The sequence below is a fragment of the Dendropsophus ebraccatus genome, chromosome 6 (assembly GCF_027789765.1).
Source record: "Dendropsophus ebraccatus isolate aDenEbr1 chromosome 6, aDenEbr1.pat, whole genome shotgun sequence".
Classification (NCBI taxonomy): Eukaryota; Metazoa; Chordata; class Amphibia; order Anura; family Hylidae; genus Dendropsophus; species Dendropsophus ebraccatus.
Window position 1 is genome coordinate 69,238,000 of NC_091459.1, and position 72,089 is coordinate 69,310,088.

At 40.4% G+C, this 72,089-nt stretch overlaps 1 protein-coding gene across 2 annotated transcripts; it reads right to left on the reverse strand.

The window, feature by feature from the left end:
* Positions 1-18,802: 18,802 nt before the first annotated feature.
* On the reverse strand, positions 18,803-40,421 carry SOX2 (SRY-box transcription factor 2). Of its 2 annotated transcripts, XM_069973802.1 has the most exons (4): positions 38,211-40,421; positions 37,984-38,082; positions 27,487-27,619; positions 18,803-19,046 (listed from the first exon to the last, which is right to left on the reverse strand). In XM_069973802.1, the coding sequence occupies exon 1, from the start codon at positions 40,108-40,110 to the stop codon at positions 39,166-39,168; it is 945 nt and encodes a 314-aa protein (XP_069829903.1). In that variant the 5' UTR covers positions 40,111-40,421; the 3' UTR covers positions 18,803-19,046; positions 27,487-27,619; positions 37,984-38,082; positions 38,211-39,165. The 2 variants fall into 2 exon arrangements, 1 of the variants encoding a protein (XP_069829903.1); XR_011363518.1 differs by lacking the exons at positions 37,984-38,082; positions 38,211-40,421 and adding an exon at positions 29,689-29,801.
* Positions 40,422-72,089: the final 31,668 nt, after the last annotated feature.

Genomic DNA, 72,089 nt, shown 5'->3' on the forward strand with positions numbered 1-72,089 from the left:
CAGCCTGATTGAGGCAATTATTGCTCTGTGTAATAGGGCTCTACTCCATGTTCATGGCTAACAATGAGTAGCACTGCCCAAAAGACTGATAGCCCAGAAGTGGCTACAGATTGGATTGCTTTGTCAGCGTGACAGGTTCCCTTCAATGTGTAGCCCCATGGTCATTGCACAGTAACTTCCCCCATATTTCAGAGTACAGTGCTGTTCTATGTGTTCCCAGAATGGTGGCCCTATTCTGCTAGCAATCTGCTGTTCTAAGGCAGTGCCTGGCATTTTTCTAAAAAGAAATTCACATACATGTAACATATTTTTTCATAGCAAATCTGCATCAAGTCTGCACATTTTTGTGTGTATTTTCTGCAAAGAAATAGCAATTTTGAACCACTCCGAGCAATGGCATGTACTCTATGTCTCATTGTAGTTCCATTGCGGTATCACTGCGAGTAGAGCACTGTATGTGTTTGTATTCGTTATGAGTAGAGATAAGCGAACTTTTCAAAAGTTAGTTTCAACCAGACTTCTGGATTTTTTTGAAAAGTTCGGTTCGACCGAATTTCGGATTTCTTCGGCTTTCATAGTTTAAAGCATCTATATGATACGAGGGTAGTGTATTTGGTTGAATTTAGGGCTCTACATGTCAGTAACATCATTATCCTTTCAATTTCTCAAAGTAAATTTTTTTTTTTTAGACTTCAATATTCACCAATACAGGGTCTATGCAGGAAATTCACTATTACAGGGTCTATGCAGACCTTGTATTCTACACACATGCACAAGGTATATTTGTGCCTCAGGATAACACTTATGCACTCACTTATATAACACATATACACTCTCACAAGGGTGACCGTATCTGTAAAGCACGTTTTTGTTCTGTGCACCCTTTGCTCTCCTATGCCTAATCTATCTATCTTTCGCCCTATCTATTTTTCTCAATCATTATATGTTTGTCCTCTCCGCTTTCCTAATAATCTTTTGGTCTTTGCTTTTGTACAATATCTTCTCAGTAGTCAGTACAGCAGCGTACAGCAGCAGCAGCAGCGTTTTATCACTGACAAGCTCTGTGCACTGCTAAGTCTCCTTCCTCTCTCTCTCTGCAAACTGCGTTGTGCGGTCATGTGACCGCTCCTCTTAAAGCAATACCGACGTCACACAGGGGTTGGGCTAGTGCAAGATCCCTGCTCATTGGATTTTTTCCGGGCATCATGGGAAAGCGCTTTTCCCAGCCGGAACACTTCCTGCTTTCTAAAATGGCGACTTCCAAAAATCCGAATCCGACCGGACTCTGACTTTTGGAAAAATCCGAACGGGATCCCATACCAGCTGAACCGGTTCACTCATCTCTAGTTATTGGCGGTAACATCCCAGTGGTATTGGAATATAAACAATACTATGCCCTATTCAGAAGAACGGAAGCAATATTTACATGACAGAATTAGAAGAATACTGTGCTCTGCTTTGACACAGCAGGCTACTAGAAGAATGGGATTCCTCTTTAAAAAATACGGATCCGTTAAACGTATGCTGAAAATGCAGTGTGAACCCAGCCTAAGAATAAGTGACATAAATTCATGTTAAGAGTTGTTCAAATAACAATTTTACCATCTTTCAAGTAGTAGTTATAGAGGTAGAAGTAGTAATAGTACTAATATAAGCATCAGTAGTTATAGAAGTAGTAATAGTAGTAGAATGAGGAGTAATAGTAGTAGTAGTAGTAGTAGAATTATAAGTAGTAATCGAGTAATAGTATTAATAGAAGTAGCTGTAGAAATAGTAGTAGTAGTAGTAAAAGTTATAGAGGTAGAAGTAGTAATCAAAAGTATCAGTTATTCTAGAAGTAGTAATAGTAGTAGAATGAGTAGTAGAAGTAGTAGTAGTAGTAGTAGTAGTAGTAGTAGTAGTAGTAGTAGTAGAATTAATAGAGGTAGAAGTAGTAATAAAGTAATAGTACCTTGTTTCCCCAAAAATGAGACAGTGTCTCATATATATTTTTGCTCCCAAAGATGCATTATGTCTTTTTCCCCCTGTCCTGACTCTCTCATCACAGTCCCATCAGTCCTGACTCTCCCCTCACTGTCCCATCAGTCCTGTCACTGTCCCATCATTCCTGGCTTTCCCCTTTCTGTCCCATCAGTCCTTTCTCTCCACTCACTCTCCCATCAGTCCTGTCTCTCCCCTCACTGTCCAATCAGTCCTGTATCTCCCCTCACTGTCCCATCAGTCCTGACTCTACCCTCACTGTCCCATCACTCCTGTCTCTCCCCTCACTGTCCCATCAGTCCTGTCACTGTCCCATCATTCCTGACTTTACCCTCACTGTCCCATCAGTCCTTTCTCTCCTCTCACTGTCCCATCAGTCCTTTCTCTCCCCTCACTGTCCCATCAGTCCTTTCTCTCCCTTCACTCTCCCATCAGTCCTGACTCTCCCCTCACTGTCCCATCAGTCCTGTCTCTCCCCTCACTGTCCCATCAGTCCTGTCTCGCCCCTCACTCTCCCATCAGTCCTGACTCTCCCCTCACTCTCCCATCAGTCCCGACTCTCCCCTCACTGTCCCATCTGTCCCGACTCTCCCCTCACTGTCTCATCAGTCCTGACTCTCTTCTCACTGTCCCATCAGTCCTGTTTCCCCCTCACTGTCACATCAGTCCCGACTCTCCCCTCACTGTCCCATCAGTCCTGTTTTTCCCCTCACTGTCCCATAAGTCCTGACTCTCCCCTCACTCTCCCATCAGTCCTGTCTCTCCCCTCACTCTCCCATCAGTCCTTTTTCCCCCTCACTGTCCCATCAGTCCTGTCTCCCCCCCCCCTGACTGTCCCATCAGTCCTGTCTTTCCCCTCACTGTCCCATCAGTCCTGACTCTCCCCTCACTCTCCCATCAGTCCTGTCTCTCCCCTCACTGTCCCATCAGTCCTTTTTCCCCCTCACTGTCCCATCAGTCCTGACTCTCCCCTCACTGTCCCATCAGTCCTGTCCCCCCCTTCACTGTCCCATCAGACCCTTCACTGTCCCATCAGTACCTTCACTGTCCCATCAGTCCTGTCTCTCCCCTCACTGTCCCATCAGTCCTGTCTCTCCCCTCACTGTCTCATCGGTCCTATCTCTCCCCTCACTGTCCCATCAGTCCTTTTTCCCCCTCACTGTCCCATCAGTCTTGTCTCTCCCCTCACTGTCCCATCAGTCCTGTCTCTCCCCTCACGGTCCCATCAGTTCTCTCTCTCCCCTCACGGTCCCATCAGTCCTGTCTCTCTCCTCACTGTCCCATCAGTCCTGACTTTCCCCTCACTGTCCCATCAGTCCTTTCTCTCCCCTCACTGTCCCATCAGTCCTGACTCTCCCCTCACTGTCCCATCAGTCCTGACTCTCCCCTCACTGTCCCATCAGTCCTGACTCTCCCCTCACTGTCCCATCAGTCCTTTCTCTCCCCTCACTGTCCCATCAGTCCTGTCTCTCCCCTCACTGTCCCATCAGTCCTGTCTCTCCCCTCACTGTCCCATCAGTCCTGTCTCTCCCCTCACTGTCCCATCAGTCCTGTCTCTCCCCTCACTGTCCCATCAGTCCTGTCTCTCCTATCACTGTCCCATCAGTCCTGCCTCTCCCCTCACTGTCCAATCAGTCCTAAATCTCCCCTCACTGTCCCATCAGTCCTAAATCTCCCCTCACTGTCTGGTCCTGCTCAGGACTGATCCATGTACCTCTGCTGGGTAACAGCATTGTGGTGCAGAGACAAGTGTGAGACCATGTTGATCGCACAAAGTGGCGACTGCTAGACATCTAGGTGGAGAAAGCGGCATGGCTGTTATGTCCTCCCTATTCCTAAAACTAAACCTTGCTAAGACTGAGCTTCTTGTATTCCCTCCCTCTGCTAACCGCCCCCCCACCTGATATCTCCATCTCTGTCTGTGGTGCAACCATAACCCCTGGACAACAAGCCCGCTGCCTTGGGGTTATGTTTGACTCGGATCTGTCCTTCACTCCTCATATTAAATCTCTTTCATGTTCCTGTAATCTGCATCTAAAAAACATCTCTAAAATCCGTCCCTTTCTTACTGTCGATTCAGCTAAAACTCTCATTGTCGCTCTGATTCATTCCCGTCTAGATTACTACAATTCCCTACTAATCGGCCTTCCTTCCTCTAAACTCTCCTCTCTCCAGTCCATTCTCAATACAGCGGCCAGGCTCATCTCCCTGTCCAGCCGCTTTACCGATGCCTCCCCCCTATGCCAGTCATTACATCGGCTCCCTATTAAACACAGGATACAATACAAACTCCTCCTGCTCACCCACAAAGCGCTCCACAGTGCTGCATTTCCCTATATCTCCTCCCTCATATCTATCTACTGCCCTAGCTATGCCTTACGCTCCTCTAACGACTTATGACCAGGGGCGGTCTTGGCTTTTCTGGGGCCCAAAGTGAAGTTAGGTCTGGGCCCCCCCCTCGACACGCACTCCACAACAATAGACCGCTGAGTGCTGCCCCCAGTAGTATATACCCCTTGTGCGCAGCTGCCAGTAGTATATACCCCTTGTGTGCTTCCCCTCAGTAGTATATACCCTTGTGTGCTTCCCCCAGTAGTGTATAGACACCTGTGTGTTCCCCTGGTTATATATAGCCCCCCCAAAAGTATATAGACCCCCTGTGTGCTGTCCCAGTTGTATATAAACCCCCTGTGTGCTGCCCCCAGTCGTATATTCCCCGTGTGCTGCCCCCAGTTGCATATACCCCCTGTGTGCTTCCCTACTAGTATATAGACCCCCTGTGTGCTCCCCCACTTGTATATAGCTCCCCTGTGTGCTCCCTCAGTGATATATAGCCCCCGTGTGTGCTCCCCTACTTGAATATAGACCTCATGTGTGCTCCCCCACTTGGAAATATACCCCAGTGTGCTCCTCCAGTGGTATATAAACCCCCTGTGTGGTTCCCACAGTAGTATATAGACCCCCTGTGTGCTCCCCCAGTAGTATATAGACCACTATGTGCTCCTCCAGCAGTATATAGACCCCCTGTGTGCTCCCCCAGTTATATATAGACCCCCTGTGTGCTGCCCCCAGTAGTATATAGACCCCCTGTGTGCCCCACCAGTAGTATATAGACCCTCTGTGTGTTCCCCCAGTAGTATATAGACCCCCTGTGTGCCCCACCAGTAGTATATAGACCTCTGTGTGCTCTTCCAGTAGTATATAGACCCCCTGTGTGCTGCCCCAGTAGTATATAGACCCCTGTGTGCCCCCCAGTTATATATAGACCCAATGTGTGCTGCCTCAGCAGTATATAGACCCCCTGTGTGGCCCACTAGTATTATAAAGACTCTTGTGTGTTCCCCCAGTAGTATATAGACCCCCTGTGAGCCCCACCAGTAGTATATAGACCCCTGTGTGTTCCCCCAGTAGTATATAGACCCCCTGTGTGCCCCACCAGTAGTATATAGAACCCTGTGTGCTACACCAGTAGTATATAGACCCCCTGTGTGCTCCCCCAGTAGTATATAGCCCCCCTGTGTGCTCCCCCACTTGGATATAGACCTCCTGTGTGCTCCCCCAGTTGTATATAGACCCCATTCTGCTGCCCCAAGTAGTATATAGACCCCCTGTGTGCTGACCCAAGTAGTATATAGACCCCTCTGTGAAGCTCCAGTAGTCTATAGCCCCCCCGTGTGCTCCCCCAGTTATATATAGCCCTCCTGTGTCTTCCCCATTATATAGCCCCACTGTGTGCTCCCCACATTTATATAGACCCCCACTGTGCGCTCTCCCAGTTAGACAGGCCCCTGTGTGCTCCCCCTCCCATATAGTATATCACACAATAAAACAAACACTTATACTCACCTGGGTCCGGTTGTCTCCTCTTCTCTTCACTCTTGTGGCCGCGCTCCCCTTCTCCTGGTGCCGATGCTCCAGTGATGTCACTGCAGCACCAACACCACAAGGACAGAGCGGCCACTTGTGACCGCAGGTAAAACACTTCCTGCGGCCACAAGAGTGACTGACAGGAAGGGAGCCGATGGCTCCCGCCCTGTCAGTGCTGCTGCTGCATGTAACTGTGAGCACTCAGTACGAGTGCTCATAGTTCCAGTTCAGATCACGGCAGCGAGTGGGGCAGCGGCCCTGTCTAGCGGTCTTGAGCACAAGAGAAGAGCAGGGCATGGGGGCCCCCCTGGATGTTGGGGGCCCTAAGCGATTGCTTGGGGCGCTTGGTGCCAAAGACCGCTACTGCTTATGACTAACACCCACCTTGATCCGCACCTCTCAAAACTCCCAAAACTTTAAACGTGCCCTGAAAACTCATCTGTTCAAGCAGGCTTACCAGGTCCCCTAATTTAACTGCTACCCTCAAACCCCTCCCCCCCCCACTATCACCACCACACACACACACTGACACATACATACATACATACATACACACACACACACCAAGCATCTAAGCACTTAGACCTGTGCATGCAGGCATTGGTTGGTGACAGGTTCACCCACCCTTACCTGCACTGCCTTATTTATAAAGATGGCTGGACCATAAGAACAATGAAGCACTTTGCCCCTCTGCCATTTTGTCTCAAACCCCCTCCTAATGCTCATGCATGCGAGCAGGGCTCTCACTCCTCATGTATGGATAATTATATGTATATCTCTGTAACGTCTATTTTTGTCTATGTATGTACCCTCAGAATTGTAAAGTGCTGCAGAATCTGTTGGCGCTATATAAATAAAAATGATTATTATTATAGTAGAAACAGTAATAATAGTAGTAGTTATAGTAGTAGAAGCAATAGTAGTAAAAGAGATAGTAGTAGTAGTAGTAGTAGAAGTAGGTATAGAAGTAGTAATACTAGTAGTAGCCAGGGCCGGATTGATGGGAGGGCACCCGGGGCACGTGCTTCGGGGCCCCCACCACTTAGGGGCCCCCACCAGCGCAGAACCCGGAAGCAGAGTTCCGGGTTCAGGCTGGTGGATCTATGGCAGGGGTGGGGAACTCTGTTCCGCGAGCCGCATCAGACCCCCAACATCTCCTGATGCAGCCTGTGTCCAGCGGCCACTAGACACACGAGAGTGCTGTGCCTGACAGCTCCTCTCAGGCGTCGCATGATGAAATGACATCATCGCGCGACGCCTGCTGGAGAAAACTTGCGCTACAGGAGATGACAGAGGATTTGGCCAGCTCTGGAGTGAGGAAAGGTGAGTGAGGATTGGAGGGCGGGGAGGGGGAAGTGAACTAGAGCTACCAGGACACCACTGGGGGGAGGGGGGAGAACTACAGATACCAGGACACCACTGGGGAGGTAGGGAGAAATACAGCTACTAGGACACCACTGGGGGAGGACTACAGAACTACAGCTACCAGGACACACCTGGGTGGGTGGGTAGGGAGAACTACAGTTACCAGGACACCACTGGGGGTGGGAGAACTACAGCTACAGGACACCACAGGGGGTGAGGGGTGGGAGAACTACAGCTACCAGGACACCACTTGGGGGGAGAACTTTAGAACTACAGCTACCAGGACACCACTGGGGGGGGGAGAAGTACAGCTACCAGGACACCACCGGGGGGGGGGGGAGAAGTACAGCTACCAGGACACCACTGGGGATGGTGGGGTTAACTACAGCTAGCTACTAGGACACCACTGGGGGGTTACTGCAGCACTACAACTGTTCAAAAATCATTGGCCATCAGCCGTGCATCGCTGCGTTTAATAGTGATGTGCGACCGATGGCTGATCGAGCCTTATAATAGGCTCTGTAAGCAAACGCCTATCTAGCAGAATGGCACTACTTAATGTAATATGGCCATAACACAGTAGGTAAGAACCCAGAGAAAGTGCTGGGTTTTTAACACAAACACAACGTGAGAACACTGAGCCCTCCCACTCCTGTCTCTAGGGCCTGGTATCTTCCTCTACACTGCAGCCACAGAGGAGGATGCTGAAAAACACAGCCAGGAGCGAGGGGTCGGTGCTAAGTCGCCTACTCGCCTACAGTAAGTGGGCATCTGTATAGATCACAGTATAGTTTGTTTTTTTTTTGGGGGGGGGGGGGGGCGGCAACAAGATTGTCGCCCGGGGCCTCCACCAACCTTAGTCCGGCCCTGGTAGTAGCAGAAGTAGTATTAGTTAGAGAGGTAGTAGTAGTAATGGTACTAGTAAAAGTACTAGTAGTTATAGAAGTAGTAGTGGTAATAGTAGTAGGAGTAGTAGTTATAGATATAGCCAAAATAATAATAGTAGCATAAGTAGCATTAATTATAGAGATAGAAGTAGTAGTAGTAGTATAGTAGTAGTAGTAGTAGTGTTGGCAGTAGTCATAGCAATAGTAGTAGTAGTAGTAGTAGTAGTAGAAGTAGGTATAGAAGTAGTAATAGTAGTAGCAGAAGTAGAAGTAGTTATAGAGGTAGTAGTAGTAATGGCAGTAGTTATAGCAATAGTAGTAGTAGTAGTAGTAGTAGTGATGGCAGTAGTCATAGCAATAGTAGTAGTAGTAGAAGAAGTAGGTATAGAAGTAGTAATAGTAGTAGCAGAAGTAGAAGTAGTTATAGAGGTAGTAGTAGTAATGGCAGTAGTTATAGCAATAGAAATAGTAGTACTAGTAATGCCAGTAGTAGTAGTAGTAGTAGTGATGGCAGTAGTCATAGCAGTAGTAGTAGTAGTAGTAGTAGTAGTAGTAGTAGTAGTAGTAGAAGTAGGTATAGAAGTAGTAATAGTAGTAGCAGAAGTAGAAGTAGTTATAGAGGTAGTAGTAGTAATGGCAGTAGTAGTAGTAATGGCAGTAGTTATAGCAATAGTAGTAGTAGTAGTAGTAGTGATGGCAGTAGTCATAGCAATAGTAGTAGTAGTAGTAGTAGTAGTAGTAGTAGTAGTAGAAGTAGGTATAGAAGTAGTAATAGTAGTAGCAGAAGTAGAAGTAGTTATAGAGGTAGTAGTAGTAATGGCAGTAGTAGTAGTAATGGCAGTAGTTATAGCAATAGTAGTAGTAGTAGTAGTAGTAGTGATGGCAGTAGTCATAGCAATAGTAGTAGTAGTAGTAGTAGTAGTAGAAGAAGAAGTAGGTATAGAAGTAGTAATAGTAATAGCAGAAGTAGAAGTAGTTATAGAGGTAGTAGTAGTAATGGCAGTAGTAGTAGTAATGGCAGTAGTTATAGCAATAGTAGTAGTAGTAGTAGTAGTAGTAGTAGTGATGGCAGTAGTCATAGCAATAGTAGTAGTAGTAGTAGAAGAAGAAGTAGGTATAGAAGTAGTAATAGTAATAGCAGAAGTAGAAGTAGTTATAGAGGTAGTAGTAGTAATGGCAGTAGTAGTAGTAAAGGCAGTAGTTATAGCAATAGTAGTAGTAGTAGTAGTAGTAGTAGTAGTAGTAGTAGTAGTAGTAGTAGTGATGGCAGTAGTCATAGCAATAGTAGTAGTAGTAGTAGTAGTAGAAGAAGAAGTAGGTATAGAAGTAGTAATAGTAATAGCAGAAGTAGAAGTAGTTATAGAGGTAGTAGTAGTAATGGCAGTAGTAGTAGTAATGGCAGTAGTTATAGCAATAGTAGTAGTAGTAGTAGTAGTAGTAGTGATGGCAGTAGTCATAGCAATAGTAGTAGTAGTAGTAGTAGTAGAAGAAGAAGTAGGTATAGAAGTAGTAATAGTAATAGCAGAAGTAGAAGTAGTTATAGAGGTAGTAGTAGTAATGGCAGTAGTAGTAGTAATGGCAGTAGTTATAGCAATAGTAGTAGTAGTAGTAGTAGTAGTAGTGATGGCAGTAGTCATAGCAATAGTAGTAGTAGTAGTAGAAGAAGAAGTAGGTATAGAAGTAGTAATAGTAATAGCAGAAGTAGAAGTAGTTATAGAGGTAGTAGTAGTAATGGCAGTAGTAGTAGTAAAGGCAGTAGTTATAGCAATAGTAGTAGTAGTAGTAGTAGTAGTAGTAGTAGTGATGGCAGTAGTCATAGCAATAGTAGTAGTAGTAGTAGTAGTAGAAGAAGAAGTAGGTATAGAAGTAGTAATAGTAATAGCAGAAGTAGAAGTAGTTATAGAGGTAGTAGTAGTAATGGCAGTAGTTATAGCAATAGAAATAGTAGTACTAGTAATGACAGTAGTAGTAGTAGTAGTAGTCGTCGTAGTAGTAGTAGTAGTAGTAGCTGTAGCAGAAGATATATTTGGTAGGTTTCCAGTACTCACATGAAGATTAGACACAGATGAATCCTGATCACGGCTCAGAAGCGTGCAATCAATGTAAAAAGTGTATTTTTCTGCTTTGCTTAATTGCAAGTAAACTGAAATGGCTGGAGGTGCTGAAAATAGACTGCAAACATGGCGATTAGCATATTGGACAGAAAAATCTGGAAATCCATTGAATATATTGCATGCAGAAATGCAACAAACCTCAATAAGGAGTGAGCAATGAAATGTCATAGTGAAAAATAAGCTAGATGGATGTTGGCTCCTGTTGGTTTCTTGAACTGTACTGACTAGTAAAGGTAAATATTCATATATTTGCTTTTTGCTTCTTTGAAGTCTTACACTGATAGTGTTATAAATGGTGACAGATTAGTGATGTGAGGATGGCTTCATTGGCATTGGCATTCAGATGTTTAGAACAAAGACACACCATATACTTTTTTGCAAATTTAGATATGTCCTTCTGTGTTTTTCCAACGGTAAATGAAGGGAGCCATTCTTTGCCAGCATTCTTACATATATTTTACTTTGAGATGTTTGCAACTTACTCCTAGCCATGTCATTTGTTTCCCTGTGCGGTCAATATCAGCACTTTCTGGCCTCATACAGTCATTCAGCATAGATTTCAGCTGTGTTTCACACCAGTGTACTGCCATAAGTCACAGTAAATCTAATGGGCTGCCACATTCTTTTTATGACTTGCTTAACCCACTTTTTCTAAAGTGGCAAGTACTGTAAAGCCATCAAAAAGTGGCAACTGTGCATTCTGCATATTTAGTTACACCAGGAACCTGCCATAAATACTTTATAATTTCCCCTACTATTTCTATACTGGTTCTATCAAGCTGTGGAAAGCATCAAAAGGGTTCTCTGGCCATACATTGCTGCCCTTCCATAGGAAATAATAAAGATGCTACTCTTATCTCACCACGCTCCCCTGGGGTTCTTCTGTAGCATCTTCAGGTCTCGTTGCCACTTCTGTGATTGACCCGCCATAGCAGTGACAGCCCACTCAGTCAGTCACTGGCCTTGCCGCTGTCCTGTCTCAGTCAGTGATTGGCTGAGCAGATTGTCACTGCCGAGACGTGTCCAACTCTGAAGTGGCGGTGTTCAGCAGGGTACCCGGAGACACCGTGGGAGGACACTGTGGGAGCATGGTGAGGTAAGAATGGCATCTTTATTATTTTCTACAGAAGGGCAGCAATATATAAAAAGTTTTCCATGGCCAGAGTACCCCTTTACGCATCAACTGAACAGTCAGCTCTAGGAATATATAGCAGGAAAAACAGGAAGGCTCAAGGGTCTCTGTGACTTTGAGAAGGGTCAAACTGTTATGGCTAGGAGACTGAGTCAGAACATATCCAAAATAGCAGACCTTGTTCCTGGTATGTAGTGGTCTTGCAGCAGAGTACCTCTACTTCCCCTGACTACTGCTGCAAGTGCCATAAACATTAGAACTGCACCACAGAGCAATGGATGAAGATGGATACTTTACATCATGTAAACAGCCATATGCACATGTATTGTCCACCTGTAAAAGTGATGGTACCAGCATGAGAAGAAGGCACACTTCCAACTTTCCTAGATCTCAGGCTGATTGCACATCTGTGGGATGTTCCTATGTTCTCTATAGGGAGGTATGAGAGTGATTTTTATTTTTTTTTCTCTCTCCAGCAACTTCATCTCTCTGTGGAGTGTTGGGAGAACCAAAAACACTTTATACTGACAGCTAAACTTGGTGCAAGCGGCCAACAAAAGTATAGAGTGTATGGAGACCTTAAAGGGGTTGTCCGGCGAAAAAAAATTATTCACAGAATAACACACATTACAAAGTTATACAACTTTGTAATGTATGTTATGTCTGTGAATGGCCCCCTTCCCCGTGTCCCACCACCCCCACCCGTGTACCCGGAAGTGTGGTGCGCTATACATTACCTGTCGCGTGCCGACCACGGTCTCCGATCGTCAGCAGTGACGTCTTCTTCGGGAGCTTGGCGGATCTTCCCGAGTGCCGGCCGCCCTCTGCAGCGTCATCCGAAGCTCAGCCGCGATTGGCTGAGCATAACTGTGCTCAGCCAATCGCGGCTGAGCAGCTGATGACGTGGCCGCGTCATCAGCCGCTCAGCCGCGATTGGCTGAGCACAGTTATGCTCAGCCAATCGCGGCTGAGCTTCGGATGACGCTGCAGAGGGCGGCCGGCACTCGGGAAGATCCGCCAAGCTCCCGAAGAAGACGTCACTGCTGACGATCGGAGACCGTGGACGACACGAGATGCGGTGAGTATAATGCACCACACTTCCGGGTCTAGCGTGGGTGGGGGGAAACACGGGGAAGGGGGCCATTCACAGACATAACATACATTACAAAGTTGTATAACTTTGTAATGTGTGTTATTCTGTGAATATTTTTTTTTCGCCGGACAACCCCTTTAAGGGTCCTATTACAAGGGCCAATGACGGCCCAATCAATACTGTAAACAAGCACCGATCTGCTAGATCCGCTGATCGTTCTCTTACATAGAGCGATAATTGGCTAAATCGGGCTGATTTAGCCGATTTTTGCTCTGTGTAATAGGGCCCTAAGAATTTCCAAGACCTTTCCAAGTGATCCGCAGCAGATTAGATCTAAATAACTTAACACAGCATCAAATCTGCACCATCAAATCTGCTGCAGATCTGCTGCGGATCTGGTATATGTGAAGGCATCCTTAAGGTATAATGTAGATTGCACTCCAGTGGCCTTCCCCTATTACGAGCAATAAGTCTGACAATCTAACAAACTTTGCACCCACCTAACGTGCTGATCTGATCAGTGGGCTGCTATGGATAGAACACTTGTAAAGTTAGACATGGTTATTCACAAAGCTCCCAGGACTGATCTGACAATAATTTTCTGAAGATTATGCATCGACACCAATACTGTTTTTGGGTTGGCAATTACATCAGAATAAAGATATCAATGGCCTTTTTGCACCAGAACAAATCTGTCTTATAAGTTTGGATAAGTTTTCAATCATAGTTACATTTAATGAAAAGGTTGCTGTCAGTTTTGTTCCACAAACAGAAAGCTCTTCTCATGTATGTGCCATGGGTAAGTAACTGAAAGGACAGGGAGACACGCCACATAATGAGTCTCAACCTCTCAGCTCTAATGATCAGAAAGGAGGGCATCTTGTATTGATCGGGAAGAAAGTGCTCCAGGGTAAGTCTGGCTGGCTTCACGCACCTTCAGTCTTCCGTTGCTTGTAGAGAAACACCAAAGAATAGCAGTACAATTATTAGCAGTGAATACATCCTAATCTAAAGCTTGCACGCCCATAAGTTAAACTTGAGGCGAACATGAAGTACATCACTAATATAAGGTGACAGAGGATCAATAGGCGAAGAGCTGCATGCTTTATGCTATTTCACTCCAAGGAAATCTCTACCACAATGAAATTCCCTTAAAGGAACAAGATTCAAGACTGTGATATATTAGAGCAAATTATATCATAGACCCTCATGCAATGTAATAGGTGTTACAAACCAGCATGGGCCAGTATGGGCCAAAAGCATGGATGAACTGAAATGATATAAAATATTACTCAGCATATGATATATTGTATGCAAAGAAATAATTGCGTTTTATAAAACATTTTCTTAAACATCTTTATGTCTTTGTATTCACAAGGTTCTACAGAACATTTTGGTAATTTGCTTTCTGGAGAATCATTTCTCTCACTTTGTGATCCATAATGCTTGGTTTTTGACAAGTCAATTGACACTTATGAACAAGAATGCTAATATGTTAGTAACTAATAACTTAGAATGTAGATACAATAGAAAAACATAGATGCTTTCATCCAATAACAGTGTCACGCCTTGTGTGTGGTATTACTACACGGCTCCATATACATCAGGGGAAATAAGTTGTAATGCCACAAACAAACTCACTACGGGAAGACAGAAAAATGTTTAGTTTTTTTTTGTTTGTTTGTTTTCTACTCCTAAATAACCCCTTTAAGAAATAAAACCACCCAACCAAACCCAAATTATATATATATATAATTATATATAAATTAAATATATATAAGTATATATTTACCTGTGCCCTCCATCTCCATAGTATTCATTAGCACTCGTGAACTCTCACAGGGCTATATGGTGTCTTATACATGTCCTTAAATGTTTCTACCCTTTATTGTCTATGACTTAACTAGAAAACTAGACAACACAGTTTCTAAATGAAAACAGACGTATACATATAGGTTAGATTTTCCTGACTTACTAATGGGTGAGCACAGTATGGAGTTGGCACATATGGTTATTAGCCAGAGATTTGAGCGTCTGCGCAGGTTATGGCCACACTCCCGATGTGAGGGAACAGGAGCACAAGGTGGGTACTGAGGGATTCCCTGCGCTTCACTTATTAGGTGCTCTGTCCAGATAAATAGGGATGCCACATAATCGATAAGAAACCCACAGCTGTCACTTACCCTAAGCTTGATCCTGACATACAAATAACTGGAACTGTCACTTCAAACAGGATTTCCCTTTGTATTAATGACAGTTTTCTACCATGGCAGAATGCATTAACCCCTTTATTGCTGAGGGGCCACACAATGCATAGGAAACATACATCTGGAAACAATGACAATAACATTACATATAATAAGAAAGAAATTGTTATCAACTGTCATCTAAACGGCATTTATCATTTTTGATTTCCTTAGAAAGATACATCTTTAGATAGCTTTTGCCAGCAGATTTCAATTATTACAATACAAAAGAATACGACCTGCAGCAAAATCTGCATTTGGCACAGATTTGAAAAAAAAAAAATTATGGCCATTTCCACACCATTAAATGGGGACTCCTATACCCTAGTCTTACATATTCTGGTAACATTCTCCTCATTTCACTGTGTGTGGCCTTAGAAGGGTGAAACTGCTCAATATTGATCAATTGTATAAGCTCAGAAATCTATATAAAGGTCAGCTAGTACTAGCATGCAATGATCAGTTCTAGTCATACATTAAACTTCTGATGGTCTTCCACTCAGAACTGTTTGTAAAAGTGAAGCCATAATGAGAACAACATTTTGCTTCTCAGCTGCCATAAGGCTGTGATAATCCTTGAAGTAGAAGTGACCACAGTGATCACAGCACAAGGAAATGTTTGCCTAGCCTAACACTGGCCAAGGTAGTCCACAGCTGAGAACTGTTTAGTTGAGACCAGGTACTAGGAAATCTAATTCAGTGAGGACCCCAAGAAGGTCAAAATGACAGCAGCAGGGGGTTCAATTATTATTCTGATTCAATGGGGAAGGCATGCATTATGGTCTCATGTGTGTATTTGGGCCATAGCAGTAAATGTCATTGTTAGGCTATGTTAACACAATGTAAAAAAAAAAGTCCAATGCACACAGTGAATAAAATGATGGACGTTATCTGCACAGATGACAAAATAATAATCATATCAATTCTTTTCGGATGTCCTTTCACTGTTTTTACTATTAAGTTCAATTGACTTTTTAATTAAAGACACACCCAAAGGGCAACAGTCCCCCTAATCTATAATAATGTACCAGCAGCTAATATTGCACTGATGGGCGACCAATTCTCAAAATAACGGATGTAATTTTGGACTCAGAATGACGGACGTCATTTTTAAGATTATAAACGAACATAGCCTTACATAGTTACATAGTTAATAAGGTTGAAAAAAGACAAGAGTCCATCAGGTTCAACCTAGAGAAACATTACTGTACTGACCCAGAGGAAGACAAAAACCCCTATGAGGCAGATGACAATTGCCCCATCACAGGGAGAAAATTCCTTCCTGACTCCAATGGCGATCAGAATAATCCCTGGATAACCGCCTTATTACATGAAATCTAATGGCCATAACTTGTAATATTATATTTTTCAAGAAAAGCATCCAAGCCTTCCTTATTAGTGGCTGGGACCGACTCTAATGTAAAGAAAAAATGTACCACAAATGGCTATTAGGACAGACATTTCATAACTGGTCTCTTTACACTTGCCATATTCTGTAATATATGTGATTATGGGCTTGAATAAATTACTAGTATAATTTACGCAAAATTTACTGGTTATAAATCACAATAAATCTACTATGTTGCTAGTGGCCCTGACCTTTTAATTGTCAGTTTTAAAAAGTAATGGCAGATGCTCATAACCAGCAACAAGTCCCACATTTCTGGGCAAAGGAGACCTGCTCAAGCTCAAAATAGGGATTTCCTTCCTACGAGGAAAAAGAGGAAGATGACTGTATCTGTGTGGACCTTTTTATGCTCAGAATAGAGCAGTCTGACAGCAGTGAGTGCTGCATTGTGGTGCTGCCTTGATAGGAGCATTGAGAAGGTATTAAAAGAAGGAGGTAGCAACTGATCCAGCCCCAGGTGAGATGCCCCAGTGGGCAAGGAAGATATCTGGGCTTTGCGCAATAAGCAAAGGTTATTTCTGTCTAAGGGTCCTATTAAATGGGTCGAATACGGCCCAATCATTTTAGTAAGTGGAGCACTCGTTTACTGGATCTATTAGCAGGGAGAGGTAAGGTATAAGGTGCTTGGGCAATCATCAGCCGTCGGCCACGCATCGCTATTACACGTAGCAATGCAGTCGGAAGCCAACAATTTTAGGTCCAGACCTAAACCAACAATCAGCCAATGAACATTTCAACGGCTGATTGTTGTTTTTATTACACAGAGCAATAATCGGCCGAATCGACCCAATTGTCCCATGTCAAAGCCCAGCAATCAACCTACAAAGGAGCTTATTCATCAGCCAAATGCATCTTTTATGCAGGTATAAAATCATTGAGTGTCAGGAACTTGCACTGGAAATGTAATAGTCCTGTTGGGCCGGAAACTATTCCCATCATTGCTCCAAGGGTTTATATGGCATGCACTTTGCATCTTCATGGCCAAATGAGGTCAGGATCCATGAAAAGTTGTGACTTAGCTGGTTACAGATTATAATGTAGGCAGTTTTGAAAGGTGTATAAATGGTAATGTGAAGCCAAATATAATGAATTTAATAGGTCACACGAAAGATCCAGTGATTGTTCATGCATCCTGGTCCCATACGATTGGTTGAGCCATGTAAAGGCTTTGCAAATGAATGCCAATCTTGGTGATCAGTGCTCGATATCATGGCAATGTGTAATCATGGGCTTCGTATAAGGTCCCCTAGTACCTACACAAAGTGTGAAGGTCTGGGGTTTGTATTTAATTTAAAGTCTGGTCTGGAGTGGTAATTTAGGCATGTGGTCTGGGGTCTGAATTTATGTAGGAATCTTCTCTAGGGCCTGAATTAATTACAGGGGCTGGTATGGGGTCTGAATTTATTTAGAAGTCTTTAAGGTCTTAATTCATTTTGTGGTCTGGTCTGGGGTTTGAATTTACCTGTGTTGCTATAGAGGCAGTGAAGACTAGAGGTCAAAGATGTCTGGACAACAAATTCTGCGATTGTCAACAGAAATTGTCATAAAAGTCTGGGCGGGATGGAGGAGAAAAGAAAAGAAAACATTTGGACTTGAGAATATGTCATCTGTGGGTCACTGGATTTCTGGAGGAGCTGTCAACTCTCCTGACATGTCTGAAAAGTCTCTATATTTGAGTTACAATACTTGTTGTCAACGAGGATTATTTATATATATATATATATATATATATACATATATATATTTTAATATAGTCTAATGCTGTCAGATACAGTCCCCTTGGCACAACCTAACTTCAAGGGAACGCCTGTAGGGTAAAAATACGGGGCCAGACAGCTTATTAACACACATTACAAAGTTATATAACTTTGTAATGCGTGTTAATTAAGCAGAAAAAGAAAAACGCCGCACTACCCATTAAGTGCTACGCCATAAGGTCATGATTCCATATGTATCCAACAAGACAGCTGACTTTAAGCTGTGATCACCCAGTAAACGTTTACATATAGATATATATGTATAGAACAATATGGAGACTCTCTATACATATATATATATATATATATATATATATATATATATATATATATATATTCTCAAATTAAACTGTGTATAATATTACCTGCTTTGGCACATGAAACCTTAGTCGTGGCCTGATCTTGTGAGTGTAAAAGGATGTCATTTCTGTGAGAGGACACAATGACAAGCCGGGAGTGCCAGGGCTGTGATCTGCAGAGAGCAGAGATAACCACCCCACTCCAATAGGCCTGTTGTTCTACTGTTACCTGATCAGCGTGCGAACTTGCCTTAAGTATAGTGCAGCCACTGGGGCCCCCAAATTGCCACAACCTATAGCTGCACGTTCTCCTAGCACAGGGTCTTCCTTGGTAATTATACAGAAAGTAATCCAGAGCAGGGAGCAGAATACAAAGGTGCTAGCATTCATTACCTATTAGTAATACTCATCAGCAGTGACAGGGGGATACACAAAAAGGGTCAGAACCTAGGAAGAAGGCTTAAACTTCCTTTAGGAGACTGGAGGTTCCTGGCAATAATCTAGTCCACCTATGTATGCATTGCAGCCTCTCTTCACCACACTTGTATCATGCATTATGCCATATAATTTCTTAGAAAACATTTGATATTTTTACATGTATGTTAAATTCAGCAACCTAGTTTGAATTATTTGCAAAATAATTAATTCTGTGTTTCAGTAAAATGCTTTGGTTTTATTTAATGTCATTGATCTCTTTGTCTTTTTATTATATAGTAGAGCAAGGTATACCCTGGGCCAGCAAACTCTTGGTAAGGTAGAGAAGTGTCCATTGTACAGAGTGTCTGCAGAGGGCTTCGGAAGCCGGAGAGGAAGGTAACCCTTTGGGTGGTCATCAGGTAACAGATCCTCCTTGTCATTTAGTAACAGAACAGGATGTGTTCTTCTTCAGTATTGGTATCTGTAAAATATATTATGCAATTATTATACAACTTGAAACCTTGATGATTAAAAAAAAGATGGGAAGATAACTACACAAATGCTTGACTATCATATATTCATAATGATAATATAATAATAATATTTATTTGTATAGCGCCAACAGATTCATTTGCAGATACTGATGAAATATATTGACGGGAAGTCCATACCCTTTCATATTCATTATTATGTTCTATTATAGTCTTCATGGTCCAATCTAGGAATGTCCTGGGTACATTCCTACACTCAGATGATAGAAACTCAAGACCAGTTACGATCTATGGGCCAAAGTACAAAGTATAGATGAAATCCATACAATCCACAGAAAACTATGGCTGTATCCCAAACAGGTTTTCCACAGCAGTCTATAGTTAAGTAGTAAGTGAACAGCCCTGAGAATGGCAGCCACTGTTAAGAAGAAGTCATGCCTATAATTGACTATATTTACCATAACCATTTTAATGATTACTTATTAAAGTGTACTCCTTTACATTGGTTAGGGCTACAATTTGTCCAAATAAACTTTATATGTTAGTCGAAGGGCCAGGAGGCCAGCTGAACAGGTTGTGAGATTGCCTTGGGCCAGAGAAGGGATTATGTGTCATTGTGTTATCAGCTCTGCAGCTTGCTGGATCTTTACCATGACATGACAGTGTTAATCATTCATTAGACTTGTTGTTTAATAGCACTGGAACCCGAGCGAATGCTCCGTGGGGATGTGGTATAATATACTAAGGGCTGACCGCCTGCTGCTGCTGTTGCAGAACTGCAAGTTGCAGAATGACGAGAACACAATTTCTGGTTGTTCAAAGATGTTTAGGTTTATAAGGGTAGAAAAAAAAAGTCAGTGGGGCACTGCAATAATGATGTAGGCACACAGATCCTGGGATATAGGTGGGATTGTCTATTACAGAAATAACGTGGCCAAATAAACACTATCTGAAAATCAGAGCTTAATAAGCAAAAAGACTCTAATGTGCAGGTATGTATCATATTGGCACACACATTACACAAATGGGATGGCATTATGGGTAGTTGGCATTCAGATACTGTATGTAGGCTGTATGTACACATTTCACTATGTGCCACAATGGTGGCTGAGGAGGGGTTAGTTGTGGGATCTGTTTCCATTCTCATTCTTCATATTGCAGAAAGATCTTCATCATTCCTGTCCTTTATTACATGTTTCATATAATTATATATGGCCAGTGGCAGCAGGATACATGTACGTGCACAAGAAGTATCCATGCCAGATGGCATTAGCATCAGCAGCAAACAAATTTAGGGATGTGCAGCAGAAGCCTGAGAGGTCGGGAAGTGTCCTGGATGGGAACAATGGGGGCTGCTGTTGAATATTTCCCTTCACTGGCCGCCAGCACTGAAATGCTGCTGCCTAATGCTGCTGCTGCTGCTGCATAATGAATGCCTGCTCCCCTTTCACCCCCTCCCTCCTGTCACTGAGAAAAGTTTCTGCACTGGGCAAATGTGACATTTATTGATGGGCAACCTCCTGCACTCTGGGCCACAACAGCTACCAGCTCTGTCACACAACTATACTATATAGATAGATTATTACATGCATTCACTGCAATTTTCTGTTCCCTGAAATAAACTTTTAACTTAGGAAATTCATATTATGATATAATATTACTATTCCTCGTTTGTTCAATTGTGTGTTATTTATTAAGTAATATATGACAATGATATGAAAGGAAAAGATAAGACTGATACATGGAAAGAAAGAAATACTTAGATATATAAAAGATGTCATATGATTCAATCCATTAGGATATTGACCCAGATTTACTAAAACTGGCTATTTCTTACACAGTATAAACTTCCACTGGACAGTCTAAGATTGTGCTAGAAATTTTTAAGTGTATTAGGCTGCTTAAAAAAATCTGTTTTTTTTTAGACAGTCTAGTCTAAGTTTAGACCAACTATTAGTTGTTTTCAAATTCTGGCACAGTTTTGGCCCATGGTGTTGCATCTTGAAACTTGCCCTTCTACCAACGCCGAGATCCTTTGTCAGATGGCACCAAAAAAGTGCCTGAAATCCTCAGTAAATATGATAAATGTAGCATGTAGCACGTAAACAAGTTTTTTTTAGAACAAATTGTGCCAGAATATAGGTGCATTTCAGTAGTAAAGTAATATGTGCTATTTGGAGATTTACAGTAATCAAATCTCTGCAATCCGCTCATCAGCCTGCTGCATTTTAACTAACTGCTGCTCTGTGCTGCTCCTCCCTGGTGCTGGGAAAAGCTGGCTCCAGTCCTGGGAAACTGTGAGAAGTTTCCCAGGACTGGATCCAGCTTTTCCCAGCTCTAGGGAGGAGCGGCACGGAGCAGCAGTCAGTTAAATGGAAGCAGGCTGATAAGCAGATTGCAGAGATAACAAAGGGCTTTACTTCGTTATAACTGTGAATTCAATCATCTCTAGTGTTACTATTTGCTAGAAGATCTCAGGAAATTACTGGAACGTGTAGCAGTAAGGCAGACTGACTGTAAACTTAGAGCTTTTATATGATGTCTAAAAGTTGTCATGGTAAAATGTGTTAAAGTGCACCTGCCAGCAGCCTTTTGCTGACTTAAGTAAAGACAATGTACAATATAGGACTTCTTACCCTGAATCAGGAGATATAACTCTTATTTGCAATCTATCACTCCAGTGCTGTGATACCAGCTTCAGAAATTTATGCACATTAAGACATAGGGCATTTTTGTGGACTGGCCCACAATGTTCAGTCCCTGCTCTCCTAACTAATGGCCCCATGCCCACATGTAAATACCCGCTACGTTTAGGATGACAGGACAGACATTGCTGAGCTTTTGCAGTCCAGGGGAATGCCTGTTTATCTTCTAATTTACATAGAACATCTAAACCTTATATCTTAGCACTGGAACAACAGATTAAAATAAGAGTTATATCTCCTGATTCAGGGTTAAAAGCCCTATTGTACTCTGTCTTTACTTAAGTCAGCAAAAAGCTGCTAACAAGTCCACTTTAAAGGAGATATGTGGGCAAAACTATCCCAGCTTAGACCAGGAAGTGGCCAGGGACCTGGGGACCAGAGCAGTGGTACGCAGTCACCAGTGCTGGAGCCGGGGGAGGTAAGAGCACGTTATTTCTTTTATCCTCCCTCTCCCCAGCACTTGTTAAAGAAATAGCTTTGTCCGGACATTTCCTTTAATGTCTGCCCTGATGATTTAACAACATACTCTAATACCACACACAAACGGAGGACAACAGTGTTTTTTTGTATAAAAGAAGCAAATTGTTTTTTAATTCTGGCTAGCCCCTTTGACGGTAAGACATTATGGAAGAGGAAAGAAAAACTTTCCATGTCTTTTCCATTGATTCTCAAACAAACAACCGTTAGGGTGCGTGCACATGTAACAAGTCCACAGTTGATTTCACACTGCGCATATCACAGCAGATCCGTTGCGTTCCTATTAGAATCGAGTATGGTAGGGGATTTGCTGCAATATGCGCAGTGTGAAATTTGTTGTGGACTCATTACATTTGAATGTACCCTGAAAGTATAATATAATATACAAGCTATGTATAATCCACAGGAGTTATTCTATAGTCTGCGTACCCTCGCTGTCCACTGAATATGCCTTTTTAGTTTTTGGGGGAGTTTTTTTGCAAAAAAAATGTAACAAACTGAATAGTCAATATAGTTACATAAATCCCTTATATTTTTCTTCACCTCTCAATTGTGATGGACAAAAAACATAAAAAAGGATTTTAAAAAATTATTCAGTATCAAAAAGTGGAGGTAATTTAATCCATCTTTTTATACATGGCTAAATGTTTCCTTTTGATTATTTATTAAATAATCCAATTTGTCTTTTAATACATTCTCCATATGCTTGTTAGCACATTCATCCCCTGAAAATTAGCAACACTAGAAGCACATCTATATATTTCTATCTGGCTATTTAATATTTATCAGTCTTTTTTCCCTAAATTATCTACATTTCTATCATACTGTCTCTTGATCTTTATATTTGCCTCTCGATTTATCATGCTATTGAAATTCTCTCCTCTCAACAGTGTATCTATCAGATATAAAGTTATTATTTATCATCTATTGATCTAGGTGGCAATAACTGTGAAAAGTGCAAAACACTGAGCTTTATAATTGTAATAAAAAAAATAAGGATTTCATTTTATATTTTTTTATAATATTTTGTATTTAATTTTTATAGTGATAGATAGATAGATAGATAGATAGATACGTATTATGTAGACGAATTTTAGTAACATTAGTTAGTAAAAAACAGAAATTAGGTTACTTTTTTGTCTAAATTGTTTTCTAATGTCACCAAACGAAAATAAAAATTGGTAACCTGAAATAACGTCATACGCTGTGTAATGTAAATGGGGTATGTGTGTATAGACTCCCCCCTCTCCTTCCTGAAGACTATGAGAAGTAAGCAGATAAATGAGTGAGTTGGAGCTGTTTGTGGCATTATTTGTGCACTTGTGCCCCCTCCTCCTCCTCCTCCTCCTCCTGCTTCTCCCAGGATCCGATGCACAAGGATGAAGAATGCCATACATCATCACAGTCCCCTGCTGTCCCTGCTTAAAGTGCATCAAAGCTGACATTGTTCCACGCTTGGGGTGAGCCAGCAGAGGAGCACCATTGTTCAGGCCTCCTCTATGGGGAAAGTTTTCTTTGAGTGCGAGCTGTCACCTCTGTGACTTGTTCCCAAACAGGTAGCACAGTGTAATAAATTGGAACTGTTCACACTGGGGCACATCAAAAGAAATGTGCTTGGATATATATATATATATATATATATATATATATATATATATATATATATGAACATTTTGTGTGTATTTTTGTGGCTTTTAGGTAGAACTGAAGCTAAATGCAGTGCATAAAGGAAGTAGTTAAATGACAAACTTAGCTCTGCTATATTTGTACACAGTCATTGTACTGCAGAGCAGCTATAGCAGCAAGGGTGAGAGGGGGGTTGTAGACTTTTCCAAGCCTTGATCTGCAAGTCTTGAGGCTTGTGGAGTGTATTTACTCTGGGAATATCTAGGCTGTTGCTAGGCACTGCACACAACAGCATTCCCCATAAATCCCACGTTGTATGGGCTGGTAGGAGGGAGAGTAGGGGCCAGACATCCGAGGGACCCTCTATATCCAAACAGTTCATTTCCACAAGTCATCTCCAGAAATCTCTACAATTACTTTTCTATTGTTCTTGTACTTCCCTGCCGGGGTCCCCCCAACCAAGGCTTGGCGTTATTAAATAATAAAGCTATTGTGAATTACATTGTTGTTCAGAAAAATAGGCCAATTATCCGCTCTTATATTGCCATAAAGATCATATTAACTCGAATTAGTAGCCCTCATGTGTCACTAGTGGTTTATTTATCTCGCAGACAACAAACACAGCACAGGAATGTTGAGAAGTGGAGTAGATTATCAAAATTAAAGTTATCTGCCTAACACCAAGACTAGGGCGTCCCCTATTCTGTCTCTCCTTCTAACAATAACTCCCTCTAATAATTCACTACCATGTTTTTACATATCATAATTAGGAAAAAAGGCATAAGAAAATGGATGTCAGCATCAGCACATCTGTTGTCATTTGCCCTCCAGGTTTTATGCTTTTTCTGGGATTATACTGTATGTATATAAACTTTGCCCATAGGTCTGCATGTGCATGAACGCTAGACATGAACTTGCATGGGTTTATAGGTATACAAACACTGTGCATTCAGTTTGCATGTGAAAAAGAAAGGACACTGTGTAAAGTTTCTTATTTTGTTAATAAAGATGGACTTATCAATACTTGCTCTTCATTTAAACAGTATATGAAGATAAGGATGACATCATGGAAAATAAAAATGTGGAAGACACTGTTTGAACCTATTTGGTTTGCTCTTTGTTTGTGAAAGGTAGCACCATCCCCAGATCCCCAAAAAATAGATCTCTGAAAGAAGCATCTGAGTCTGGAAAAGGGTTTCAGAAACATTGACAGACAACTGAAGATGAATTATTCTGCCGCCAAGTAGATGATCCACAGGTGGAGAAGTCTATAAACAATGCCAAGATGCCAATGCCAGGCCATCCCTGCGAGCCCCAGACTTTAAAGGGGTTGTCCAGCAAAAAAAAAATTCTTTCAAATCAACTGGTTTCAGAAAGTCATATAGATTTGTAATTTGCTTCTATTTAAAAAACTCCAGTCTTCCCATACTTAAAAACTGTTGTATGTCTTGCAGGAAGTGTTGCTTATTTACATTCAGAAACAGTGCTCTCTGCTGACATCTCTGGCCGGGACAGGAACTGTCCAGAGCAGCAGCAAATCCCCATAGAAAACCTCTCCTGCTCAGGACAGTTCCTGACTCGGCCAGAGATGTCAGCAGAGAGCACGGTTTCTGAATGTAAACACTTCCTGCAGGACATATAGTAGCTTGTACATATGGGAAGACTTGAGATTTTTAAATAGAAGTAAATTACAAATCTATATAACTTTCTGACACCAAAAAATTTGCTGGACAACCCCTTTAAGCATAGGCTCTACAGGTAGACCTTGCCATTTCTGATGTCAAATTGCAGGGGTTAAGGTCCTTTTGCATGAGCCGTTTATCAGCTGAATGAACGTCTTTACCCGATAATCGACCCATATAAAAAGCTCAGCAATCGGCCGACTAACAAGAAAACACTTATTCATCAGCTTATCACATCTTTTGTGTGAACCATAAAGGCATCATTATCAGCTGCACATCACTCTGGTACTCCAATGGAAAAAAAAATTCTTTCAAATCAATTGATGGCAGAAAGTGCCAGAGATTTGTAATTTACTTCTATTTAAACATCTTCTGTCTTCCAGTATCTGCTGCTGCTGTATGCTCTGCAGGAAGTGGTATATTATGGAGACCTGAAAAGGTTTTCTAGGGGGATTTGCTACTGCTCTAGACAGTTCCTGTCATGGAAAAAGGTGGCAGCAGAGAGCACTGTGTCAGAAAGGAAAGAATGCACCACTTTCTGCATGACTTAAGGTAGCTCATAAGTACTGGAAGACTGGAGATTTTTAAATAGAAGTAAATTACAAATCTCTGGCAGTTTCTGACACTAGTTGATTTGAAAAAAAAAAAAAAAAATAGATTTGCTGGATAACCCCTTTAATGACATGTGGCTGACAATGGTAACATTTAAAGGCTACATGAATGATCCAGCAATCGTTTATGAGGCCTAGGAGCCGTATGAAGGTTCAGTAAATGAGCACCTATCACAGGAATCGACATCGCCATTCTATAAGGGCATTTAAATCTACATATGAAGTGTGCCCAAAAAAAAAAACTTTCCTCACTAGAAACATCAAGAAAAGACTAAAAAACGTCTAGGCAAAAACAGTAATAGGCTATATTCTCAAAAAATCTTTGACCTCCATCATTTGTACAATAACAAATGTTATTATGAAATAACAGCTGTAATTTGGTCTTAAATGGCCAAAAAGAGACATTGCGGGAACAAAGCCATAATGTGGTCTAGATAGAAAAGATTTTTTTTTCTTTTCCAAACGAAATGTTTGACAAAAAACAACTAAAACAAACCGTAAAGCATGGTAATGGAAATCTAATGCTTTGGGGTAGAGCGAAAGGATGAAAGTAAACTTTTTTAACATGACAATGATCCTAAATATACCAGGAATTCCAAAAAGAAATTACTACCAAAAAAAAGGTGGATTCCTGAGTGGCCAAGTCAAAGCTCAGATCTGTATCCCATCGAGATGCTGTGGGGAGGAAGTGCATGCAAGAAACCCCTCAAACATCACTGAGCTGAAGCCATTTATGGGGGAGAATCTCTCAGTCAATGTCTGACACTTGTAAACAGGTTGTGTTCCCATTACAAACTTTATTTTATTTATATATTTTATTTATTTATTTATTTTTGTTTGTTTGCTTGTTTTTTCCTGTGCAGAATAGTGTAGTACACAATACTATTTTATGTAGTGGGATCCTGAACAATAATAAAATGACTGGTTTATATCACAGCCATCTGTCGTAGATATACATTTGGAAATCAACTTATATCTCCAACAGAATAGTCCAATTCAGTGCAGTCTTATGAGAAATAGCTTCTTGAGGGGTTATTTTGCTGAAGAAGACAATAACCTACATCCATATTCATATTTACAGGATTATTTTTCCTCAAGAAGACAAGGCCTATCTTCATTTAATGTGTGGTCATTTAATAGATTATTGCAATGGCAAGTTGGATACAAATCTTTATATGCCGTTGAATATTGCTCCTGATATTAAAAATAAATATATGTTACATTGAGTGTCCTTACTTTTTCTCACGACTCTACAGTATAAAGCATTCAAGGAGCTTTGAGCGCCAATCTAAATTACTTGTACTATACGTTTCTATGAGCGAATCTTACAAATCCTCCTCTTCTCCACTGATTGTCGCTCTGATTCGCTGCCATTTCGCTGCCTCCATTCTGCTCTGTCTAGCCACAGCTATGTATAACACTCCAGCCTCTGATGAAGTTGTGCAGTTTTCTCTCCAATTTCCTGTAAACGTAATGAAATCCATTTACAGTGATGCAGAAAATAACTTAACTTCACCAAAACAATAATGGTTGCCTGTCATTTTTTTCTGCTTAGCAGCTTGCAGTGAAATAGCAGAATCCACTTGAAGGTGATGCCATTTGTACTCAGATAAAACTTTTCCGCTTACATGAGTTTTTATAAGCAAACAAGCAGGCAATTTTCGCAGTGCAATGCTCCAGCAGGTCCTGCCAAAGAGGTCTAATCTGCTGGGTGCAGGAGGAGACAGGCCTGCAATGAGGTGACAGTGACAATCCCAAGTCTCTATTACCAGCACCAGGGCAGTGGAGCCAGAGATTGGCTTAATCCTGCCTAGGAAGCATGCACTCACCCTCTATAGAGCAGGTACATGCTTGGATATAGTGATTACTGCTAATGATGATAAATCTACCATTAACCAGATGAGCGATTCACCTATTAATCTATACAAATAATTGGCCAGTTGGGAGATATCATCTGTGAAGAGGTCAAATGCACAGAGTGGTAATAAAAGCAGACACGTCTTAATAAGATGGACAGATGATTTGATTCCTTCTCTTTGCAGAATGACAGAAATTCAGTGTTTGTCATACAAGTGACAAATGTTCATTAAAGGAGCCTTGCTGGTGCTACTGTATAGCCACTTTGTGAGCTGAGCACTGTGTAAGAGGGTGAGTTGATGCCATGCTGACAGGCAGTGTGTGGTCTATTGTGGAGAATGTGCTTTTTTGGCTGAACACACAGACCCCCCTCCCTCCCTTCCCATGCCCCCAGCAGCACTGCACCTGCACTGGATAACCCAGCTCCTGGCATTTTCCAGAACAGACTGTTCAAGTAGAAGACATCTCTGACAGGACTCAATTCATCCCATCCATTGACTATTGCTTATCACAGATCCCACAGGGACACAGATTTGGGGATAGCAGCACCCCTACCAGCCTTCTAATGGAAAATGCATAGCTATCTACAACTATTGGGGTCACCATGTATGGTGAAAAAAAACTATAGGGGGGGGGGGCACGGGTAGACTGCAGCAGAGGGTTCTCTAGAGCCAACACCTGTATTCAGGACAGCACACTAACTATCAACAGTCACTATAGGGGTTATAGAATTCTCTAAATGACAGAAATGACAGATAGATAGATAGATAGATAGATAGATAGATAGATAGATAGATAGATAGTAGATAGATAGATAGATAGATAGATAGATAGATAGGAGATAGATAGGTAGATAGATAGATAGATAGATAGATAGATAGATAGATAGATAGGAGATAGATAGAGATAGATAGGTAGATAGATAGATAGATAGATAGATAGATAGATAGATAGATAGATAGATAGATAGGAGATAGATAGATAGATAGATAGATAGATGTTAGATAGGTAGATAGATAGATAGATAGATAGATAGGAGATAGATAGGTAGATAGATAGATAGATAGATAGATAGATAGATAGATAGATAATAGGAGATAGATAGGAGATAGATAGATAGATAGATAGATAGATAGATAGATAGATAATAGATAGATAGATAGATAGATAGATAGGAGATAGATAGATAGATAGATAGGAGATAGATAGATAGATAGATAGATAGATAGATAGATAGATAGATAGATAGATAAAAGATAGATATAAAGATGGGAAGAAAAAAATTCTTATTACATTCATTTACAGTATGTAGTATTATTCTTAATGCCCTTATAATCTAATAGCAATATTACTATAATGTATCTATCTATCTATCTATCTATCTATCTATCTATCTATCTATCTATCTATCTGTCTGTCTGTCTGTCTGTCTGTCCGTCTGTCCGTCTATCTATCTATCTATTATCTATCCATCTATCCACCCATCTATCTATCTATCTATCTATCTATCTATCTATCTATCTATCTATCTATCTACGGTAAATGACAGCAGTAAGCACAGCACATGGCGCTTCCCATCAGTCCTCCCCGGCCAGACTAGGCATAGATCAGTAATAACAATAAATGATAGGTTATTAGCTACAATCGCCTGACTGCAATTGTCCGTATTATTACCCTGCAGTCAGGATCGGGTGTTTTCTCTCTGCTGTCGGGATCGGGTGTTTTATCGGGATCGGGTGTTTTCTCTCTGCTGTCGGGATCGGGTGTTTTATCGGGATCGGGTGTTTTATCGGGATCGGGTGTTTTTTTCTGTAGGAATCAGGATGTATCCAGGAGGATTACTTATTGCTCCGACCACCACGGCCATTGTAGCCGGAAGCAGCATCTTATGTGACTGGGATGGAAATCTGGGCTAATGACAAGATATTCTATATTATACATGTACATCATACATTGTATATGCAATAAGCCTAATAGTTCTAGTATGTTCTTATTTAGTAATACAATTATATCGATGAACATTAAAGTTAGTAATAGAAATGAGCAAAAGTTCAAAATGTCAATTTAACCCTTTACCTCCAATGCAGCAACAGCAGCAGAGATCAGAACTATAAGGACATATATAATAGTAATGTGACATCTCAGGCTAAGGACAGCGGCTTCAATAGATCGATTATTTATGATGCCTATCTGCCTGTGATAACAAGGGAAACCCATATTCGATAAGGTGCAGATACATTTGGTGCCACAATCCACACATCACAGGATTAAGGAGAACTCTACCTCATTACAGCTGGAGGCCTTCCTTCATTTATGGCAGGATATGTGTATGCTGAGTGCGCAAAATACATAGATACAAACTTTTCGTTTTTACACAGGAACGGGGGGTTCCATACACACGTATCTAACAATAAATTAATGTGGTATGATTTTTTCAAAAATTCTCATAGTAAACAGTGTGTGTGTGTGTGTGTGTGTGTGTGTGTGTGTGTGTGTGTGTGTGTGTGTGTGTGTGTGTGTGTGTGTGTGTGTGTGTGTGTGAATACTAGCATAATATTTCTGGTATGTTATACTTTATACACTAATTCCCCCCAAAAGCTGGAGCGGTGACGTCATGGGGCTGATTAGCATAGAGCAAGGGGATCAGCAGTCAGTCTGCTGCAGGTTGATAAGAGTCTCCCGAGAAATTCGCTCATTCCCATAATACATTCATTATTTCTCAGTCTTCTACAATTCTGCAATTTGTAGGAGCTTTAGGGGAAAAAAATCATCATCATTGCAAGCGACCACAAGATCAAACCTAGAACAGTGTCTGGGACTGCAGAAGCGCGTATGAACTGCGACTATTACACGAAATTAAGGCGAAATGTCGCAATTTATGCCCTTAAAGCGACAAATACTTGTGTTAATTCCTCAGATCACTGCGCTTTACACTGGGAAGGAATTGTCGGCACATGGCTGGGATTTAAAGCCAACAGATCATTAACAGCTAAGCTAAAAGTCGCATAAACGAATATAGAACAAATACTATAATGATGACAGATGAAAAATAAATATAAAATATTAGGGGGGAAAAAACATTCGATTTGCCTTATGGACCTAGGCTTTCCTGTGTAACTAGTGCTTCTGTGCCGATCTGGGCTGGGTTCACATAAGGTTTCCTCAAGAAAGAGGAATTCATCATGGAAAGTGAGGATGCACCAGGCTCACACTACAACTTGTCTCACTTTGCATAGAGCAGATAGAGTCAGACAGAACTCCTTGTATACACGATAGGAGATTGCTGCTGTCTATACCGTTATCGCAAGCGTCTTTTGCACAGATGTCCAAGCGTGTAGATTTCTAATATATATATATATATATATATATATATATATATATATATATATATATATATATATATACACACACACACACATATATGTATATATATATATATATATATATATATATATATATATATATATATGCGTTTTGTTTTATTTTCATAACAACGAAATAACAGAATTGATAGGTGGTTTCCGATCATTTCAATGCGATAAAGCCTGCTATATGTAGTTTGTATCAGCCAGTGCATGTGTGCGTTTTCGGAGCGGTACGCCATAGGCGACCAGCACCAAGAATCCTCATAGTAAAGCTGTTGCTGACTGACATTGTTAGATCTGTTTGAAAATGCATCTATCATATATATATATATATATATATATATATATATATATATATATATACACACACACACACACACGCACACAGAAGGACCACGGTCTTGCAGCAACTTCTCCACAACTGTCCTCAAAGGGGGGGGGGGTTAAAAAAGGAATAAGCAGGAGTCATCATGATCACTTGTTTCCTCAATTCCAAACTACAAAAAGCGAGCGATGAGATGCCAAGAAGTATTGTACAGATTATTCTATCAGAACTTCATTGACTTCAATGGTCAGGACTCAGAAAAGCATAAAGGACATGTCTTTTCTGGAGAAATAGTAAATCATAGAAATTACAGATGTATTCACACCAGAGCTGTCGCCATAGATCCTTCAGGAATGGCATCATTTCTAGAAAAGCTAAAAATATATTTAATAGAACCACATTTAAATGATTTGATCGCTTCCAATCAGCTGTAAAAAAAATAAAAAAAAGCAAAACAAAAAAGTGGGGAAACAGAAGGGGCAATGATTTCTTTTGCACTTCATTCCCCTTTTCCATTGACTTTAGTGTGAAGTTTAAGTCTAATTCACACGTGTTTTTTTTGTGAATACAACCTATCATGATAGACCCTTGCCGTCAAAGTATAGTGAGATAAAACGTTAGTGTAGATAAGACTGTGTTCACACCTGCCTTGTCAATTTAGTTTTTCTGCTCTATCATAGGTGCAGAAAAACAAACTCCAATGGCCCCAACAGGCTCCACTGATTTAGTCCATTACAGGCAGCTTCCTTTGGGATCCATCGTTTTGACAGGAAAAAGATTGCTATTTTTCCATCAAATCTGATGAATCTGCGACCACACAAATGCGACAAGACACGCCAGATTTTTGGAGAAACATTTGTTATTCCCTATAATTTACTGACATTTAATCCAATAAAAGGCAAATTGGACAAATGATGCAAAAAAGTGCATTTTACCCTTTAGCGTCAGAAAATCTTTCCTCTAGAAAGTATGGGTGGCCATAAGACGCAGCATCTGTCAGAAGGCACTGGGGCACGTTTTCTGTCCGTATTTTGGTAGGCAACTCCCATCAGTTTGTGAGATTGATTTGATAAAACTATTGGAAACTAATTGCTTTCCCTAGAAATAGCTACAAGTGCAATATTCTATAATTCTAGATATCAGTAGTCCACTCAGTTTGCCTACAAAAAAAAACAACAAACAACAAAACAACCCCCCTGACCTTTTGCACAGCTCATTCCTACAGACCTGTGGCATAAAGTGATGGCAGTTTCTCCCAGCTTTCCCATCAGGCAGTGTGCAGTACAAATGAATGGAATCACTTTCTATATGTTCTATGACAAAAGAACGTGAAAAAACCCGGGTGGGAGCCCAGCTAGTCCCAGTCCCCTGTAGTTGTCTGCACTCACTGTGGGAAACTCCAAGCAATGAGGGGCCGTGACGTCACCAGTGGCCCTATGTCTTCCTTCTTATGGGATCTTTACAGGTTTTGCTCTAATCTTTCCATTAGTAAAACAAAAAAAAACTTCTAGTGCTGCACTCTTTCCAAACCTAGACTTTTATAGGGGGCTGCCACATCCCAAACTTTCTATATCATTGTATTCCCAATACAGGCACCAGATAACCTTCTTGTACTGAACCACTGAAAGTATCCTCATTGATCCACTCCAATAGCTAATAATCAATACATTTGTCATCGGATACTATCAGGACATAACAATACCAATGCAGTGAGAAAGTGTGCGGTTTTTCCTATAGTCCCATATACATACAAGCAGATACAGTGGCTGCACTATAGACAGTCCCATATACATATACATGGCTGCACTATAGACAGTCCCAATATATATATATATATATATATATATATATATATATATATATATACATACATATACATGGTTGTACTATAGACAGTCCCATATATATATATATATTCCCATATATATATATATATATATATATATATATATATATATAGCTGCACTATAGACAGTCCCATATACATATACATGGCTGCACTAAAGACAGTCCCATATACATATACATGGTTGTACTATAGACAGTCCCATATATATATATATATATATATATATATATATATATACACATGGCTGCACTATAGACAGTCCCATATACATATACATGGCTGCACTATAGACAGTCCCATATACATATACATGGCTGCACTATAGACAGTCCCATATACATATACATGGTTGTACTATAGACAGCCCCATATATATATATATATATATATATATATATATATATATATATATATATATCGCTGCACTATAGAAAGTCCCATATACATATACATGGCTGTACTATAGACAGTCCCATATACTTATACATGGCTGTACTATACACAGTCCCTTATACATACAAGCAGATGCAGTGGCTGCTCTATAGACAGTCCCATATACATATACATGGGTGTACTATAGACAGTCCCATATACATATACATGGCTGTACTATAGACAGTCCCATATACTTATACAGTGTACATGGCTGCACTATAGACAGTCCCATATACATATAAATGGCTGCACTATAGACAGTCCCATATACATATACATGGCTGCATTATAGACAGTCCCATATACATACAAGCAGATACAGTGGCTGCACTATAGACAGTCCCATATACTGTACATATACATGGCCGCACTATAGACAGTACCATATACATATAAATGGCTCCACTATAGACAGTCAGACAGTACTGTTTATTTACTCTCCTCAGCCCTTACAAAGAGTGAGGACACCACCACAGCCCCTATTGTAAAGCCATTATCTCCCACAAGAATGGAGGTTTCCCCAGCTCAAAAGCCCGCAATAATTTGTCAACACAAAACTCATTTACATGGCAAAATGGCAGCTAGAAAGTCATCATAGTTCATTGTGGGGATGAATAGATGGCTGAGGGTTAGGGAGTGATGGCAGGTTGAAAAGTATGGGACCTTATAGAAAGGCCATGGAGCTGGGGGGTATTACCTATGTGGAGGTATTACCTATGTGGGGGTATTACCAATGAGGGGGTATTACCAATGAGGGGGTATTACCTATGTGGGGGTATTACCTATGTGGGGGTAGTACCTATGTGGGGGGTATTACCTATGTGGGGGGTATTACCTATGTGGGGGTATTACCTATGTGGGGGTAGTACCTATGTGGGGGTAGTACCTATGTGGGTGGACTGTGGATTCGCTTATAATTTGGCTAAAGGTTAACTAATATTTTTTTTACCTTTACAGATTGGAATAATTTACTATTGCAATATATTACTCATTCTATAAATATCAATGTAAATATTATTAATCTATCCTCTATAGAAGTATCAATGTACACATTATTTATCCTCTATAGATGTATCTATATTTTTATACCATACCTACACACACACATATATATATATATATATATATATATATATATATACACTTATATTTAGATCTATTAATTAATACATGTGTTTGTCTATTCATTATATATATATATATATATATATTTTTTATGTATCAATGTATACAATATATACCTGTCCAGCCGTCTAGATAATATATCTATTCATAACATACCTATCTATCTATCTATCTATCTATCTATCTATCTATCTATCTATCTATCTATCACCTATATATGTATCCATGTCTACAATATCCATCTATCTGAGATATATATATATATATATATATATATATATATATATATATATATATATATTTATTATGATATATACACCCAGCTATAGATATATCTATTCACACCATACCTATCTATCTATCTATCTATCTATCTATCTATCTATCTATCTATCTATCTATCTATCCTCCCCAATTTGTCAGTCCCATAGTGACGAGGCTAGCATGGACTCAGGCGTCCCCGTAGTCCGCACATTAGAATATATTTGCTGCAATCTCTCCCGGTCTCCGGAGAGCCCCGACTACCGTCTATGGCAGCGCTGGGATAAATCATTGCCCTCTGACCCCCGGAGGCTCCGGTCGGGACCGTCTGTGGTAATAAAGCCGCCAGTGAAGCTCTTGTCAAATATTCATTTAGCAGCTAATGTGAGCCGGGGTCCCCGGGGAGGCTGGGGGAGCGAGGAGGCAGCCCCTGCCAGGGATCTTCTGCTGACTCCTTTACCAGGCGGTAATACAATCACACGGGAGACATTCCCTTGCAGCAGGGATGGGGGACATATAGGTGGTAGCCCCCTCCAGTCTCCGGATACACATAGGGGCATCAGCTAAGTCTATAGCAGCAAATGGCTCATCTACCCCAAAGGGAAAGATATCAGGACTAAACGAGAAAAGTGTCATCTGAGGCCAATAAAGAGACGATTTACCTCTAGACGCCTATAGTATACATAGACAAGGTGTGAGGACAAGAGACAACTCTAACCTGGGAGAATAGGGGTCACTACATACTATTATAAAGGACCAGAGACAGATCTCTAGGAAACAGCAAACCTATGGACCAGAGACAAAGCTCTATTACACCAGATGTGCAAGACAGACAGACAGGAGCTGAAACCTAGTGTGTAAGAGACTACAACCATACACCATTACTCCAAAATCCATTCATACAGGTGACATTGCTGTGAACCTACTACCATTGCTGTGACCATGGAACATAGAGGCAGCTAGAAAACGTTACTCATACCAGCTAGATAGAGAGCTAACCCTCTACAGTGCTAGGAGATACTACATGAGGCAGACATTGCACCCCACCTGGAGACTCCTGGAGACATTACTTCCATCCAGCCTAACCAGGTATATATGGCCACACACACAGTACCTGCTCCATGGTACTCACATATAGGAACCAAGTATCTATGGCCACACACACAGTACCTGCTCCATGGTACTCACATATAGGAACCAAGTATCTATGGCCACACACACAGTACCTGTACCATGGCATATCTGATATAGGAACCAGGTATCCCTGCTCCCCCCCCCCCCCACCCACACACACACACAGTACCTGCTCCATGGCATATCTGATATAGGAACCAGGTATCTATGGCCACACACACAGTACCTGCTCCATGGTACTCACATATAGGAACCAGGTATCTATGGCCACACACACAGTACCTGCTCCATGGCACTCTCATATAGGAACCAGGTATCTATGGCCACACACAGTACCTGTACCATGGCATATCTGATATAGGAACCAGGTATCCCTGCTCCCCCCCCCCCCACACACACACACACACACAGTACCTGCTCCATGGCATATCTGATATAGGAACCAGGTATCTATGGCCACACACAGTACCTGCACCATGGCACTCTCATATAGGAACCAGGTATCTATGCGCCCCCGCCCCCCCCCCCCCCCCACACACACAGTACCTGCTCCATGGCACTCTGATATAGTAACCAGGTATGAAGCTGACAGATAGGAGACAGCTATACACACATATACACATCACGGCCAATGAAATGAATGCGATGTACATATTTATATTTACATCACTGGATGGAAACAATATATTTATATAACGCCAGAATAGTACTTGGTTCTCCACATTAATAGTGTAGATCGCATTCACATGGAAGATTCAAAATTATTAAAATTCGCCATTTTAGGTTAAAATAAATACGAAATAAGAAAAAAAAAGGACGCTAGGTCCAAAAAAATCCCCGCGCATTATTAGTCACTTTATGCGCCTTATTACTTTATGCGCCATTCTAGACCCCCGGCTAAAGAGGCGCCTTTTTAATAAGGAGCCAACTAAAGAATATGCAGACAGATCTAGAAGAGAAAAGATTCTAACTACAGGCGACTGAACGGCCCAACAAAATACCCACGCGTGAAAAAGTTACCGGTACTATATATATATATATATATATATATATATATATATATATATATATATATATATATATATCATATATGTGTGTGTATATATATATATATTATATATATATATATATATATATATATATATATATATACATACACACAAATATATACATTGATAGAAATGGTTAATTCACTGGCGATAATATTGCAATAAAGCGGCATGCTGATGGGCACCATTGTAGAGAAGTTTACCCCTGTTAGTTTAACCCCTTCCGCCCCGGTGATTCCCATCCTACATGACAGAGCCCTGACATCCCAGGCTGAGGACGGCTGCTCTTTCGTTTATCGATTATTTATTATCCCTATCTGCCTGTGATAACAAACGAGAAAAGCCATATTCGATACTGTACTAATTCCTTGCTGGCCCTGGACACACATGACATAGTAGCAGCAGCAGCATTAAGAAGAATTCTACCTCGTTACGGCTGGAGGACCTCTTCAGTCCAGTGTGGCCGAAGAAAAGCTTCTTTCTGGCTGGTTAGGAGCTGGAGATAAGATCCAGTGATGGAGCCCGCTGGCAAGTTATAGAGACAGGATTAGAACAGCTGGAATAGGCGCAATTTGTTTGCAATACAGAGAAGTTTGGTAGAAGCTGAAGCTGACGGATGGATTACAGTCATCCACGTTCTCACCAACATTTACCTTGTGTGGAGCTGGATGGGCCATTACTGTGGCTGCCTGTCCTCCCCACTGATCAGAGACATCAGGAGGGGCCCCATCACTAGATACAGCTGCTTCACATTCAGAGATACAAAAGAAATCAAAGACTCAACCTCAGGTCAGATTCCATATTTCAAAAATTTATTTATCTCAAACTGCAGAATGGAGTAAAAACTTAAGTTGGAAATGTCGCTGTTATAAGGGTGGGATTAGTTCATATATTTATATATATACATGGACTGGGCTAAACCGAGCCGAGTCTTTTTTCTCTTTAAAATACATCTACTGAAACTGAGAGCAAAAAAAAAAACCTTAAAATATCAGCACAATAAATTTACAGAAATATTACAAACCATAAGAAAATATGTCAAACACAGTAGTTGTGGTGGTGCCGGATAAAGCCTCGGAAGAGAGCCTGATATAAATTAAACAAGTCAAAGAGTAGAAAAAAAAAAGATCTTCCACTTAGTTGTGCCCTTTGTCAAGTGGTTCTTACAGGTCCTGGGATTATTTTATACAATTTATCTAAACGAATAAAATGTCCAAATTGGTAAGGAAAAAGAAAAAACAAAAAACAAAAAAAAAGTGTTCCCCTTCTGCAGCTCATGCCAAGCCGCATTGACCTACAAGTGTAAAAAGATTGGCAAAGTCGCAGCTTATAAACAGTGGGCATGGGTGCCCTGCTCATCTGATAAATACTGTACAAAAGCTCCTGGAATAATAAAACATTTCATCACTAGCTCTAAATATTATTGGGATTTTTTTCTGCCAGCTCTCTGACCAGTTCCTACCTAGAACTTCGTGTACTCTCCCTTTCTCTGCTTCTTTACAAGTTCTTTTTTTTTTTTGTTGTTTTATTTAACCCCCCCTAATTTTTTTTTCCTCTGTACAAAAATAGTCCAAAAAAGTCCAAACTCTAGTAGTAAAAGTTTTTGCTTCACATGTGTGATAGGGGCAGCGTGCCATTGATGGCCGTGCCCGGTACTGAGGCGCTCTGGTAATGCTGGGACATGTGCAGTCTGCTTTGGGCGGAGGGCTCGGGCACCTCGGCCCCAGGTAGGTACATGCTGATCATGTCCCGGAGGTCACCTGCCTGGCACGGAGCCCGCGAGTGGGAAGAAGAAGTGACTACAGGCGGGCTGGAGCTGGACTCCGACTTGACCACGGAGCCCATGGAGCCCAGGGTCATGCCAGGGGCCCCTTGCTGGGAGTAGGACATGCTGTAGGTGGGGGAGCCGTTCATGTAGGTCTGGGAGCTGGTCATGGAGTTGTACTGGAGGGCGCTGACGTCGTAGCGGTGCATGGGCTGCATCTGAGCCGCGTTGTGTGCATTGAGCCCCGGGTGCTGCGGGTAGCCCAGCTGCTCCTGCATCATGCCATAGCCGCCGTTGGTCCAGCCGTTCATGTGCGCATAGCTGTCCATCCTCTGGTTGACCCCGGCCCCCAGGCTGGCCCCGACCCCGACCCCCGAGCTCATGGAGTTGCCCCCCGGCGCCAGCAGGCCCCCGGGCAGGGTGTACTTATCCTTCTTCATGAGGGTCTTGGTTTTCCTGCGGGGCCGGTACTTGTAGTCGGGGTGCTCCTTCATGTGCAGGGCGCGCAGCCGCTTGGCCTCGTCTATGAAGGGTCTCTTCTCGGCCTCGGACAGCAGCTTCCACTCGGCCCCCAGCCGCTTGCTGATCTCCGAGTTGTGCATCTTGGGGTTCTCCTGCGCCATCTTCCTCCTCTGCCCCCGGGACCACACCATGAAGGCGTTCATCGGTCTCTTCACGCGGTCCGGGCTGTTCTTCTGGTTGTTGGCCGCGGAGTTGGAGTTGCCGGTGCCCCCAGAGGTCTGTTGGGGGGCGGGGGGCTTGAGATCGGTCTCCATCATGTTGTACATTCACGCAGCTTGGTGGGTGCACTCTGCGGCCAGGCGGGAAATCAGGTGTGCGCCAGGTAGCTAGGAGGCTAGGAGTTGTAGTAGTCAGAGGAGGAGGAGTAGTGCCAGTGGTGGTGGTGCACTGTGCCCGCTGCTCTGCGCCTCCTGCTCTCTCACCAAACCAGGAAACTAGTTTTCATCCTGCGCCTTTGACAAGTGCAGCGACTTTTTTGAAACAAGTTAATAGACAAGCGTCCATGTGACGGGGCTGTCAGGCAATAAATGGCTTCGGAGCGGCCAATCACAGCGCGCCTTCCTCTCTAGATTTGCATGGAGGGGGCGTGGCCAGCAGCGAGCGGCAGGCTGCGTGCACGGGGAGGGGGCAGTGCTCAGCAGCCTATTACATTAGCAGGCCTGACCCTCCCCCTCCCTCCTCCCTCCTGTCTCCCGGCAGCAGCAGCAACAGGTCACACACGCCTTACAGGAGAGGAAGTGGGGGGGACACCAGGCTCCTCTCAAACTTCTTCCCACATGATAATACTACGCTACAAGTGCTAGCCACAAGCGTCCAGCGAGGAGCCCACACAGCCTCACACCCTGGCCTCTGCCAGCTATGGCCATCCTGCATGGGCTCTCATCTGTGCCCCTCAGCCGCATTATGTGCCCTGTCAGGAGCTGGGAGGCCTCTCCAGGTGTCTCCATCTTCTTGGCATCCACTTGTTCTCAGGCTGCCCTCCCCCCTCCATTGCCCCCAGCAGTCCACCACACATCCTCCTTCTATACAAACAGTAAGAAAGCAGCCCCCTCACCATAAAGCAGCCCCTCACCATAAAGCAGCCCCTCACTATAAAGCAGCCCCTCACTATAAAGCAGCCCCTCACCATAAAGCAGCCCCCTCACCATAAAGCAGCCCCTCACCATAGCAACCGAATCCTTCCCAATTCTGCTGAGAAGCCACCCTGGCTGATTATAGAAAAGTCACACAAAGTCTAATCCACATCATGGCCGTCCATCTCTAATATCCAGGCCATTCCCATAAGGGCTAGGAGGCCCAGGGTGCTGCTGGCTGCCCGGGAAGCATTGGGGGAAGACAGGGACAACTGCCCCATTGTCCCCATAGAAAGATTTCTATTGGGGGCCACATCAATGCCAGGGGAAATGGCAGCATGGCCTTACAAATAGGTAGTTTTGTTTCTGTTGTTGTAACTACATAGAGCCGAACAAAGAGCCAGCTAGGATTACTTCCATTCCTCTCCATTTACAATAATACATTCACATCCAAATAAATATTGGACACAAGAAGGCAAAAGCGGTGTCTCTAAGTAAGTGTGCCACTAGCTGCTGCCAGGTAGGGTTGCCACTCATGCCTACGCAGTGTAGAGAATAAGTTCACCCTGGATCTAATCATAGGAGGACATTTAGTGGAAACATATTATAACATATACTGAATAGAAACATACAAGTGGCAAATAGGATTGTGCACACACACGCACACGTACACACACACGCACACACATACACATTAATGTGTGTATCTGAGCTATAGATCCATATCTATCTATCTATCTATCTATCTATCTACCATTTTTTCTCTTTCTTTCTTTCTTTCTTTCTTTCTTTCTTTCTTTCTTTCTTTCTTTCTCTTTTCTTTATCTATCTATCTATCTATCTATCTATCTATCTATCTATCTATCTATCTATCTACCATTTTTTCTCTTTCTTTCTTTCTTTCTCTTTTCTTTTCTTTATCTATCTATCTATCTATCTTACATTTTTTCTCTTTCTTTTTTTCTTTTTTTTTTTTTCTTTCTTTCTTTCTTTCTTTCTTTCTTTCTTTCTTTCTTTCATTTTCTTTTCTCTATCTATCTATCTATCTATCTATCTATCTATCTATCTATCTCCTATCTATCTATCTATCTATCTATCTATCTATCTTCCATTTTTTCTCTTTCTTTCTTTCTTTCTTTCTTTCTTTCTTTCTTTCTTTCTTTCTTTCTTTCATTTTCTTTTATCTATCTATCTATCTATCTATCTATCTATCTATCTATCTATCATCATAAATTCTATTTGCTCTACAGTTAAACCCTGGAGCCTAACCTATTTCTACCAGGTTTATTCCATTCAAAGCCCCCCAGTTTGCAGCTTGAAAATAACTAGAATAAGTTTGAACATCACACTAGAGATTTTCTGATCTTCCTCCAATTGATATTAGAGTGGCTATTCATTGAATTTAAAAGAAACAGGTTCTTTGAAAAAGTCCTTTAGACACTGATGGTGTAAGAGCTCCGTCTAATGGCCAGCTTGGGAACTGCACATCACTTTTGCTGCTGCAAATAAGTCCAATAAAAGAAGTAGATTATCTTCAGTTAATGGTTTGCCTTTTTAGCTCAGAAACCATTACATGGTTTCTCAACATTTATCCGGTGAATAATCAAATAAATTGTTATTATTATACTATGGCATATACCGTGACAGTATCACCATATCACATACATTGTCCAACAGTTTTATGTAGCATCATGAAATTGTTCCTACAATGCAAACTATTAGATAATATTTCTATATTTCTACAAGTACTACTAATTATAAAATATTATACAAAAATTTGTGAGCTATATCTATAGTTCTAAGATTTAAAAAGCAATCTAAGTATGTATTAATCTCTAGTTAAACCTCAATTAACTTTAACAGCTGATCCTTTAAGTAGTTTACAATAGAAAATAAGAAATACATTTCATGCAATTTAAACTAAATAAATTGGAAGCAGAATATTGAATTTATGAAACTTTTAATTTGCTTGAATAAATTATTCATATCTGTCTGTCTGTCTATCTATCTATCTATCTATCTATCTATCTATCTATCTATCTATTGTTGCATTCATCTCAAAATGCAATTCATGATATTGGTTGGGGCCTAAGTAAAGTTTGCCGCCTAATGTTCCAAGGTGTTTCTAAAGAAAGTCCAGGGAACTAGGGGTTTAGGTTGCAGTAATGAGGGGAGAGGCGGCCCAGCACCGTGCTATTATATAGCTCCATCTGCATGTGAGTGTGTTCCCTGCACTCCTCCTAATCTTCTTATGGAAATGAAGAACTGCAGGGGAGCAGGGGCACTGGGAGAATGTCCTTGTTAACAGAAATTTCTCAGCATTGCTAATTAGTGCAGCCTGACGACCACCAGTATTGGGGGAAAGCACTCCCAGACCCTGGTAAAGAGGAGGAGGAGGAGGAGGAAAGAGAAGAAGAGCTGCCTCATTTTATTTTCTAATTACAAATCTGAAAAGGTCCTATTGGGCGATGAGAGTTTTATCTCCCTCTAAATAATTAATTCGCTGCTACTCAATGCTGAGAGACTACGACAGAAAAAAGTTTTAGCCGTCGGTGTAAATTATGAGATCAACACGAAGCCTTTACACCTGTTGACAACAATGTCATATATACAGTATATATTAACATATACAAAAAATATAGAAATACAAGTAAAAAAACATGTAGATACATTAATTCGTACATGTTTATATAAAGTATCCATTTTGATCATATTATCTAACTGTATTACCAATATACTGTCTTTTACATGATAAATATATAGTTGCGTCTAATATAAAGTATTATAATAGGATATGTATATTGAAAATTATAATATACACATGTGCCTTTGTATTATACAATGCTAATCTATAGGTCATTAATTTAAAGCCATTACTAAAAGTGTTCCTAACATAATTTTACATTTTTTTTTATACATTTAGTTTATACTATAATGATTTCACCATAGGATAAAGAGTATTTAATAATTTTAGAAGCATCCCTTTAAGTAGTGTCTGTAGTCTTTCAAAATGTAGTGAAATGATATGGATTAAATTGTTATAAATTGCATATTTTAGCAGGATCTATAACCTAAGACAGGTGGCTAATATATAACATAATATAAATCACGCAATTTCGTATTTCATAACTAAACAATTATCATTTTTTCCATTGTTTATAAAGCAATCCAAGAATCCATTACTTCCCAGTGAAATGTCTATTCATTTTAATGCTGATTCTTTATTTTACTATTTATAATTAATGTCACAGTGAAATAAAAAGATTCCAATTATTTAGCATAATAAAATTTGCAGGGATCTACTCCTTTTACACACGCATTAACACAGGATGCATAGAACAAGCAGAAGAAAGGTTACATTTTATAAAAATATTACTTTTTTTTTTTTTAGTAAATGGCTATAATTATAATTCCACTTAGCGACTATGGCGGATAAAAGTTTTCACTGTTAACGGAATTTATTAAACAGTTAAATCCTGAGGCTTTACGCAGAGGTTTTATAACATAATAGAAATAATATTAAGATTCATTCTTTTATATTGATAAAACTTGTATGTGTAAAGCCTTAGGTTTAATACAAAAAATCATTTGCATTACAAAATATTTATGGGATATAAAATATTATATTGGAAAAAGTATATATCATGTTAAAACAGAGGCGCTCTATAGAGACCCACTCGCTACTAATGTAGTGGAAAGTGTGTTTGTTCCCAGTAATACCTGGTCAATGAGATTTTATTTTCCATCCTACTCCAGAACAATTACCCGGCAGCACAAGAGCGTCCTTGAAATTTCTTATTGATTATCTGGAAGGACTGGGCCCCGGCTTTGTTCGTGGCTGATCAGGAAGCGTAGCAATTGTAATTGTGAGAAGTGGCATTCTAGGTACAGGGCAATAACAGGCGCCTCATCCACAGCCACATTTATCCAATCATTTCCTTCAAGGACTCTTGACAAGCAGCGGAATTCACAGCGCATCCAGCATCCACCTTTCCCCATCCTCAGGCCAGGCAGACACTGGCATAACATTGGATCCTATCCCCTAACCCAGATCAACATTCTCTGACACTTATCTTAAAGCAATTATTTGATGTTAACTGAATGGAAGATTTGCTTATACTTTGCCAAGGGAATTTTCGGCTTTATAGATATATACATTGGTGTGATGGAGAGTACAATAATTCTATTTTTATATGTAGTCAAATAGAAGCTGCACCATACAACATATAGTGTCTGATACCCCTCAGGCATCCTTAAAATGCAGGGTGACTTATTAATAAAAATAAAATATTGCACTGCTATGTATGAGCTCCTTTACAACCATTAGTCACAATATATTTTCTACATTTTGCAGCGTATATATGACGATGACGACGGTGATGATAATCATACTAATATTTGTAATAATATCATCCCAATATATGAAGTAGAATGCAGAGAAATACTCATATGCCTATTCCTATCCCCATATTTATTCCCCAACTTTATTGAGAAATGTTGTGATATGTTTACCCCTCTATTAGATACATAAAACTTAAAGCAACATGGAAGAGAACTATCTGGGGGTATACTAAATTCTTTCTAGGGGTTCAGGGTGAAGTGGTTTGAGTATGAGGTGCAAATTTTTCTCCATTTAGAGTGATATATATATAAATATATGTGTATATGAGAGAATAGGAAATAAAGGCAGGCAGACAGGAACAATGCAGTTAACACAATTGACAACAAGGAGCATTAAAGCAGTGGTAATGAATTAGAAATGGGTTTCAGATGGGTCTCCTTATAGACATCATAGAAAGCAATGATGAATAAAAGAATGACATAAATGAAGATGCCTGGTACTCATCCCTCACAGTGCCAGACCTTGCCTTCAATTAGGATTTAGTATATTCTACACACACACAGCTTTCCTGCTTCTGTCAGAGGAAAAAAAAGTTCTATAATGAAAATGACACAAGGCAAATACTAGAGCTGGATCAGGACTGGCACTGTGCAGCTCCCACTGTGTCCAACAGGGGGGGCCCAAGACAACGTGCTCAACACAGCCACACATCTGGCACATCCTCAATTACTTGCTAGAGATACATCACACAATCTTAGCGGGGTCTTCTATAGATCTTTACTGTACACAGATGAAAACCATAAAGGACTCAAAAAGATTTTTTCTTCTATATCAGTTTTCACTATCTTTAAAAGCGGACTGCTAATGTACTTTGAAAACTGGAAAAAAAATTAAATAACACTTCTGAAACGCGACACTGGTCTCTATTCATTATATTAGGAAATAACAAACATATCATTCACCCTAGATGGAATAGCTGAACAGAAATAAAGCACATGTAAAATGCACCATACTCACTGTATACAATGTATACAATTCCAAATATCCATCTATCTATCTATCTATCTATCTATCTATCTATCTATCTATCTATTTATCTATCTATCCATCGAATCAATATAGTACAGTTATGTGACAAAGCCGGTAGATGTGCAAAGGATTACCCACCAATAATTGCCCAGTGCAGAAACTTTTCTCAGTGACAGGAGGGAGGGGGTGAAAGGGGAGCAGGCATTCATTATGCAGCAGCAGCAGCAGCATTAGGCAGCAGCATTTCAGTGCTGGTGGCCAGTGAAGGGAAATATTCAACAGCAGCCCCCATTGTTCCCATTTGAGGGAATTTCATGTGCGTGTGTGTGTGTGTGTGTATATATATATATATATATATATATATATATATAGAGAGAGAGAGAGAGAGAGAGAGAAAGAGTCTGTGACATAAATATTAATATATATATATATATATATATATATATATATATATATATATATATGTATATTCCATTTTAGGGTGCGTTCACACCTACAGGATCCGCAGCAGATTTTATGGTGCAGATTTGATGCTCTGTTCAGTTGTTTAAATGAAATCCGCTGCGGATCCGCAGCGGAAAATCAGCTGCAGGTCCGGTAGGTGTGAACGTACCCTATATGTATCTTTTGATATGTGTGGGCCAATATTTTGCCATAAATAACAAGTGTGTACTTGAAAGGCTATATATGCTACCTTAATACGCTTGCTTTTCAATGAACCCTTTTTTGATTTAAGAAAAACAAACAAACAAAGAAAAACAATACATGTGCTGCCTTTGATTTGCAATACTTTTTGTTGTAGGCAGAATAATACAGAAATGTATGTACCCTAAGTGGGGCATATATGTGCAACCACAGGAAGGCCATGGACACGCTTAGAATTAGCAGCTATAAGTAAGGATCTGGGGCTGGAGATTAGCCCTTTAATGTTAAAGATCTTCTTGCAGAAGCTGCTCTTCACCTGCACTTCCCTGGCCTGTCCTTAATGACAGCGGCTGGGGATGTACAAGTGTGAGATGAAATTAGCAGTCATTACCAGTCCTTTAACTATGTGGCGCTTTTGATCAGCACTAAATTAGCTTTGCAGCCCTAACAAAGGCTGGGTATCAGGCAGTGGGCTGTAAATACTGCAGCATGACCTGCCCTCAACACCTTCTCCCCTGCCAATCACATCTGCATCATACAGCCCAGGATTAACCTTTCTCTCTGCACAAAAAGAAAAAAAAATTATATATATATATATATATATATATATATATATGTATATATAGAATTAGAATGAATTTTAGAATGCTTTCTAAATTCTGTAAAAATCTTGCATCATGTTTTTTTCCCTACTCATTGCAGAAGCCTATTTCCATCACATACACAAAAACATAGGGGTTAACCTCAATATTGGGAAGTGGATAGATATATGGACCGCTGCAGTTGTCTGGGTGTCTGGTTCATTCAAGTACTGATGACCCTAATCCTAGTTCACAGAATAAATAAATTCAGTCTGCCCAGAATACACAGCATTTATACCAAGTGTTCAGAAATACCAGACATGTAATTCCTTATGGAGTCAGAGGAGGCGCCAAAGAGCAGCCTAACAGGTTACAGCATTCACAATATGAAGCTTTAGGAGAGCTGAGTTTGTAAAATGATGCAGAGCTGAGTTTGTCATTTCACATAACACATTGAGAGTTATGTATGAAACAACATATACATAAAAATACACAGGGGATCATTCCTGGCACATTTGCTCAAGTATTTTTTTCGGAGATGTACAGCCAGGGAAATTGGCTAAGTAGTCTCTGTATGCAGATGAATGTAGGAACATCACTTTTATCCAGCTCTGAAATATTAGCCACTTGGTATGATAGCCTAGAGCTGATGTAGAAACTCTCCATCTATTAAAAGTCAAATAAAAGTGTGAAATATGTAAATCTGGTCATTGTCATTCATTTATGACATTATATGACCCCTGTTGTACGATCAAAAAAGTTATGTGTGATTTTACATAGGACTGCTGTCCATAATATACTGATATATAGGTAGCTAAGACAAAATCAATAGCCTAAAACACTATGCATATAAGCTTAAATAATACATTTCTATGCTATAATATATAGAGTATAAATTGAGTTACCATCATCATCATCAATCATCATCATCATGTACATGTGTTAGGGATAGGGATTGTCTCTGCCTAACATAAAGCAGAGGGTATGGGAGAAGTCCCTATTTCCCTTGTATCATTGGTTCCTAGTAATAGGAGAACACATGGCTTTGGCATTAGAACATCCACAGGTGGTTACACACTTTCTTATTCAATGCTCTGTCGTGTAGTGGGGGACAAAGGCTAAATCCTAGGCAGTAGCAATAACTAAGGAGAAGCCAGTGCTTCCCAGAACTACAAGTCCAAGCAGGTGTTTGGCATCCAGGTGTATGTGACAGCTGGGCACGAGCACCCCCTGCTTTGCCCTGAGCACAGGTGTGCACTGTCCCAGCACTGAACAGGTTAACCTGCAGGCAGAGACCTTGAACCAGAAGAGCTCAGGCTGCCTGAAGCCACCGGAGCCCCGGCTACACGGATGATTGGCACATGGGCGGGATGCTGATCACTCTTAGATCCAAAATAAAATAGCTACAGGGGGAGGGGGTGTCAAAGTTTGTCTGCAATTACTTACGTGGCAGCAACTCGGGGTGTTGTCTTCCCAGCGGTTTGATTGGCAGCAATAAAGGGGAGTCCGTGCAGTGCAGCAACCCTAAACCAGCCCGCAGCTCCCCAGCCCGCAGCTCCTCAGCCCGCAGCTCCTCAGCCCGCAGCTCCCCAGCCCGCAGCTCCTTCCTCAGTCAGTGAGCTCCGTGCAGTCTCCATCCTCCCGGCCATGCAGCTCTGCACTCTCCAGCTCCTGGAACAAGAAGCAGCGTTTATGGCTGTTTTTTTTAGAAGAATGAACCGACAACAACACAGACACAAAACTGTCGTTCTCGTAAGAGTGCTGCACATGCCCCCACCCTGCACCAAAGAGGCAGCTTTATACTTTACACTGGGTATTCACAGATAATTTGATGGCATTGTTTCTGCTACAGATGGTTCTTTTAATACAATAACAGTGCTCTTTGTGCATACTACCCACAATCACAATCTAAAGCGCTCCCCTCAATAACCATTTTGTTCTCTCTTGTATAGGGCCAACAAAAGCAGCCGTGAGGTAATGGCTTCTGTTTATTGGAGCCATAGAATAGGCATTTCACAAAGATTATTTTTTTTCTTCGCCAGAATGAGACATTGGGAGCTTGAGCTGATCTCTTCATATTTTAATACAGCCATTCTCCAAGTTTCCTCATCCTTCTGCTGCTATATCCCCCAGGAAAGGTTTATCTTCTGCAAGCTTTCAGCAGACCTTTTCTATTATTAGTCACATACAAATATAGGAGTAATAGATTAAGCAGACAGTGCCCATAAAGATGGGGGAAGACATGGAGCATGAGATGTCACAAGAGAAACAACCCACAAAAGTCTTCTGAATTATCTATCTATCTATCTATCTATCTCCTATCTATCTATCTATCTATCTATCTATCTATCTATCTAGCTATCTATTATTTATTTATTAATTTGTTTATTAATTTATTTATTCTACCTCTGTTCACATTTATCCATATAAACCATACTCAATGTAAGGTACACACCTATAGTCTACATACATATATTCTTCCTAATTACTTTTATTTCTCTTAAATATTTTTTTAGCACTTCTTTTCTCGCATTTTTTTAAATTAATTTAACAATTCTATATAGTATTTTTTTTAAACTCTGTCTATATCTATATCCATCATGTATAATTATCTACAACTATCTATCTATCTGTCTGTCTGTCTGTCTATCTATCTATCTATCTATCTGGCAATATTCACTTGACGTTTTTTCCTATCTGTTTATTATTTTTTAAATGACGTCTGTCATTTTGAGTTTTGGACGTCCGTTATTACAATCATGGCTGTTAGTACATTATTCTAGTTCAGGTTTTCCCCTTTGTAGTTGCCCTTTGGGTGTGTCTATAATTAAAGTCCATTGAATTTAATAGTAAAGACAATGAAAGGACGGTGAAAAAAGAAAAACTGTGTGAACAACTAAAAAACAACATCCGGTGATTACCAAAGATGTTGGCGAATAATTGTCATGATCATTATTTTGACATCTGCACAAACAGCATCCTGTATTTAATACATTATGTGCATTGGGTGACCGTCATTCCATTGTTTTTAATTAAAATGCAGCAACAACGGATGTTATTTTGAAATGAAAACGCGAACACCTTTTCTCTTTTTTTACTTAGTGTGAACATAGCCTATTTATCATGTATAATTATCTATCTCCTATTATGTATCTCGTCTATCTATCTATCTATCTATCTATCTATCTATCTATCTCTCCATACATACACATATAATCCAGTTCTCTCTCTCTCTCTCTCTCTCTCTCTCTCTCTCTCTCTCTCTCTGGTATGCTATGTCTAGATGTGAGAGGTCTAATCATATTGGAGTAATGAATGTTTCTGGCTGGACTACTTGCCCCAATGCACCATATAATTATGATGAAGTGTGTCCTCACAAACCTACAGAATGAGCCCTGAGATGAAGGTCCCGGCTATTAGAGAGGTTTTACAGCCCATAGATAATGCAGCCCAGCAGGGGACTTGTTAGTTTCTGCCTGTGTTTGTCTACTATTCTATAGGAATTAATGCCACTGCTTGCTTTCTCCCTAGAAGTTTGAGGTAATGGTAATCCACCTCTGTGACTTGTAACCACAAGCTCAGCTCCCGCCATGTATTAATAATTTTTGGTCCTTATGACTATGAAGGGTTAAATGGGACTTTAAAGAAATAGGCATCAGCATTCCCTTTAAGTGTGATTTATAATGCATGGTTGTTATTGTAACTGAAGAACATGTCTCTAGTAGTAAACAATGCTTATGCTGAACATACAGGTAAATAACAGGGGTGGTGGGATTATTGATGAGGTGTCATCTGGAGGCATTTACTGTATGTCCACCCAGGCATTGTATGTGACCATTTACAATATTGTTTCCTGCTAGCTACAATGCACTAGGCATGGTTTGGCAGAAAACAGTTCTCAAAAACTGCAATAGAGCAGAATGGAACAAATCACAGGATTGTTATTTATTCATTGATTCCTTGAATTGTTAAGGAAGTAAGAATGATCACTATCCTATATATAAATATCCTATATATAAATATACTCCAATATAGTGAAATCAGATAGATCTAGTTTTCACACATTTTGTGGCTCCTCTGTCTCTCCTTCCCTCTGGATATTCCACGGTTTTTATGTTTTTATCAATTTTATTTTTATCTATCTATCTATCCATCTATCTATCTATCTATCTATCTATCTATCTATCTATCTATTTGTTGGTTTGTGTATACATACACAGTATTTCTGTCAATATTTTGGTCAGTCTTTTTTCAAATAAATTCGGGAGTGATACTGATAATGGAAAGGTTTGCACAGTTTGGCTATGTTCACACAACCTCTTTTCAGCGCCGTTTAAAATGACGTCTGTTATTTTGAGGTCTAAAATAACGGACGTCATTTAGCTGTTTAGTCTTCCCGTAGTAGAATGACTGGTGTTGGCACATTACTCTAGTTTGGGTTTGCTAATTGATCTTTGGGTGTGGCTTTATTGGCAAGTCCATTGAATTTAACAGTAAAAACAGAAAAACAGTGACAAAAGAAAAACTGTGTGTGAACAACTAATAAAAAAACGTCTGTTTGCAAAAGACATCCGAAACTAATTGTCATGATCATTATTTTGACGTCCGCCGTGATAGCGACCAATATTCAATATATTGTGTGCATTGGACATCCATCTTTCCATTGACTTCAATGCATTGCACTGCAGTCAGTAAAATCGTTGCAATAAATGATGTTTTTTAAATAGCAAAAGCGTCCGCCTTTTCTCTATTTTTGACATTTTGTGGACATAGCCTTTCTGTGTTTTTATCCCACTCCTGGTTTTGGTTTAAAAAAAGACTGACCAAAAGACTGCTGGAAAGACGATGTGTGAACATAACTCAAAAATGCACTAAAAACACATCTGTTCTAGATAGAGATGAGCGAACCTCGAGCATGCTCAAGTCCATCCGAACCCGATTGTTCGGCATTTGATTAGCGGGGGCTGCTGAAGTTGGATAAAGCTCCAAGGTTGTCTGGAAAACATGGATACAGCCAATGACTATATCCATGTTTTTTAGATGCAACTGCAGTAGCCACCGCTAATCAAATGCCGAACGATCAGGTTCAGATGCACTTGAGCATGCTCGAGGTTCGCTGATATCTAGTTCTAAACCAACCCCACTGACTACTCAAAAATGTGTATAAAACACCTGTAAAAAAATAAAAAAAAACACATATACTTTAAAAACCACAGACAAAGCTGTTTTGGAGGCTGTTTTTAAAATCTATCTAGCTATCTATCTATCTATTATCTAATTATCAATCAATCAATCATATATCGATCATCAATCTATCTATTATCTATCTATCAATCTATATCTATCTATTATCTATCATCTATTTACCATCTCTCTCTCTCTCTTTCTCTCTCTCTTATATGTCAATGGCGCTACTGATCTACAATCCAATTTTCTGGCTCATGAATTAATGTTATTCTTAGAGAAATGTTATTGTTCCAGTGTATGTAGAGCAGCAGATGCTGAGCAGCACTGGCGGTTCCTGTAGATGAGGCAGGTATGGTGTACTCAGGTAAACACACAGGGAGCTGCTGGCATATGCCTCATATTTGTGCTCATTACTCCGCATGATTGGTTATGAATGAGCAGAGATGGATGCAGATGTTCTGCACATTAACCCATCAGGCACCAGGCATACTATATTAGCCATGGATGCACTAGCATGTGAAGAGAAACTGCATTCTTCTTCACACCACCTTCACCTTTCATTTAAAGAATAGCCCATTGCTCAGGGATCTGCACCTCCAGTAGCTATTACGCATTAACAATGCAGCAGTCCCCCTCTATAAATAGCGCTGTAATTAGAACTAGAAAAAGCTATTTGTGGTAGATCTGGAATTAGAACATTCAGTTGTTTTGTATATTTCATCTGTACAGTATCTATCCTCCCAATCCTATAACATATGTGTCAGTCTGTAGTGTGGATGGACTTTATATATACATCTAAATTGTTACAGTTTGTTATAATCATATTCTTCCAGCTTATATTATTTATTATTCTTTTTAGTATAAATAATCAGAATGATACCTACACCTAAGAATTCAGTGCCCAACTGCTTGCCGGATTATTGCTTAACCCTTCATTAAACATTAGATTCACACACACATATAAAGAAAAATACACTGTGAAGTATCCTATCATCATACTCCTCATTGAATTTATTTGTATTACAAGATTTATAAAATCTCTGCAGGGGTCCGCGTCAACAATGTTATAACCTTGGATAGAAAAATACATCTGAATATTATAAAAAGACAGCCATGTGCAGAAATCTTTCATTCTTTACAGGTGTATGTGAATGATATTAGCATTCGGCGCCTTCTATCCAGGAAATAGCGCAGTTAATTATCAGCATCTCTAGAGCTTTGAAATTTGCATCTGAAAATCCCCTCGGTATTGTCCCTAAAACCATGCAAATCCAGAGGTTTCTTTAATAATCTGGCTCATTTTGTAGACTGAACCCAAAATTAGCTTAAAAATAGGAACGTGTGCTGCTGTACGGTACAAAAGAAATATTCAAAATAAAAAACAAATTGCCATTAATTAACATTATACAAAATAAAATCGGTGAGCTAGATAGATATTTTTATATTATAAAACTTTTTAAGAAAAAAGCTATGCCATAAAATTTTAGAAAAATAATTTTACCAATCCTTGTCAGTGATCATAAACCTAATAATAAATAATGATAATTTCCTAACATTTCACATTTTTGCAACAATAAAATTCCTGCATATTACATTAGGAATAGGGTAATAGGAATGGAAATCCTGTTTAGTGCTACATCCATTGCCATTTCCCAGTCCTGGAAAATGATGTCAGATGACACAGGTTACATAGAATGCAATATATTGTCATTTTTAATAGACTATGTGTAGATTAATCTTGTATTAATTTACACCCATATGAAAATGGGGTATAATAGATTTTCTGCTGCCTGTAAAATGGCCAGACGATGTATCAGGAGCAGAAGACAGCTCCTCTCGCCATCACCCATGCCAGTAGTTTGTTTACCAGCTTATTTGAATTAAAATAAACCCGGCTTCTGCTGACTGCACATCATTATCTCTGAGACCATAATCCGGCAGCAAATCCCATATCTTCCAGAACTGGCTCCTTTGTTTGGGATTACTGAAAGTTTATCCTATAACAAAGAGGAATAAGGCTTCCCCTCTCATCCTCATAATTAAGTGTGGGGAGTCATTTAGAATCAAGCGCAGGAAAATGTACAATTTAGCCGCACTATATTTCTATACAAACAGGGAGGCAGGGTAGGCCCGGACTAATTGTTAACCTAACATTTCAATGACTAAATCACTTTGGAGACCAGCTTTTAATGTTAAGAGCAACTCTTAACAAGGGTTTAATTTGCCACAAATAACAATAGTTCTCTATTACTAATCTACAGATAGGGTTAATCTGCTTATTTTTATATTGTGGCATGTGGGTTTTATTTAATCTGCCAGCCGTAATAAGGATCATTCCCATATATTCATGTGAAAATATTTAACTAAAAGATATTCATTGCTGACGGTCTAATTAAAACCGGGCTAAAACCAAAAAGATATAAACTAAAAAGTCACCTGTTAGTACAAGTCTCCAGCTATGATATTCTGCATTGTTATAATCCAGTCTTGTTTGAGAATTTTTGTGACAATTGATGTTACTAAAGATTGCCACCATAGGCCAAAAGGACTAATATGCTTAGAAGTTATTTGCCATGTGAAAAAAGGATGTATCACTGCATGCCTATGTGTAAGCTGAGATGGCATTGCAGTAGAATACAAAGAAAGTAGGGAGCCCCCATCATAAAAAATAGGCCTCTTTTTGGCGGCTGCCTGACAACACAACACTCCTAACCTATTGCAACAGGAGGTCCCCAGGCCCTCATCTTATTTTCATGACTTGAGTACTGTTCTACCTCTTTATTTGCTAACATTCCAATACATGCAAACACTATATCCCTATGCAGAAAAAATAGGGATAAAATCAGCCTGTATACAGTAGATCTCAAACCCTGATGGGGTATGTGTTCTTAAAGGGAACGTGTCATTAGAAAATATCCTATTATCTAAAAGGTTAAAAATATTTTTTAAAGAATTTTTAATGATATTTTTTATTCTACTATCTATATTATAAAATAATCCCGCAGTTTTCAGTATGGCCACAAGACCTAATATTGCTGAGACTTCCTGTTCTGTCTGTGTTGATAAGGAGGAGGCTGATGAAAAGTGATCTGTACAGAATTACAGCGAAAGGTGACATCAGTGTATAGATAAACAATTGATTATGTTCACAGTTCAGCCTCTGCCTCACCTGTAGAATGACCCCTTCACAGGTCACAGAGGTTACAGAGAATGCTTACAACAAAGAATTGGGTCTGGAGATTTTCATTGTGTCTATGTGGGTTGCTGCAAAGCATATCACTAAATGCTGTTAAAGCAAGCAAGCGAGCAAGATGGCAGTTCTCATAACAACATACTAAAAATAAAATAAATTACAATTAGAAAGTAGAGACATGTTAGAGAAAAATAACCTGTTTTAGTATCTAAATCTAATCAGTAAAAAACAATCTAGATGATACATTCTCTTTATTGATATAACAAGCTATACTGACTGTTACCATCATTTTCAAAAATACTGTACAACCTGGAGAAGAAGCAGTAAAGGGGTTAAACTGTATGGACAAATTAAGGCTATAATAGTACATAGCACCTACATAATAGTATGTATTGTCCTATTTACTCCCATGTTGTAGAATTTCACACATAGCTCAGCCCTTTAATAGTTGTATTTGCACAATGAATGTTTGTAGAGGGCAGAGAAAGCTGTGATTGATATCTGCTTCTTCTGAACTTTTCTAGTAGCAGCAGAGCCTGGAGCCTAGTGAAAGTGATGTCTGCAGATCTAAAGAGTTGTGTGAACATCTGTTCCCCTCCTGTTACACAGCTATGGGAATGTCATGCAGTACACAGCTGTAAGCGGAGCTGTGCTTCTTTTTGACAACATCTGTCACCATAATACAGTTACACTGTCTAAAGATTTGTCTTTCCTTACAAGTATGTCTGACGATTTACATGGATGTATTTTATAGAGCCTTCAACAAGCTGGGTGGTTCAGTGGTTGTAGTGCTTAGCGGAAAAGAAGGATTTTCTTTGCTCCCTTCTGTTGCAAGTTTTGCAATGAAAATTGCCAATTGGCATACTCCCTGCCCCACTATAATCAATGGGGCCCAACCCCTGCGATCCCCCACTGATCCCAGCCAAATGAAGAGGTCCATTCAGGCAGAGATGCCCATGCAAGCGTGGTTGTGTCTGATTAGCCTTTCTTAGCCCCATTTAGGCTGACCCACACATAGATGGACATAGTTGTGCTGTTTTTTTGGGCTCCTACTGATCATACATTGAAGATTTTTTAGGCATCAATAGAAAATTCGGGAACACACCCTGCTGCAAGGAACAATCGTAGTAGTTGTATAAGAGTTAACATACACTTTATACTTATGATGGCCAAACCCGCAGGTAGATGTTGGTAGAGTTGGTGGGTAGTGCATGATGGAATTTCACAGCCTGACCTCTTTGTTCTCAGAGACATAAGCTGCCATCAGAACTGTCTGGCTGCAGCTTACCACTTCCTTCCCCACATAGTACACAACGAACAAAGGAACTTTTGGCCATACTGTACGTTTATGTGTATGGGGAGGATGGAAGAGAGAAATGTTGGCTGAACTGGAGGTGTATAGGCACCATAATTCAGCACAGATATGAAGTGGATTTTCCTGCATGGAATTTTTGTGTGGAAAATCTACAACATTTACAGAAGCAAATAAATGGATACGATTTCCAAAATCTCAGCTACACATTGCAGTAAAATTGGTACCAAATCTGTGTGTAATTTGACCCGTGGGGCAGATTTTAGAACAGCAGTATGTCAATTTTTGTATAAGATCCGCTGTGGATTTATTGCACATTGCAATTTTTAACTTCAATTGGAAAGCTGAAATCTGCAATAAATCTGTGGACTTTGCTGTAAATATGCTTCAGCTCCTGCAATCTTTACAATTGTGGAAAACATTGACTTTTTACATTTTTTTAATTAACATATTTCACCAAAATCACCAAATTCTGCAGTGGAATATCAGCAAGAAATCTTCACCAAAGCTGTATATTTTGGTGTGGAAATACCAGTGGGGCACGGCCGCAGATTTCATTTTGGGTAAAATCCACAGAATTTGAACAACATGGGACTGTACCCAACAACTCTATTCAGACAGAAATGATTGAATTGTAAATTTAAGTGTGGAAAATCCTCAACATATTAGAATGGCAATAGCAATATCCAAAATCCACAACTAAAGATTTTAAATACAATGAAGTCTTTTCTTTATACATTTGCCAAAATCTGCCTGAATTTTCACTGTGGATTTAATTGTCTGTTTCTATCATTTATATGACATGCTTGATGAACTACATAGAAGCCTAGTTTTCTTCTAGGTAGAAGTGACTATAAAGGACTGCAGTGAATCTGAAAAAGAGACAATGATTGAGTTTATTGACATGATTCTTGATCCTGAGCTTTGGGAATAGACTGAGGCTCTTGGACTATGAGCCAGTTAATCAACTCACTTATTTTTATTGACCGATGTGGGCTGAAACTGGTTTATCCTGATGTACTAGAGGCTCTAGACCGTAAGAAGATTCAAAGACCTTTAATACAGGAAGATTAAAAGACTGACAGCACAGGAGGTCTTGTGTCATGCTTAGATATTGTTGGGTTTATATACCATGAGCCATCAGATTGTTATGCTGACTGCAAACAACTTTACAATAGGAATTTATAATGGGAATAATTTTTAGAGTAATGGCAGTATGGCATTGGGATACCAAGGATGACTATGCTGATGGCTAAAAACGTCTCTGATTTATTAGCAGATGGGGGGGGATTTACCAATGTATACAAGATGGTGAAGATGGCACATAATGTACCAAATGTATTATTGTGCCACATGGCATGGAAAATTTTCAACCTGCTGATAAGTCCCTATAGCGCACAAGGCGCTGAGGATGAAGGTAAGTTTCTTATTTTTATCTTTGGCCCATTTTTGGGATACTAGCAGTTTATTAATTATGTTAATAAGGTTAATAAGGTGCACGTGGGGTGGGACTACCCTTCTCAGTGCACTGATCTGCCCCATCCAGCCTGCTCCTTCTAACTAATATTAGAAGAATGGTGCCGAGCACCACCACAGTATTCAATAATAGAGGCGGCTGATGCACTGGGGGTGGTAGCCCGCCCCAGTGCTCCAAATCACCTTATTAGCAAAGACGGTAAACTTTTAATATCCCCAAAACATGTAAGAACAGACTGTATAAATTCTAGTAATCTGTTATAAACACATTTTATTGTCATAATTCTTCAATGTTTTTTCCATATTAATGTCTTATTAAATATTTCTTAATCTGGAACACACGCTGATACTGCTCCTCTGTCATGGTTGCCAGTTTAAAGAAATGTCGTTGTAGTCCCTGGCCCAAAATATTACATGATTTAAGGTATTGCTCAAATTATATAGCTATGACATCTTATTTATAGTGACACTGTCACTGTTAGCCCCGCCCCTTAACGCCATTGGTTGGCTGACATAAAGGGGGTGGGGTCTAGACCTTTTGGCCAGCCTGTTCCAATGGCCGACGAGGAGGCGGGGCCAACTGTGGCATTGTGGGCGGGGTTAAGTGACGTGAAAACCGCAAGGCCACGCCCACTTAACACAATCTGCAGTTGATAAAAGATGACTTTTTACTTGAACAAGCACCATGACGTATGATATAAAATAAGGTATGAAAACCGCTAAATTTACCCTTTACACCTGTGTAGAGATGTCAGAATGCAAAAAGGAGGTGACAGTGTCCCTTTAAAGAGAACCAATCACAATGTTTTTTTTTTTAATTATTATTCTTTCATTTTACTGCTATTTAGTTTTAATATTGTTTCTAAATATAATTATTTTTGTAGTTGCGTTTTTTATTTATTTCTACTTGGTTTTATGGACCCACGTCGTCTCTTTTCAAAAGAGGCGGCGCAAGCAAGGAACTTCCCAGTACGCAGATCGGCGGATTGGGATCGCATGATCCTTTGCGGAGTGTCCATACACAGTGATGTTGTGCTATCCAGCGCAAGATCACTGTGTACTACTAACTGTCCCAATCTGTGGCCCTAAGTCTATTTATAAAGTCTATATAGACTGCCTTTGCAGCCTGTATCTAATACTTTAATACTTAACCTATTCCTCCATCCCTAGACTGTACCGCTGGGTGCCGCCATCTTGGTGACATCACTGCGTACCAACGCTGGAACACACCACTGGAACGCAGTGACGTCACCAAGGCAGTCTGTATCTTTATAAATAGTCTTAGGCAGGGATAAAGATTAATAGTAGAGAAAGTTAAGTTTAGGTGATAGGTTCTCCTTAAAGGGGTTGTCCGAGCAAAATAAAATTAGTGGGCAGCAGGGAATGATGTAAATACAATAAACAAGTGTCACTCACACTCACTCATCCAAATCCAGCACAGCTACTGCACCACCTTCACATCCCTGTTTCCTACTGGTGTCCAATCCAATCAGTAACTGAGAAGGAGAACGCTGTAGATGCTGATTGGCTGAGCAGAAACTAGGGGATAGAGTGTTTACCGCACTCCCTGATATCTCCCGCACTCCCTGATTAAGGCTATGTTCACACACTGTAAACTAAAGCTAAAACACAGTTGTAATTTTGAGTTATAAATATGGTCTCATTTTTCAATGTAATAATGGTCTCCATTGAAGTCCATGGGAAATTGGCCAGCAGTGCACACTCAATATAGAATATCAGCTGTAATTGACTATGATCATCCAAATAATGAACATTAGTTTTGACATGCTTTTGCAGAATACTGCAGGTTTTTTTTCAGCAGTAAACCAAAGAAAAAGGAAAGAATCGCGCTCAGAATAGTGGTCAATAATTAGTGATAAATATCCTTATACACGTGTATAAGGATATTTATCACTAATTATTGATTTCACTATTTTGAGCGCGATTCTTTCCTTTTTCTTTGGTTTACTGCTGTCTATTACCGCTGTCTATATTGGACTGCCGGGTTATTGGATCGCTTGCTCTCCCTGTGGGATATCGAGAAGTTGATGGATAGTTATTAGTCATGTTCTTGGCTATAGGTGTAGTGGGTATGTTCTCCGCCCACTATCACCCGGTGAGTAACATATTCTCTGTCTGGATGAGCGCCGCCCTTGTCTCTTTCCTGCTTGCAGTTTTTTTTTGTCATCTGTTCACACATTGTTTTATTTTCCTTCAAAATTACGGTCATATTTAGCTTTAATCTCGCTGTGTGTACCTATTCTTAATCTGCAGCCATTCATTAAACTAAAAGTTGTGATACTGATATTTTGCATAGCGTATCACAGCTGCATATGTTGCTGTTAGGCTTAATTCATATTGCATTAGACATTTCATGTTTGGGCCATTCTCTGCACATGTATGTTTATTCAGTGAGACTGAAAAGTGTTGTGTACTGGTTGCACTATATGAACATTCATGTACAGGAAGCTGCTTGAAGATAGTCAGTAGCTGATTACCCTATGGCCATTAAAGTGTATAGGGCCACTGCCAGTATGTTGCGGTATACATCAGTATCCGTTTTTTACAGATTCCCATCATATATCAGCAAAATGCTGGTATAAGGTAATGTGAATCTAGCCTAATACAGCTGCAATAATGTGGCACTTACTATGGAAAACTACAATATAGTAGAAAGACTGTCGATGGAATTGTTCAATTGTACCTCTCTCATTTGCAGAGAATAAAAATTATTTTATTTCTCTGTTCCCATAGGTTTAGTGTCAAGAATATTGCATATACAGTTGTGCTCAAAAGTTTATATAACACATAACACAAAAACCTTTTTTTTCCACTCATAGTTGATGGTTGGGTGAAGCCATTTATTGTCAAAACACTGTGTTTTCTCTTTTAACCCCTTCAAGACCCGGCCCAAAATGACCGCGCCAATTTTCATTTTCGCGTTTTTGTTTTTTCCTTCTCCCCTCTAAGAGCTCTTGCACTTTTAGTTTTTTTTTATCTACAGGGCCGTGTAAGGGCTTGTTTTTTTAGGAACAAGTATACTTTGTAATGGCGTCTTTTATTCTACCATAAAATGTATGACAGAACCCCCAAAATGTTATTTATAAAAAAAAAAATTGGTGAAATTGGAAAAAATAATGCAATATGGTAACTTTTGGTGGGATTCCTGTGTCTACGTAAAAGCGACATGATACAGTTATTCTATAGGTCAGTCTGAACACAACCATATGCAGGTTTACACAGATTCTCTAGTTTCTTTTTTTGCATGAAATCCTTTTTTTTCGTAATTATTAATAAAATGGTCCTATTGTGACTCTTATAACCGTTTTAGTTGTTCACCTACGGGGCTGTATGGGGTGTCATTTTTTGCGCCATGATCTTTAGTTTTTATAAATACCATATTTGTGTAAATTGGATGTTTTGATTACTTTTTATTATTTTTTAAATATAATGTGACAAAAAATCTGCAATTCTGGCGCTTTTTTCCCTCTTTTTGTTTACGCTGTTTCCTGTATAGGATGACAATTGTTATATTTTAATAGATCAGACAAGTAAGGCTTGTGTGCTGTTTGGTGTATTGTAGGCGAGATACTTTGTGGCATTTGCCCAGTAATGGCTTTCTTTTGGTGACTCGACCATGCAGCCCATTTTTCTTCAAGTGCCTCCTTATTGTGCATCTTGAAGCAGTCACACCGTTAGTTTTTAGTCCTGTATTTCAGCTGATGTTATTTGTGGGTTTTTCTTTGCATCACAATTTTCCTGGCAGTTGTGGGCGAAATTTTTGTTGGTCTATCTGACTGTGATTTTGTTTTTACAGAGCCCCTGATTTTCCATTTGTTAATCACACTGCTAAAACACTGCTGACTGGCATCATCAATTCTTTAGATATCAGAACAAAGTGAAGGTTCTGACATGGCCATTTAAGTCTCCTGATTGAGTCACTCTGGGGGGATCTCAAGCACACAGTTCATACAAGAAAGCCCAGGAATTTACAGGAACTGGAGGCTTTTTGCCAAGAAGAATGGACAGCTTTACCATCTGAGCTAGCCAGACCTTCCTCCGGAAGGAACAACCAATCCAAGGAATGTCTCCAGTCAAGGTAGATCAACCAAAACACCACAGAGACACCATCACGTGTCTTGACGTCAGTATTTTCTAGGACATTGCCCCCTGGGAAATTAAATATGCAAAAAAACACTGCAGAGCCACCATCACATGTCTTGACGTAGGTAAGCTAGCCAGACCTTCCTCCAGGAAGGAACAACCAAGTCAAAAACCACCCAAGCAAGGTATCCATCCACAGACAGCCGTTTTGGGTAATCTGCCCCTAATCAGTGTGGAGTAAGATTATGGCTAGTGGGAGCAATGCCTAGTAAGTGCATGCAAAAGGACACTGGTTGACCTCAGGGAGATCAACCAAAACACTGCAGAGACATTATTATGTGTCTCGACGTCAGTGTATTTTAGGACATTGCCCCCTGGGAAATCAAATAGGCAAAAAACACTGCAGAGACACCATCACATGTCTCAAGGTCAGTGAGCTAGCCAGCCTTGACTGGAGACATTCCTTGGCTTGGTTGTTCCTTCCTGGAGGAAGGTCTGGCTAGCTCACTGACGTTGAGACATGTGATGGTGTCTCTGCACTGTTTTTGCATATTTGATTTCCCAGGGGGCAATGTCCTAGAATACACTGACATGGAGACACGTCATGGTGTCTCTGTGGTACTTTGGTTGATCTCCCTGAGGTCAACCAGCATCCTTTAGCTTTACCATCTGAGCAAATAAAAAGCCTCATCCACAACTACCACAAAAGACTTCAAGCTGTCATTGATGTTAGAGGGGTCAATATACAGTATTGGTATTAAGAACTGGGGTATGTAAACTTTTCTTCAGGGTCATTTGGATGTTTTTGGTTGTTATTATGATTTAAAAAGAGAAAACACGATAGTTTGACAATAAATGGCTTCACTTAACCACTAACCATAAGTGGATAAACAGTTTTTGTGTTATCATTTATATTCTCTGAAAAAAAAACAAGAAAGCAAAAATTCTGACCGGGTGTGTAAACTTTTGAGTTTTGAGTATATATTAAATGTTCTGTAGTAGTACCTTTCTTTATATCCCATTAAAGGGGCATTCCACTAAAGAGCTAAAAAAATGAAATGCTCCCAAACCTAGCTGATCTTACTCACCAAGTCACCGAGTAATTTGAGACATGGTCCATCTTTCCGGCTGCCACCGTCCCTGAGCTACAGGTTTTTCTAAAAGCCAGTCTATATCCAAAATGGCTTTGGCCAGGAAACTACATTACCCAGCATTCATTGCACCTCAGAGCCAACTGCCAAGTACCTGCCCATTGCTGGCTCAATCTGCTTCTGTTTTAGGCTATGTTCACACTGCGTATGTTTCCGGCCGTAGTGCGAACCGCGAATATATGCACGTAGTTTTGAGGTTGATGCGTTCACTTGAAAGTATAGGATATACGCCCGCACAATGCACACTACATATGAGCTTACGGCCGGATTGTATACGGCGCCGTGAAAAATGAACAAGACCATTGTTTGAGGACGGAAATGTTGAAACTCACGGCCGTGGATTTCCATGCGGTCCCGTACGAAGTACTTATTTCAGCCAAATTGAATTTTTCGATCCCAGGTTCTGTGTGGTTTACGGGGCTGGGCGAACATTTCCAAGTAAATGACCTGCCTCAGATCGCTTCGAAACAAGCTAGGGAAGAATAACTGTATTACGAGCGTATGCCCGTAGTTTCAGCCGCACATGTACGGCAGCGTACAAAATGCGGCCGGACTCATACGCAGTGTGAACATAGCCTTATACTGTAAACAAAATACTGTATGTATTAATCTATTATCCACAGCCCCTCCTATGGAATGGCAGTGTGGGGTATTGTGAGTTCTTTGAGATTTGGGAGGAAATGGGAGGGTGCTTTGGGTCAGGTCCCTTAAATGTATCCTCTCTATAACACACCTCATGAAGTTAAACAGACTCCATTGTAGGGAAGTTTAACAGGATTTATTCAGGTATATACTCAATACAGTAAAATCTAACAGGATTAATTAACCCTTGACAGTGGCAGACAAGCTTACCCTGGGCCATCTACATAGATAGATTAGAAAGAAAGATAGATGAAACCATTTCATTTACCCTATACTGCTAAGGAGTCTGTCACTGTTCTCTTGTTCCCCCGCCAAGGGAGCCAGTTGCTTACTCATTGGTGTGATGTCAGTGGTGGGCGGGGTTAGAGACAAAGTTTTACAGCTTGTCTGGCAATAGAAGAGACCAAGTTCATGTGACTTTGGACTCAAAAGAAAGGGGAAGGACAGAGGAGTGGAGACCATGTGGACCACGCAAGGAGGATTTTCAGCAGCTTAAGGCTTGGTTCACACTCTGTATCTGTGCGGCTGTATTGCGGGCGGTAAATAATCGGCCGGATTTTTCCGGTTCATGCGTACGCTGGAAAGTATACGATATACGGCTGCACAGTGCACACTATGTATGAATCTACGGCCCGATCGTAAACTGACCCGTAAAAAATGAACAAGACCATTGTTTGCGGCTGGAAATGCGGCCGTGGATTGCCAGGCGGTCCGTACGGAGTACTTCAAAAATAGCCGGCAATGATGCCAAATGCCGATGCCTCTAATAGTTAATATATTAAATTAATAAAACACATTTTCTTTGTAATAAAGTCCCTTTCGTTGTTCAATAATTTAATTCTAACGAATTCATCATTGTGCAATTAAATATACTGTTAAAATAAATATATATATAAATAAATGTATATTTATATATATATTTATTTTTTGACAGTATATTTAATTGCACAATGATGGATTCGTTAGAATTAAATTATTGAACAACGAAACTGATTTTATTTAAACGAAAATGTGTTTTATTAATTAAATATCAATTAGTACAGGAAGCTCCAGTAAGCCGTTAATTCATATTGCCGGCAATAGAGCTTTCTGTATTAATCATTACTTTACTTTAATTAAAACATCAAATGTTTCTTCTAATTATGTTATCACAATAGCATTATTAGAAGAAACATTTAGAATTATATGTGCGCTCAGCTGATTGGCTGATCGGCTGAGCACACGTATAATTAGCGGGTCCGCAGCACAGTGACTTCATTGTGCTGCGGACCAGTGAAGAGGACACATCGGGGTGAGTATAGAGCTCTCCCCACCCCCTCCCCAGCACTGCACCCCTCCCAGCAAGGAAGGGGGTTCACTTAACACCTTCCTTGCTGGGATGGGTGCAGTCTGACATCAGTCTGGCCCCCAAGGGGTTAAGGGGGATGCAATACATCCTCCCTTAACCCCTTGGGGGCCAGACTGTAAGCAGCGATCTGTAAAGATGCTGCATACTGTAAGGAGCACAACACCGCTCACAATGATGGGTGTTGTGCTCCTGTTTGTGTGTTTTTTGTGTGTTTCTCCCTTTTTGTTTTTCAGATATCGGTATCCTGGGGATTACGTCGGATTCCGTGGACTATGTCGATGACCAGCGGTTGTTTTTTTTTTTTTTTTTAATAAAATGGTCAATGAGGGGTATGGGGGTGTTTTTATTTGAATAAAAACATTTTTTAACTTGTGTCTTGTCTTTATTTCTTTACTTTATAGACTTAGTAGTGGAAGCCGTCTAATCCATTACTAAGTCGGGGCCTAGTGTTAGCCGGTATAAAATGGCTAACACTAACCCCCCATTATTACCCCAGTACCCAATGCCACCAGGGGTACTGGGAAGAGCCGGGTGCCAGTGGTCCCGGAGCGTCAAAATTGGCGCTCCTGGACCGGGCGGCAGCAGGCTGGTAAGATTCAGGCTGGGGAGGGCCTAAACCAATGGCTCTTCCCACCCTGGTGTTACCAGGCTGCTGTCGTTTGGTTTTTAACCCGGCTGGTTATAAAAATAGGGGGGACCCTATGCGTTTTTTTAATTATTATTTATTTATTTAAAAAAAAACAAAAAACGCATAGGGTCCCCCCTATTTTTATAACCAGCCGGGTTAAAAACCAAACGACTGTAGCCTGGTAACACCAGGGTGGGAAGAGCCATTGGTTTAGACCCTCCCCAGCCTAAATCTTACCAGCCTGCTGCCGCCCGGTCAAGGAGCGCCAATTTTGACGCTCCGGGACCACTGGCACCCGGCTCTTCCCAGTACCTCTGGTGGCATTGGGTACTGGGGTAATAATGGGGGGTTAGTGTTAGCCATTTTATACCGGCTAACACTAGGCCCCAACTTAGTAATGGATTCCGTCTATTAGACGGCTTCCACTACTAAGTCTATAAAGTAAAGAAATAAAGACAAGACACAAGTTTAAATTGTTTTTTTATTCAAATAAAAACACCCCCACAACCCTCATTGACCATTTTATTAAAAAAAAAAAAAAAACAACCGCTGGTCATCGATGTAGTCCACGGAATCCGACGTAATCCCCAGGATACCGATATCTGAAAAACAAAAAGGGAGAAACACACAAAAAACACACAAACAGGAGCACAACACTCATCATTGTGAGCGGTGTTGTGCTTCTTACAGTATGCAGCATCTTTACAGATCGCTGCTTACAGTCTGGCCCCCAAGGGGTTAAGGGAGGATGTATTGCATCCCCCTTAACCCCTTGGGGGCCAGACTGATGTCAGACTGCACCCATCCCAGCAAGGAAGGGGTTAAGTGACCCCCCTTCCTTGCTGGGAGGGGTGCAGTGCTGGGGAGGGGGTGGGGAGAGCTCTATACTCACCCCGATGTGTTCTCTTCACTGGTCCGCAGCACAATGAAGTCACTGTGCTGCGGACCGGCTCTTTATATGTGCGCTGAGCCGATCAGCCAATCAGCTGAGCGCACATATAATTCTAAATGTTTCTTCTAATAATGCTATTGTGATAACATAATTAGAAGAAACATTTGATGTTTTAATTAAAGTAAAGTGATGATTAGTACAGAAAGCTCTATTGCCGGCAATATGAATTAACGGCTTACTGGAGCTTCCTGTACTAATTAATATTTAATTAATAAAACACATTTTCGTTGAAATAAAATCAGTTTAGTTGTTCAATAATTTAATTTAAATGAATCCATCATTGTGCAATTAAATATACTGTCAAAAAATAAATATATATATAAATATACATTTATTTATATATATATTCATTTTAACAGTATTTTTAATTGCAAAATGATGGAATCGTTTAAATTTAATTATTGAACAATGAAAGGGACTTTATTACAACGCAAATGTGTTTTATTAATTCAATATATTAACCATGAGAGGCATCGGCATCGGCATACTGCAGAGGATCGCAAACCCCGGTAATAGCGATTCCTGTAAACTGTTTCCCTGCTTTCCCAGATGCATTCCAGAGGTGTTTGCATCACTTTCTTAAGATTTTATTTGTTATTTTTAGTTGAACCAGATTTCCAAGTAAATGACCGTATGTTTTCAGCCGCATGTCTATTTTTTCCCACGGACGTAGTTTCATCCGCACATTTACAGCCGCATAAAAAATACAGCCGCACACATACATAGTGTGAACATAGCCTTAGGGTGTAAATCAGGATGTGCTGCAGACACACGGTGCAATTCATATAATAGAAACCTATTCCAAAAAAAACAAATTCTAAAATAAATTATAAGAAACATTTGCATGCTATTTATGAAAATGTGTAAGTGTGAAAAAAACTATTTTTGTTTTTTAAATTGTATTTGGGGCAATTAACACCATCTTTGTGTTGCATTTCTGGCTTTTACACTGTGAAGTCTCCCAACATTCAAATAGACTTAAACAGGCAAATGTATTTTTGGTGTACTTTCGGCTTAAATGTGTCAGGATCTCAAATGGTTGTTAGCATTTGTAACATACCCACTAATCCTAAACAAGTGTTCCATATGCACCAATGGTTTGAGGGCAAAAATGCAGCAGTTTTTAATAAACCTGGAATGTTTAACTCCCCTTTCATTTTTTAAATAGTTGATTAGTGTAAAAAGTGTCAAAAACACTTCATAAGTTTGTTGAACAGAGTTGTTGAATTTTGCTTTCTGATACATTTTGCATCACTAGATACTCCCCAATGAATTACATCTATTACATCAGTGTAGCTCACAAAGTCTATAAAGAGGGGAGGGGGTAAAAGAGAAAGAAGGGTGGTGTGGTAGGAGGGAGCCAGAAGCAGACAGAGAGATGGCACAAGACTGTATTCACTTGGCTACCACCATTCTGAACACTGATCTGGCCATTGATAATCACGAAAGGAGGGGGCCCCCTGATTGGCCCCCCTTTAACCCCTAGAGGCCTGGCCGTACCTGTACGTCCTGGGCCGTATAGAGGCATTCAGAGCAAGGCCGTGCTCTGACCCCCCTCTGAACCACCGCGGTCCTGTGTGCCGCTTGTAGCCCGGGACTGCGGCTATAAGCGGGCATGGTACGATCGCCGTGCCCGCTAATTAAGTAATCAGATGCAGCTGTCAAAGTTGACTGCTGCATCTGATTACTATATGCAGCCTGTTCCCTGGTGTCTAGTGGGGGGATCGCCCCCTGCAACACGATCCCCATGTCCTTACCTGGCCAGGGTCTGAGCCGTAATGGTGCTGATCCCGGCTCAACACACGGTTGTTTTCGGCTGCGGCAGCCGAAAGCAATCGAGTGCCGATCTCATTGATCTATGCAGTATAACTATACTGCATAGATGAAAAGAATGTGTGTGCTCAACCGTGTTCTATATGGAAAATTATTGAGTAGGTAATGAGTGCACTACCTGGTTTGCACCTTTGGACCAAAAAATAGAATAAGAAATGGTAGGCTCTCAAGAAAATTCCTCACATGCATAAAAATAATAATGCGGTCGGGTCACGGAGATTTCAGCTACCGAAGCCCGGAACGCGCGCTCACAGGAGAGTCCGATGCCCATAGAGAGTTACGGAGCATCGGACTCCCCATTCATTCTCCATGAGTGTCGGACTCTGCTGTGTACGCGCGCGCCTGGCTTCGGGAGCTGAAATCTCTGCGACCCGACCACATCAGGAAGTGGGACCCGGCGCGATTAGGTGAGTATAGGGGGACCTAGCAGGGGGTCAGGAGCCTGTCACCCTGGCACGGGGGGTGACAGGTTCTCTTTAAGAATGAAAGTTAAAATCAATAAATCATGAAATATCATAAAATAACAACACTAGATATATTGCATAGAACTATATAGTACAATACTAGTCCATATTATCAGTTTTGGTCACAATGTACATCATAATATATCCATGTTTCATATCCACAAATATCATTTCTCGGCACTGCAGGACCCTTGCGTGCTGACACTAAGTGTGAATATGCCACTTAACTTTTTATTTATTTTTCAGGCGTCTCCTTCGGTACGCTTCACTATGTGATGTTATTGCAGTCTATTAGTATGTGTTCACTTGTGTGATAAATGATGTGGGAAACAGTTTTTAAATGCATTGGTGGTTAAACACCTCTCACTCATCCTAAGGCCGTTGTGCTATGTATTCCACGCTGATCTGGTAGCAGTATGATCTGATAGCAGTATCTCCGGCTAGTATGGATTCTCTGTAATTGGAGCTGTGCACTGTTCAGTGACCAGTCTGGCAGCCTTGACTACGGGTGTTGTGGTAGTGGAGGGGGGTTTCCTCCTTTGCTATCAGAGTCTCTGTGTGTTCCTCCAAAATGAGTGCACTTTGGATCAAATGGACAAGCTGGGATGATAGGTAATGTAGAAGTAGTTCAATTTTTCTATGCAGTATCTTTTGTGCACAAGAATGGCAACTGTTAGACGCGTTTCAGAATATCTCTATTCTTTCCTCAGTAAAATGTTGCCAGAGTATACTGTTGGCATCATTTCCCGAGGTTTCATTGGTGACCTCCTAGTGGTGGATTATTGATTTCCAGGTCCCAAGTATTTTTCTCCCATAGACTATAATGGGATTTGATATTTGTTCTGATATACAAATATCGGGAACTATTCGAATCAAATTTCGAATTATCGAATATTTCACTATTCGCTCATCTCTATGTGGGATCTCTTCTGCTGTTTGTGTACAATGTATAGGAGCTATGACAGAAATTCGGCTTACTCCCACAAGTTCAGGGACGACTGAAAATTTTAATCCTAAAATAACGGCCGTCATTTGGCTGTCTGGATTCCCCTTGACGGCTGTTGGTGCATTATTCTAGTTTGGGGTTACTAATTGGCCTGATGAGTAATTGGGTGTGGCTTAATTGAAAAGTCCATTGAATTTATTAGTAAAATCAGAGAAAGAACAGTGAACAATGAAAAAATGTGTGTGAACAACTAATAAAAAATGCCTGCTGTTTGGAAAAGATGTCTGAAAATAATTGTCATGATCATTATTTTGATGTCTAGGCTGATAATGTCCGTTATTCAATACATTGTGTGCATTGGATGTCCGTCTTTCCATTCAGTTAAATCACAGCAATAACCGACGTTTTTTTTTAAATAGAAAAAGCGTCCGCCTTTTCTCTAGTTTTGACGTTGTGTGAACATAGCCTTAATGTGTTTCAGTCCATTGAAAAGCAGCAGTCTTTGTATAAAAAAAAGAGATTGGAATGGTGGTAATACTACAAATTTTCTTACAATATGTCTAGTGATGGCCACTTTTCCACAGACTTTATTGAAACATTATTAAATGTCTTATTTTTGCCAGCTTAACAGTTAAAAAAAAATAAATAAAAAATCTTATTTAGTGTGACATAAATGGTAATAGTAAAGTTCGACTTCAGTTATATTAATGGCTGCTGTTTTGGATAGTGTTACAGCATTGTGCAAGTATTATAAAAGTATCATAGGAAGACATTATGGTCTTGGTCAAAATACCAGCTCTTTGTGTGGAAGATAAAACAGAGAGGAAATATGTAAACTAGCTCGATACTAGTTGCTCTAAACTAACTTCATAGAAAAACTACATTATAGATGGAGGAATGATTTTCCAGTGAATACTGTAAATTACCATTTCTCTTAAGATGTCTGAAGATACTTTACTCACAAGGCACAGTAAAAAGAAACTATTCAGTCCCTGGCCACCTAGTTGCTTTTAGAACTTCTAACAAGCTAAGGTTAAATTGTTTGCCACATCCAGTAACTTGTCTAAAGATTAAATGAGGGAAACGTTTTCTGTTAAAATCTTTTCTTTTTGTTTCCAACCTTGTATTTTTGTCTATTTAGCACTCATCATTTCTGCCACCAATTTGTAGTATGATATAGACTCAGCTGGACGATAGGCAAAAGGAAATTAGCAATATTCTTGTTTGTCTGCATTCTTTGTAATTTGTTTTGAACCACACTTTCACAATTATACAGGGAGGCATTTAATCGTTTTTTTTAATTAAAAGTTTGTCTTTTTAACACCGAGTTTTTTTTTAG

What these genes read in the sequence shown, in the direction of transcription:
- SOX2 (XM_069973802.1), bottom strand. Translation starts at nt 40,110, where the DNA reads ATGTACAACATGATGGAGACCGATCTCAAGCCCCCCGCCCCCCAACAG.